Source organism: Malus sylvestris, chromosome 11 (assembly GCF_916048215.2).
Source record: "Malus sylvestris chromosome 11, drMalSylv7.2, whole genome shotgun sequence".
Taxonomy (NCBI): domain Eukaryota; kingdom Viridiplantae; phylum Streptophyta; class Magnoliopsida; order Rosales; family Rosaceae; genus Malus; species Malus sylvestris.
The window spans coordinates 8,045,444-8,100,092 of record NC_062270.1 but is presented as its reverse complement, the minus strand read 5'-3'; the positions used below and the strand labels follow the sequence as shown (position 1 = coordinate 8,100,092).

Sequence of the window (54,649 nt, the reverse complement as noted above, 5' to 3'; positions counted from 1 at the left end):
TCATGGCCTTCTGGAGATGTGTTCAGAACGTCTTGATCTTCAAAACAAGCTATCATAGGCCGAATTTAGAGGATATTTGAGGCTAAAACGTGGCTGGACAAGTACTTGGGAGATTCTCCTAGCTTAATTAGGATTTTATTTTCTAAGATATTTTATTATTATTCTTAGTTTCCTAGTTGGAATAAAGGACCTGGTTTTTAGGGTTTGTGCGATGGATAGCAACATATATTGCTTTGCCGTCCACAATATTTCTGTCACATCCCAGCCCGGGGTGAATCATTTCCCAGGCCTGCTCCACCACTATAGCACGATATTGTTCGCTTTAGGCCCTGACCACGCCCTCACGGTTTTGTTTCGGGGAACTCAAGAGCAACTTCCCAGTGGGTCATCCATCATGTGAGTGCTCTGGCCCCCTTCTCGCTTAACTTCAGAGTTCCTACGGAGCCCGAAGCCAGTGAGCTCCCAAAAGGTCTCATGTTAGGTAGGGATGTGAATATACATTTAAGGATCACTCCCCTAGGCGATGAAGGATGTCACAATCGATACCAAACTGACACACCTCGACCGAGATCAAGGCATGCTGGCCATCACATGAGGGTGACGTAGCCATGTGCACAGTGCGGAAGCAATAAAGATAAGGAATATATAAATAATTAAAAACCGAAACTACTAGAGTGCACTAATAAATAAGAAGTGTTAGGAGTAAGATACTAAAGTAAATCCTCCTAATAAGAGCAAAGTAAGTCTAGGTGCAATCCAGCAGGACAAGTACTAATTATACAATACCATAAGATGTCCTACAATTATTTTGATATGTCAGAACCACCGAAATCCTCGAACCCAGCAACAACAAGCTTACCTAAAAACTGGAGGGGCGCAAAACAGAAAGCGTGAGTGGGCAAAAATAAATGTTTCACAAAACCATTTCATTTATCAACATATCTAACCCTTCACTGTAAAACATGTATAATTTTTCCCAGAATTAGAATATAAGCATATACATAAATATATATATAAATATATTAATTCAAATCATGCTTCACATAATCATTTTCATATGTACGCCATGCCAAGATATAACAGAGTAAGCAATTCAGGTAAGAATAACTTCATAGAAATATAACATGTTAGCCGGAACCCCTGTGGTAGTCTGTACAGCTGAATTCATAGCTTACAAGTCAATCTAGCCGGAGCCACTACAATGACCTATACGGCACTATACTGCACAAGAGTCGGAACCAAATGAAAAGGTCTGTACGACAATACTGGGTGTAATATAATTATGCTCAACACTACTCTTTCATAATAGCAGGGCGATAAATCGCTAGTCACCTACGAGTTGGAACCATAATGAAGGTCTGTACGACAAGACTGTGCACCTAAATTGGATCCAATATGAGCATATGGTGCGGGAGGTGACATTATAAATAGGCATGTGCCATATATCTGGCTAAATCACAATCACCCTAGGTGCAGTTTTATGAGCTCAACGTTATTCAATCACATATCACATCATCGATAATTCACATAACCAAACATAACTCACCTAAGCTTACCTGAGCGTCCACAGCACCACAATTATATATAATGCATCATATACCAATTCATATACGAATTATAAACTCATATGCATGGCATTTAAGGCATAAACTCATTTAAGCATATTTTTTGGGAAAATCCCAAGTATATAAATATATACTGAAAACCAAAAGCCCACTCACTGGTATGTCGAAGGGTCGTAGCCCCCGAGTCGCCCTTAAACGCGCTCGTCCTCGGGATAAGTCTCACATATACGCGAATTAACTATAAAAACTTTATTATTGTGACATCCCACATTGCTCAGGGGAGTGATCCTCAAATGTATATTCACATCCTTACCTAGCACGAGGCTTTTTGGGAGCTCACTGGCTTCGGGTTCTGTATGAACTCTGAAGTTAAGCAAGAAGGGGGCCAGAGCACTCCCAGGATGGGTGACCCACTGGGAAGTTGCTCGTGAGTTCCCAGAAACAAAACCGTGAGGGCGTGATCAGGGCTCAAAGCGGACAATATCGTGCTACGGTGGTGGAGCGGGCCCGGGAAGTGATCCGTCCTGGGCCGGGATGTGACAAATGGTATTAGAGCCAATCCCTAGCTGGAAGTGTGTCGACGAGGACGTCGGGCCCCTAAGGGGGGGTGGATTGTGGCATCCCACATTGCCCAGGGGAGTGATCCTTAAATGTATATTCTCATCCCTACCTAGCACGAGGCTTTTTGGGAGTTCATTGGCTTTGGGTTCCGTAGGAACTTCGAAGTTAAGCGAGAAGGGGGTCAGAGCACTCCCAAGATGGGTGACCCACAGGAAAGTTGCTCGTGAGTTCCCAGAAACAAAACCGTGAGGGAGTGGTCAGGGCTCAAAGCGGACAATATCGTGCTACGGTGGTGGAGCGAGCCCGGGAAGTGATCCACCCCGGGCTGGGATGTGACAATTTCTTTACGCTTTCTTTTATGCAACTTTAGAGACAAAGAGTAATTGCTAGGGTTTTTGGAGATTAATAATTGTAATTTCACTTAAGATGAACACCACATCTTAGGGGTTGCCTGGTTTTTCAAGGGGTTTTCATAGAGTGTAATGAGTCTTTTATGTTTAGATTTGATCCGAACGTCTGGACGGGTTGCATGTTAGATATACATTCTATGTTGGAGGTTCCAAGTAGAATATAAATTAGGAAAACCTAACCTTCAAAGTGGCATGTGTAGATCATAAGTAATTGGTAAAAATGTATAGGATTGCTAGGTGATGGTGGAACCCTAGTGCTTTTATAAATTGGTATTTTAAAAACTGTTTCTTTTTCTTCATCTCTAATATTGCATATTAGTTTCTTTTATTAATTAAATTCGTTTTATTAAATTAGGTCATAAAAATCAATTATCTCTACCTTTTGCTTTACAATAATTAATTAGAATTTGTTTTGTTTTGATTTATTAATAATCTTTGTGGAGAACGACCTTGCGAGATTCGTTTATACAATAATAACCTTGTCATTCTTGCAAGTATTATAGAAGTTTTTAGCCTGTTTGCATGTGTAGTAAAATCCCTATCAACAACATCAGTAAAAAATTAAAACAAATTAGATATAAAACCTATTTGACCAGTTATACATGATAAAGCACAAATTTGATAAATTACTAGAGAAAAATATGTAACGGGTATAATCAAAGTGCATTAGGCATGCACTTTTGAGCAATTATCATGGACCCTTCTGCACACGTGTGTCAAACCCTCGCAACAGCATCTATAAAAGTTGATTTAGCAGCTTCAATCTTCATTTCACAAACCCGAGCAGGCTAGCAGCTACTTTCTTTTCATCTCCTCCCTCTCTAATCTTCTCTGCCTGCAACCCAAAGCTTTACCCCCTAACTTTAATGTCACAGCAGCGGCTTCATTTCTCGAGTCTTCGAGAAATCTCGTCAACAAATCTGAGCCCAAATCCTTGCAGTGCACAATTTGTCGACAACCAAAAGGTAAATTTCAGCGATCTCCATGTTCACTACTTGTTCTAATTGCTAAATTAGTCTGCAAAAAAAACTCTGAAAGTCTCATGCATGTGGTTTGGATTTGGTGCAGATCTCATAAGAAAAGGCGCAGATGGAAATGGCATTGTTGCACAAATCCAAAGGGAAGCCAACTAGCAGGTGTCTCAAAATTCTCAGAGTCAGAATTAAAGGCATAATTCTGAAACCTAGAAATATGTTTTCAACATGGATCTGTGGAATGTAGTAGGGCTGGGTTCGGTTCAAAACAGTTCGGTTTTTTACCAAAATCGAAACTAAACCGAAATTTCAGTTCGGTTCAATTTTTTTTTCGATTCGGTTTCGGCCCAGTTCGGTTATTTTTTATTTTATTTTATTTTATTTTTTTGAAAATGATTAAAAATTGAAATCTAAAATTTTAACATCTCCAATACAATCATAACATAAGCATTCCTACACAATGAAAATAAATATTTAAAAGTTCAACTAGAATCATCAATCAAATCTTCCAAAGTCCAAACTTAAAAAAAACATCAAAGTTTAAGTCTTCAAAAAGTCCAAATTTAAAATAAACATTACACTTCAAATCTTCCACACCTAAAATAAACATAACAAAGTCCAAATTTTACAGAAATATTCCACTTAAATAAAATCATAAACTCAAATAAACCTTCAAGATTTCATGTCTTCCACGCACTTCTTCTCTTCAACTCCTCAAGCTCAACGCTTAGGCCGCCTAGGAGGCAACATAGCTGATTAACACTACAACCGTTATCTCACTACGTGGTTAATCAACATATATATATATATATATAAGAGGGAGGTTAACAATGCAACCGTTGCTAAGAAAGAGAGCTCTACTTCAAGTTTGTAAAATTCACAAGTCAATATAAATGGAGTGTCAGATTCATTGAACTGCAAATTCAAAGTTTTTACTAAAATTTTCAGCAAAATTTTAAAAACATAAAATTTAAGAACTGGGTTTGGTAATTAATTTACATTTGGATTAAACCCAAAAACCCAATGGCAAATACAGATTATCAGACTCGTTGAACTAAGAAAAATAATCAAAATTTAAGACCTGGGGTTTGCAAATAATTACCAGGCAAGTCCCTTGGCTCGTGGATGCAGATATTGATTTCACTGATGACAACGCTGACAATGTAATCCATTCCCTCGAGCTTCATCTGCAAGTAATAGTGGACCAGCTATTCTTTTGTGGGGCGGAATTGAAATCCCAGAAACAATCACACTGAAAATGAGCACACATTCATGGATCTCAGTCACTTCATAACACTAATAAATCCAGAAAATCGGTAGATTAATAGAAAATACAAAAGTATGAAATGAATACCTCTCTAATCAGAACCAATTTCAATAGATAAATAGAACAGAAAATTAAACACAGAGAAATGAGAGTATGAGACTAACCTTTTGCAGTCGAGACTCGAAACGACAAGAAGAAGCTCACGGCGAGATGTGAGACAGATGACGAGGGCGAGGTGTGAGAGATTGAGAGTGAGAAAGGTCGCGCCGTCGCGGGTCGCCTGAGATTCAAGACTGAGAGAGACAAAGAGTGATTGAAGTTGAAGACCGAGAGAGAAAAAGAGAGGAGGCTAACCCTAGGCCTGGCAATTCCTGACATGACCCGACAATCCGACACGACACGACACGAAATTAACAGGTGTTTGGGTCGACATGATAACGAATCGGGTCGTTATCGGGTAACCCGATAAGCACCTGTTAAGATAACGGGTTGATTCAGGTATACACGTGGGTAACACGATACACGATAAGCATAATATTAATTTTATAATTTTATAACCCTAAAAAAAATACTATAATAACTATATATATATTTAACAATTTTATACCCCTAATATATATATATATTAAATTAACTATAATAATTATAATAATTATATATACTATAATAATTATACCCCCAAAATATTAACTATAATAATTATATATATATATATATATATTAAATTTTAAGTTAAATTTTATAAAAACTATAATAATTATTAATTAATATGCATCCATTGATTCCATAATTCCATTCCATTCCTACCGCACCCTTTGAAGAAAAATGGAGGGAAAATGAAAATTATAAGAAAAGTTGAAAAGGAAACAAAAAAAGAGAGGGAAAGATGGGTAGGCTGATGCCCTTTGAAGAAAAAGAAGGTAGGGAAAAATGAAAATTATAAGAAAAGCTGAAAATGAAACAAAAAAGAAAGGGAAAAATGAAAATTAATAAAAGTGGTGAGAAATTTAATTTTTTTTAAGTTATTAACTTTTTATCACACATATGACATATCCCACTATTTTTATAATGACACGTGATGTACTACTCCGTGTACCGGTCAATTATATGTACAAAATAAATAGATTTAAATCTACTTAATATATATATATATATATATATATATATATATATATATATATATATATATATATATACACCATTGAACTTGATGAGATACGAATTATACAAAACTAATTTCAACGATCAAACTGTCAAACTTGTTTGTATATGCTTCGAGATCGTATCAGCAAAAAATTGCAAAAAACAAACATTCACAGATCAAGTAACCAAACAAAACTTTTTGATGGTTATAAAACGAAAAATCACGATTTAATGGTTATTTTAATTCCGATTTTGATAATTTTTTATAGCTACACTCTTTGACCCTATATGAATACAATGAATGAATTCGATCTTCAATTTAAAATATTTACACTAGTGGAAACTACAAAATCTTATGTTATACTTAATGAAAGTATGAATAACTCTGAAGTATTAGTGAATCTATTGTTTTGATGGGATACTCATTCTACGAAACTAGTTTCAATGATCCAACCGTTAAACATGTTTGTATATACTTCAAGATCGCATATGCCAAAAATTGCAAAAAACAAACATTCAGATATAAAGTAACGGGACAAAACTTTTCGACGGTTATAAACGAAAAATCACAATTTAACGGTTATTTTAACTCCGATTTTGATGATTTTTTTACAGCTACACTCCTTGACCCTATATGAATACAATGAATGAATTAAATCTTCAATTTAAAATATTTACACTAGTGGATACCAAAAAATCTTATGTTATACTTAATGAAAGTATGAATAAACTCTTAAGTATTAGTGAATCTATTGTTTTGATGGGATACTCATTTTACGAAATTAGTTTCAATGATCCAACCGTCAAATATATTTGTATATACTTCGAGATCACATACGCTAAAAATTGCAAAAAACAAACATTCAGAGATAAAGTAACGGGACAAAACTTTTCGACGATTATAAACGAAAAATCATGATTTAATGGTTATTTTAACTCCGATTTTGATGATTTTTTACAGCTACACTCCTTGACCCTATGTGAATAAATGAATACAATGAATGAATTCGATCTTCAATTTAAAATATTTACACTAGTGGATACCACAAAATCTTATGTTATACTTAATGAAAGTATGAATAAACTCTTAAGTATTAGTGAATCTATTGTTTTGATGGGATACTCATTCTACGAAACTAGTTTCAATGATCCAATTGTCAAACATGTTTGTATATACTTCGAAATTGCATACGCCAAAAATTGCAAAACACAAACATTCAGAGATGAAGGAACGGAACAAAACTTTTCGACGGTTATAAAAAGAAAAATCACAATTTAACGGTCATTTTAACTCCGATTTTGATGATTTTTTATAGCTACACTCCTTGACCCTATATGAATACAATGATTGAATTCGATCTTCAATTTAAAATATTTATACTAGTGGATACAAAAAAATCTTATGTTATACTTAATGAAAGTATGAATAAACTTTTAAGTGTTAGTGAATCTATTGTTTTGATGAGATACACGCATTCTACGAAACTAGTTTCAACGATCCAATCGTCAAACATGTTTGTATATACTTCGAGATCGCATACACCAAAAATTGCAAAAAACAATCATTCAGAGATCAAGTAACTGGACAAAACTTTTCGACGGTTATAAAACGAAAAATCACGAATTAACGGTTATTTTAACTCTGATTTTGATGATTTTTTACAGCTACACTCCTTGACCCTGTATGAATACAAAGAATGAATTCGATCTTCAATTTAAAATATTTACACTAGTGGATATCATAAAATCTTATGTTATACTTAATAAAAGTATGAATAAACTATAATAATTATATAGATTAATTTAACAATTTTATACCCCTAAAAACTATAATAATTATTTAATATAATTATATATATATATATTAAATTAAATTTAAAAAATTGATGACCATTGGATCGGCTGATATCAAGCCAAAGTTCCAATACAATTTCATGATGATCGATGTAAATCGAGGATTTTGTAAATTGAGGTTTAAACTTTTGAGAAAGACTTCACAACCTTGAAAACAAAAACTTTTTCATTTTGCATATCCTTGCACATTTAATATTTGTAATAGATTAGTAGTGTATGTATTATTTTTTTATTAGGCACTTATTTTCGAGTGTAGATGTAGTACTTAAATGACAAATTTGTTTTAATGTTTTGAAGTAATATTTATGTGGCAATGTGTGGTATGTGCAAATTTAAGAAAAAAAAATATTTTTCTTAATGGGTTATAACGAGTCGGGTCACTTTACCCGTTGGGTAAAGTGACCCGACCTGTTAATGACCCGTTAAGATAACGGGTGTAACACAACACGACCCGTTAAGATAACATGTGTTACACGAAAATGACACGAACACGACAGACACGACTCGTTTGCCATGCCTAGCTAACCCTTTGCTGTCAAGACTCGAAAGGGCAAGAAAAAGCTGACGGCGAGATGAGAGGCTGACGGCGAGATGCAGCACAAAAGTTCTCTCAATCTTTCAGTTTTTTGTGAACCCACCCCTAGAAAAAGCTCTCTCAATCTTTGTGATTTATCTCTATGAATATGACTTCTTTGTGCTCATGAATTTGTACTTGTGTGTGCTTGCATGTCTCTACTGATGTATTTGTGAGCACTGAGCAAACACGTGCATGAAACTTGATCTGCCATATGTGGACCCTTTTGCACACTTGAATCCCCGATTGTGGAACCATGTACATAGAATTTTGTTGAATGGTATGTAAATTAAGTTTATGGGAGACAGAGGAGTGAATGAATGTTGATTGCATGCCTTTAGTTTAGATTAGGCCGAATTAGTTCCGAATGCAACCTGCAATCACAAATTAGAAACCTAATTAGATAGTAAAAATAACAAGAATTAAAAATTGCTTTATATTTTAATTTTTTTATATATTTATTTTCAATTTTCTGATTTTCAATTTTTTTTTTGTTTTTTTTTGTTTTTGTAATTGAAATAAAAGCATGAAAATAAAAAGAAAAAAGTTAGAAAAAATTGGGTTGCCTCATAATATGCGCTTTAGTTAAAGTCTATAGCTAGATGGATTGGAAAGACGTCGTTGATCACGTCACTTGTTCTTTTAGAATCAGCCACTCCTTAGCAGCATCGTAAGGCGATAGTAAGTACGTAATGTGTTAAGGTTTTATCAATTATGCATTTAAATTCAGTGGCTGAATTCTTCATATCAGCCCTTCTATGTGAATGAATCTTTGTAATCCAATTGGGTCCATTCCAGCGAGGCTTACGTCTTTATCGAATTGACTTGAACTTTGTATTTAATACCCACAACCTCTACACTGGCAGAATTTCTCTATGAGGAATTTGGCTTTCACGGAACTGACCCTAATTTTCTTTAAATTTGATGGATTGGGCTGATGGCCTGTTCAATTCAACAACCAAAACCTTTTTTTATTGGTAGTTGTCTGCCCTGTATATAAGTCTATCAGATTGCTAAATAGTTAATCAAGTGGTGCATCAAACTTTAACTTTGCATAGACAACCCCTTCCAACACGTCAGTTTCCTTGCATTCTTGCAACCTTTTGGAATGGGTTGTGGTGGGACATAAGCTTGGGTGGCCAAAGGTTTTGGAAGGATTTTAGGATCAGCATGTGTTGTTTCCTCCTTTAGGTATGAATAGCTTGCAGATTGCTTCTCAGTTCCTACACCAATCTCCTCTTTATCACCATTGTCAAGCCCCGATCCTGACATACGTTCAAGATCAATACGTGATGTCACCAAGTACCCGTATATATAGCATACCCTACCTCTAGGATATGTGCAAATCATAACTCATGATCCAACTGCGTAGTAATTTTTTCGTACACTTTATGGCTGCATTTAATCTCGTTGTTAGACTGTCTACGTACCCTAAATAGGGATCAAGCCATTGTAGTTCACCATCATACACTAAACTTCGACACTTATCCCAGTACGTTTTAATAGGAAAACGTATCATTCCTCAATCAATTATTCAGACTTGACAAGCATGAATTAATTGATTCAAGCTACATAATGAACCCACATGACATTCAAGATTTCCATTCCATCCATCATAAAATCACTATCCTAATATTGCAATCACAAAGCATGTAACATATCAAATGATCAACAAAGCATAATATTATCCTCTAGTCACATTCATTAACTAATCTAATCATATTAACAACAATTATATCCAACATCATTCCACTATCACTTCAATTAACCAATTCCATGAATCAAGGAGGCACGATGCTAACATTTAATTACGTTAATCAATCAATAAGATCACATACAATTTCCAGAAATTTAATAAAAGAAATTCTGCATAATTTCCTACATGGATTCCATGTCATAACATGATAAAACTAATTTATAAACACAACGTCAACACTGAGCAATTACTATTACTCGAATCTAGGGCCGGACTAACCTTATGGAAATAAGCCAGAGTAGGGATTTCGGACCTCTCAACAGAATCTAACTTAAATACGGTCGCCTATTGAAATGTACCAAGTACAACTAATCATCATCACCCTTAGTATGCATATGGGCCCCCATTGCGGATAAACCAAGCAGAACTATAGGTATAATCTAAACGTGCATGCAGTGATCACTTATCGCAGATGTACCAAGCATGATCACTTCTCACAGTCCTTTATCGCGGATATATCAAGCAGGACTATATCCTATAACTCTAGGTAGAGACCACCTATCGCGGATATACCAAGTATGATCACCCCTAGAATGCGTATGGTCCCCCATTACGGATAAACCAAGCAGAACCATAGGCATAGTCTAACGCATAGTCCCCTATTGCGGATATAACAAGTAGGACCACGTCCTATCTCTAGGTAGTGATCACCTATCGTGGATATACCAAACATGATCACCCCTAGAATGCATATGGTCCCCAATTGAGGATAAACCAAGCAGAACCATAGGCACAGTCTACCGTGTGGTCCCTTATCGCGGATATACCAAGCAGGACCACGTCCTAACTCTAGGTAGTGATCACCTATTGTGGATATACCGAGAATGATCACCCCTAGAATGCGTATGGTCCCCCATTGCGGATAACCCAAGCATGACCATAAGCATAGTCCAATTGTGCAGGCAGTGATCACCAATTGGGGATAAACTAAGCCTAATCACCCCTGAAATATGTATGGTCCTCCATTGCGGATAGACCAAGCAGGACCCTCCAATTACCATTACTACTTGGTGCAATCAGTTCAACACACGTAGGCATCTGCACTATCAGCTTCTCGTGACCACTAACTATCTTGTCATACAAGCATAAAAGTTCTACATAATACTTTTAATAAGATTCTCGGTTCACATCGTCATAAAAACATTCATACACATCATACCAATCATACAATTCAAACAACATATCATAAACATTTCAAATCTACAGTCGAATCATAATTAATAAACATAGATCGATGGGTAAAGTAAAAATAACAATTCAATAGAAATCACCCATATTATAGTCACTCACCAACCAACGTAGGCCCACTAGATTTCATTTAGTCTCTAATAGTACGAATTTAGTATTTAAAAAAAATGATTCTAAAAATGTTGACCAAAAGTCAACTCTCAATCAACAGTAGGGTCCACAACCCTAGTAATCTAATTCGGAAGATCCACCTATCATATTTTTGATTCGTCATTTCCCAAGAGTCTCATTAATCATCTAGAACAGTATTCTAAAATTTTGGAATGATCCAACGGTCGGATCTCCACCAATCGCTAAAATTACTTGGCGGTCGACATTTGATCTTACAAATTAGAAATTCAATTCTAGAAGATCCGTACATCGGATTCCCTATCCATAAGTTCTTAATGTCTTCAAATATTACGTACTATAATGCATTAGAGTTTGGAGAAGATCCAACGGTCGAATCATCGAATCATAAAAGGGTTCAGTTGCGTAATATTCCATATTAAGTTCAAACTATTGAACTATATCAATGGTTATCAAATTTGAAATCAGAACATTGAATTTAACAAAAAAAGGCAGTGTCGGCCCACTGGCGACGCGCCGCTGCGGGTGGCGGTTTCCGGCGAATGGAAACCCCAAATTCCCACCAACTCTAAAATTCACCAAATTTTGTAAAAATGTATAACTCAAGGAGAGGAACATTTTTCATACTTAGTTCGAAGTCCAATTCGACCGGGAAACGCCTGAAAACCACCTCGATATGCTGGAAACCCTTGAAATAGTGTGCTTCGATTCGTCAAATTCTCAACTCCACTGCGCCCATACTTGTTTGGGGTTTGCTCTTGGGTCCAAGTGAAAAGTTTTGGTAGTGGTAGTCACTGGAATACCTTTCAGAAACGACGAATCGCCCTCGCACCTCACGAAGCCCTCGGCTTCAATTCTCGCGTAATAGGACCAAATTGATATCAGATTTTTTTTTTATGAAAATAGATGAGGGAAGGTTTTGGGGTATTTCTTAGGTGTTTAATTGGTGTAATTCGCCAGATTTTGGCCGGGAAAGGCATCGGAAACCCTTGTTTGCTTCAAGTCGAGAAGAAGCAAAACGGGTCGAGGGAATTCCTTGCTTCTCCTCTCCCTCCTTTTCCCTCTTCCTTCCCTTTCTGAATGGTCTTTCCCCCTACATTTCTTTCCCACAACTCTCATTTCCCCCCTCTCTTGCTTCCATTTGGCAGCTTCTAATCCTTTTTTTTCTTTTCTTTTCTAATTGGTCCCTTTCCAAAGTAATGGGAACCCCAAAAAGATTAAATTCTTATTTTATTTAAGAAACTTCTAATGTCCGTAACTTCTCCTTCCTCGTCTCAATTTACGAACAGCCTTCGCTTACGCACTTGTGGTATCGAGCTCAATTTGAAAACATTAAGAATGACCCTCGAAGGTCTACGGATTATAAATAATTATTTTTCAAAAATTCAAACTTTGTACTTAAGTAATTAAAATAAAAAATTAATTTATATTCGCGAAAATACTATAAAATATCGTGAATACGAAATTACAATAGTGAAATCCAAGAAAGGAATTTCACAATCATAGTTTTTCCCACAGTTTAATGCTTGAATATGAAATCCTTGATTGGTTATTTCAAAATACAACTAAGTTGATTCCAACAATTTAGAGAGTTTGTCCTCCACCGAAAGCTTGTGTGGCACATTAGGCTGCTTAAAATACTGCTCATGACATTTTTTCAAACTTGGAGTGTAGAATTCTGAATAGGGATTTTTCCAATGCCTTTTTTAGTCGATTCTCATATTGATATGCTTCTGGACAAACTGTCACAACCCGGCCTGGGGCAGACCACTTCCCAGGCCCGTTCTACCACCGTAGCACGATATTATCCGCTTTGGGCTTACCATTCCCTCACAGTTTTGTTTCTGGGAACTCATGAGCAACTTTCCAGTGGGTCACCCATCCTGGGAGTGTTCTGGCCACCTTCTTGCTTAACTTCGGAGTTCCTACGGAACCCGAAGCTAGTGAGCTCCCAAAAAGCTTCGTGTTAGGTAGGGATGGGAATATATATTTAAGGATCACTCTCCTAAGCGATTTGGGATGTCACAATCCACCCCCCTTAGGGGCCCAACGTCCTCGTCGGCACACTTCCGGCTAGGAATTGGCTCTGATACCATTTGTCACATCCGGGCTCGGGGCAGACCACTTCCAGGGCCCGTTCCACTTCCGTAGCACGATATTGTTCGCTTTAGGCTTACCATTCCCTCACGGTTTTGTTTCTGGGAACTCATGAGCAACTTCCTATTGGGTCACCCATCCTGGGAGTGCTCTGGCCACCTTCTCGCTTAACTTCGGAGTTCCTATGGAACCCGAAGCCAGTGAGCTCCCAAAAGGCCTCGTGCTAGGTAGGGATGGAAATATACATTTAAGGATCACTCTCCTAGGTGATGTGGGATGTCACACAAACTCAAGAAAATATTCTTTTTCAGGGCATTGCAAAATATCATGGGTGTTCAAACAGTAAAGTGCACAAATTGTAGGTTTAATTCCATAAAACCCCATTCTACAGATCTGACCCATAAAGGTGATCCTCCTAGTTGTACATCGAATCCAGAGAGGGTACAAATTCCATTGTGGCACTGCTCTCAAAATCAACAAGTTGTAGCCTAAAAAAAAATCAAGTAAATAAAAGTTAGGGACAAAAGTAAGTAACTAAGAATATGATAAACACAAATTATTTAAAACAATTCTCGGCAACGACGCCAATTTTTTGATAGGATCTTTACCACATGCAAAAGTAAGGATAAAAACACTTAAAAATACTTGTAAGAGTACAAGGTAATCGTAGTATAGTCGGCTCTAGTAAGGTCGTTCTCCATATGGATTGAATGAATAATTTATGTAAAAATCAAATCTTAATTAATTATTTGAAAATAAAGTTTGGAAAAGGTTGATTTTATGACCTAAAATATTAAAAACGAATTTAATTAAAATGATTAAATAAATTAGCAAAGTAAACAAAACAAAAGAAAATGTTTTGAAAACCAAATTGTAAAAGCCAAGGGTTCAACCGTCACCTTAATAATCCTACGTAATTTTACTAATTACATATGAATTACACATGCAACTTTGAAGGTTAGGTTTTCCTAATGCATATCCTCCTCGTGATATTTAAGTAAGAACGTATGTCTAACATGCAATCCATCAATAATACTTCAATTAAATGTAAGCATGCATGTCACATCCCGGCCCGGGCCCCTACCACATCTCGGGCTTGACTTCGCCGTAGCACGATATTGTCTGCTTTGGGCCCCGACCACGCCTTCACGGTTTTGTTTCTGGGAACTAACACGAGAACTTCCCAGTGGGTCACCCATCATGGGATTGCTCTTGCGCGAACTCGCTTAACTTCGGAGTTTCGATGGAACTTGAAGCCAGTGAGCTCCCAAAATGCCTCGTGCTAGGTAGAGATGGTCTGGCCAGGGATTGACTCTGATACCAAATTGTCATATCTCGGCCCGAGCCCCGCCCACATCCTGGGCTCGACTACACCGTAGCACGATATTGTCCACTTTGGGCCCCGACCACGCCCTTACGGTTTTGTTTCTGGGAACTCACACGAGAACTTCCCAGTGGGTCACCCATCATGGGATTGCTCTCGCGCGAACTCGGTTAACTTCAAAGTTCCAATGGAACTCGAAGCCAATGAGCTCCTAAAAGGCCTTGTGCTAGGTAGAAATGAGAATATACATATAAGGCTTACATGATCCACTTCTTTGGGCGATGTGGGATGTTACAATGCAAGACTCATTAAGTTCTGTGAAAACCTTTTGAAAAACTATGCAACCCCTAAAAGCGTGATATTCGCCTTAGGTGAAATTACAATTATCAATCATAAGAAGCAATACTCAATCCTCCGGTGTTATTTTGACCGAATTGCATTCGATTACTTATCTAAACATCATAATGGTAGCTAAACATTAAGACATAGAGACAGTTTAAACAAAGTGATTAACAATTTAAAGTAAGCGTGCATAACATCATAAGCAATTGAATAAAGACTACATATTCATGCTAAGACTCGTGGCCTCACCCTAGCAAGGAAAAATTAGTTACGAACAATCATAAAAGAAAAGGAATTTTATTGAAATTAGAAAAAGGATAGAAAATACCTTGAAAGAAGAATACAAATCGTCAAAGCCTAGCCAAGTTCTCCAAATTGATGCGTTCTTAACCCTAATGGCTAAATAGCCTTATTTATATTGCTAGAAGATAAAATCATTCCTAGAAAAAGTTTTATAATAAAACTAGGAAACTAAATAAATTAAAATAAACTAGGAAACATAGTCCCAAACTGATGAAATCTGCCCATAATCTTCACAGTCACGTTTTGGATCCAAATCTCCTCCAAATCTGGCCTATGATAACTCATTTTGAAGCTTGGAATAATCTGAACACTTCTCCAGAAAGGCCCAAACCCAAAAGAGGTCATCTTGGACTCCAAAAATTACAATTAAGCCAAAAAGGCACTTTCTAACATCACCCATTGCTCTTTTATTTAATCGCCAGAAAATAATCTTTTGGTAGAAAAATATGATATTTTGACATGATCAAGCTAAGCGACTCACAAACGTCCTCCAATTGGAATTACTCCAAAATTCATCCATTTGATCACGTTTTTTCCCAGAGGAAGTTGAAAATCTTATATTAAAAATTCAATTCAAAATATAATAATTCTCACAAAATAACCAATAAATTATAACTAAGAATTGGATAAAATAAGTAGTATAAAACTGTCATTTTCTATTATTCAACAAGTTATCAAAAAGTATTTTTTTTGGAAACTTAAGAGCGACAATTTTCTATTATTCAACAAGTCAGTCTTTTTTTGGAAACTTTAGAAAGGAGATATTTGAAAAACTAAACCCTTCTTCTACTACCATAGGAGCCTGCTTGGCTGTCATTTTCTAAATTTCTATTATCAACAAGTTATCAAAAAGTCAATTTTTTGGAAACTTAAGAAAGGGGATATTTGGAAAACTAAACCCTTCTTCTAACAAGAAATACTAGGTCACACCTCAAGGCTTTCGCTTAGGTAGGACTATTCATGAAACGCTCGCCTACGCCTTCGCCTTTTAAAACAGTGTGTTTCACACACAAAACCCTTAGCCACGCATAGACCCAAACAGACTTGACCATTTTTTTCTCATGGTTTAGAACCCTTCGAGTCCCTTTTGAGCAATGCTTAAACCCGTTCGAGTTGTTAAAATTCTGCAAAAATTGGAATGGATTGAACCCATCTTTCACAAGGAGTAACAGTTGAGCTTTCCTGTGAAGTTGGTCAAAGAAATATAGCATATTATCTTATCTGAATGAAGACTAAAGCTTAACAGAAAATTAATTAAGCTGTTGTCTGCACTCATCTCCATCTTACTAAATAGAGAAACAATTTTTTCTGAGAAACCATTCATATTTTTTTTTTTTCCCAAAGACAATCCAATCATATTAATGGACACATTTATTGGGTGCTTGGGTGATTGGATACATAAATCCATTCCAGTGGTTACACGCAATTGGTTACTTGCACACATAATTATCCATTCAAGTGAGTAACGGATACTGTATGTTCTTTGTCCCAAAAATGACGTATTCATTTTTTTTTTTATCAAACGATAAGTTTGTTAAATTAGAGAGCCCACGGAGTTCGAACCTATTAGTAAATTAAACTTTATGAGCTCGTTTGGAAATGTTTTATAAAATGGATAAAAGCATTTTTGGTGTAAATGTTTTTAGAATTGATTCTTAATGAAAATGCAAGTAATTCTTGAACAAGCCGAAAATATTTTCTCCAAAAGCGGTCTAAGTTATTTTAAAAGCATTTCCAAATGAGCCATATATCTTTGAAAATAATATAAAAATGAAAATCTATATAGGGATATATTAAAAAAGATGATCAAACCATAATATATAATCTTACTATCGAAAATATTTCAAGAATTTTATGGATATAGAGACAATTGTGGATGCAAATTTCTTCCTTCTTGTTCTTGGACAAAATTGCACCTACAAAACAAACAACACATTCCTCACACACCCATGATGAATTGGAGGGGGGGGAGGGGGGGTTTTGGCCGAAGAACCTCCGATGCCAAAGTTAGAATTTTGAGGGAAAAATGTTTGGAGAATTTGGAGAATTTAGCAAAAGTGTGGAACTTAGGTTTTTAGAGAAAATGGGGCAGTATATGCTGGCCCCCTTTGGAGAGATGGTAACTGGCCCTTTGTGGCATTTTTGGGCGTAATTGGTAGTTAATTAGCCAATTAATAGATTAATTAGGTAATAAATCAATTAATTAGCTAATTAATATAATTTGAAAGGAATGTTTTGGGGGTTACCTTGTGGAGAAGATTTGATGAGGATTGATGAAATAGGTTTTGAATAAATACCTATTTTTGGCACTTTTGACTTGATTGTGGGATGATTGTCCACTGCTCGCGCGTAGGAATTCTGGTGTTCCTCGAGGGTAATTTTGTCATTTTCACCCTAGAATCCACATATCGTCTCTTGATTATTTTTGGCTCCACAACAATGTGAAAGAATCCTTAAAAGAGTAAGCACTACAAGAATTTTAATAGTGAATCTCCCACATATTATTTTGTTATATGCCATTTTCTAACGATGACACGTGAAAATAAACTGAATTGTAACGTTGTGGTGGGGGTGAACTCATTCCATCTAAGTCATGAATTTAAAATCAGCAGTCAATCTCTTTCGTAAGTCATTCTTGTTCAAAAAGTGAAAAATGATGTGCGTAAGTAACCTGAGGCTCTGTCGTATACTAGTACTAGTCCGACAAGGCTATCTAAATCATTTTATCATGTCGTGCATAATAAGTTTCATTGACTGCCATTGGTTGCGTTTGAAAAAGACAGTGACTTTTACCCTCATTTGTTGTAGAGATCGTATGTGTATATAGTTGTTTGTTTGCATGCATTGGAGAACAAAGGAAGAAAATGTGGAGGCTGAAAATTGCTAAGGGTGAAAATGACCCATTTTTGTTCAGCACAAACAACTTCACGAGGAGGCAGACATGGGAGTTTGACCCCCATGCAGGTACTCCTCAAGAGCGTGCTGAGATTGAACATGCTTGTCAAAATTACCACCAAAACTGATTCCAGGTCAAACCTAGCAGTGATTTACTGTGGAGAATGCAGGTGCATAATTTGAGTAAATACCTATTTTGGGCACTTTTGACTTGATTGTTGGATGATTGTCCATTGCTCGCGCGTAGGAATCCTGGTGTTCCTTAAGGGTAATTTTGTCCTTTTAACCCTAGAATCCACGTATCGTCTCTTGATTATTTTTGGCTCCACAAATGCCCTCACACATGTGTAAAGATTTTCTTGCTTTAGGAAACTTAGGCTTGTTTCCTATTTTGATGTAGATTCCTTCTTTAATAAGAAATTAGATCATTCTAGGAAAGGGAAATAAATTTCTCTCAAAGCCTAGTTAAGTCCACCTTAAGTGGGTTATTAAATCAACTTTGGAGAGCGATTTATTCTACCCTACAAGAGAGAGAGCTAGATGATATTTGTTCCTCCTCCCCTAGCAATCTTCTACACTTGCCCGTGCAAAGGACCGTCTTTTGTTGCTTTCTTTGTCTTTTCCGCGCTGCACCAAGGTGAGAAAATTTTATTTTTTCTCGTTTTCTTCTTGGATATTGCTATTGCAGGGCAACCGTTGGGGTGGTGTGGCACGTAGGTTGGCAGGGGCTAAGAGTCGGCTCGGCATAGGCCAATGAGGTGTTGTGGCAGAGACCACTGCTTGGGCTGCTTGGCTTGGCTAAAACCAAGGGCAGCTTGTGCGCCTGGGGCCGCGGATTGAGGCGCTAGGGCGCATTGCTAGGCGGGCCGCATGGCTCATGTCCTTTGAACTCTTGGACCTGACGTGGGCTAGGCCAACAATTGAGAGAATTGAGGAGGTCGTGAGGCTCATGGGCTATTGGAATGCTGGGCATGCAGGCCTCCTGCCTGCTGGAATGTTGGGTTGAGCTCCCACGCTGAGTATCGCGAATGGCGTTGGCTGATTAATCCTCTTCGCTGGGAGAAACGTGGGCTGCTCCCGAAAGAAGAGGTAAAGAGGATCAAGGTGGATGTATTGGCTCGTCTAATCGTTGTCGTGAGAGCTTACTATGAATGAAGGTAGAAAGAAGAGATCTTCCCCGCATGCTCAAGATATGCTGGTTGAGAACAAACTGAAGACTTCATCTGCTGCTCATGAGGGTTCGTCTGCTACTGAGAAGCCTGTGATTGACATGACTTCCTCTAATGGGAAGAAAATGAGGCTGCTAGATCTGAGCCTGTGGCACTTACCATGTCGAGAATGGCTAGTACGATTGCTGATAGAATTGCTTAGCGTAAACGTCCTGTCATGCCCCCAGTGCCGAAGTTTATACAAAGACGTTCGTTAGGAGCTAAGTCTGGTTCCTCTTCAAGTGACGCTAAGGTCCACTCACTCTGCTGCTGAGATTGATTCACCTATTGGGAAGGAGGAGCCTGTTCGCGTGAGCAGCTGTGAAAAATCCATTAAGCCTGCTCTGGGGAGGCTGCTGAGATCTCTGTGCTTTTGAAACTAGATGGACGCTTGTGCCAAGTTTGTCGATGGCATTAGAAAGGTTGTTTGCCCAAGTTCCTTTACGAAACATACAACCCAATATAAAAAGACTGCTCTGTTTTCTGTGATGCAGATATAGCAAGGCTGCTAAAGAGGTGGTGAATACTATGGTAGCTGAAGTTTAATCCTCGACCGAGGGGATAAAAAGGTTGGATTCTGAGCTCGTTGCTTTGAAGGGGTCTAATATTTCTACCCCCACTTCTCTGCAGCTTGTGACAGCTCACCAAGAGATCATTGACTTAAAGACTAGGCTTGACGCGATCCAAGTTAAGTATGAAACTGTAGAGAATGAGATTGGATGTTACATACCTCAGATTCGAGATCTTGAGTTTGTAGTTTCTGAGCTTCGTTTCTCTGCTTATGCAAAGATTGAAGAGTCGATTACTGCGTATAATCAAGTGATCCACTTTAAGAGAATCGTCCATATGCTTGATCCCTAAGTGTTGGAACTTCAAGGTGCACTGAAGATCAACGAAAGTATGAAGAAGGAAGTGGATGAGTTGCAGCGCATCCATGTTGGTTTGCTCGAGGAAAACGAGCAGCTGAAGGGTGAGAATGCTGGGTTCGAGGTTTTGAAACCTTCTTTATTTCTCCGGAAAACTTACTTGCTTTTACTTTTGAGGCTTCCATTGGAGAAGTTGGTGCCCAGGCTGAGGCAGCTAAGGGTGAAACGCTGGATGATGCCATTGCTAAAAGCTTCGCGGCTGCTGAAGGTGTGGCGATCGAGTGGTCATGGGATGTCCAAGTTGCTGAAGTGTAGTCTTCTAGGTAGCCTTTAGGATTTTCTTTGTTTTCCTTGTAGCTCTTGTTTTGCTTGAACTCATTCGGCATTCACTAGTCGTTTATAGACATGCTTCCTTCATTTTTCTTCATCTTCGCTTCTTTTGTTCATGCCTTAACCTTTAGACTTTATAGACCAATGGTAGGTGTGCTACTTTTCCATAAGTAGACAGGCCCGCGTAGTATATACAGTCGTATTTGTTGGTGTAAAACTTTGCAAAGTTGTTAGCCATAGGGTTAGCAGCCAGATGCTTTACTTACAGAAGCAGACAAGTCCACGTAACCACTAGGTTTTTAACCTTGGCTTTCTCCAATTCTGTAGGTTGCATAGAAAGTATCACAACACTTTAGGACTTGGTGTAGGTTGTTTCACGCTTGGCAGAGGTGAAGCTTATCGACTACGTAGCATGTCGGCAGTGGATAAAGCTTCATATATGCACACTAGCTTGTTTAACCTTTCATAAGCATGGCAAGCTGTAGGCAATCTTCTGGAAACCGTAGGCAATCTTAGCAAGTCTAGTGCGGCTTTACTGCTCGAAGGGCAAGCCGTAGGTAATCTTCTGGAAACCGTAGGCTACCTTAGTGCACTCGGTAGCAGCTTTAGGGTTCCAGGGGTAAACATCCATGGGGCATACTACGTAATGTGCCTTCTCCGTCTTTGAGGTCCTGTTCCCCGCGGATTAGGTCAAGAGACCCAAAATTCTTCAGTTAGCTAAGCCTTGAAAAATACCATTGTGGTTACTAGGAATCCCGGTGTAAACCATCAGGCATCTAGTTATACCATGGCAGCCCGACTCATCCACGTCTGGATATTCAGAGTGTAAAGTTTATCTTCCCGCATTAGAGAGCAAACCCATGTGGGTGTGGGGGAATTGGTTTACCCTCTTGCACTGGAGAGCAATTATGATAGCATGGTTGGTCTCTCGAGGAGGGGTGCAATTCCTGCGATAAGTCCCTAAGAAGGGCGCGATCTTCTTTTGAAGTGCATGAGTGATCATTTGTTGTAAGCATGCAGCCGAATCAAGTTGTAGATTAGTCATGAATTCTTATTAAAAAATGAGTGAAATGAACGAGAACTTAGTTGTAAGGTAAGAACTACATAACAACTGGATAATCTTTGGCTTGTGAGGTGGTGCCCGTTAAGCTGCTTGAGTCTTCAGGCTTTGATGTAGCGAGAGGTCACACATGGTACTTCCTCAGATTGTAGGCGTTCCACTGCTTTTCGATCTCTTTGTCATTCATGGTGGCAAGGGTGTAATTACCCTTGCCACCTACTTTGCTGATCTTGTATGGACCTTCCCAGATGGGATCCATCTTTTTGGAGCCTTCTCTATGGGTAGTGATGAAGGCTTTTCTTAGAACTAGATCTTCGGGTTGGAACTGTCGGATTTTACCCATTTTGTTGTAGTTGGAGAGGAGGTGCTACCGGTAGGCTACGATGCAGGTGATGGTCTGCTTGCGCTTCTCGTCTGCTAAATCTATGCTTATGGTCATCTCCTTACTGTTCGGTTGCTCGTCTTTTGGTGGTGCGATATGCCCATAGACATCCGGGGAGTTCGTTTAGCCATTTTCCCTTCTTGTCGGAAAGGGATTTCTTGAGGCGATTGATGATCGTCTTGTTGGATGCTTTGGCCTGCCTATTGCCTTGAGGATATCTCGGCATGGACATGTGTTTCTTGATGCCATACTTTTGGAAGAACTTCGCCAGATCTTGGCCCACAAACTGTGGGCCGTTATCGATGACGATAGATTGAAGGATGCTAAATCGGTAAATGATGTTCCTCCATATGAAGCGATTTATGTCTGTCTATGTTGTGGTATTCATAGGATCTGCTTCTACCCATTTGGTGAAGTAATCGGTTGTCACGATCGTCATGCCTTTGCCCACAGTAGCGAGCGACATTGGCCCTACCAAGTTGATTGCTCACTGCATGAACGCCCAAGGACTCGTCTGTGGGTGTAATTTACTGGCAGGCAGTGCTGGTAACGACTTGTAGCGTTGGCTGCGATCGCACATTTGTACTAACTCCTTAACGTCTTGGTGCATGGTAGTCTAGTGGTAACCTGCGTTTAGAGCCTTATGTGCTAAGGAGTGGCCTCCAGAGTGATTTCCACAAATGCCTTCATGGATTGAGCTTAGAACCTTTAGGTAGTCAGGAAACGCTAGGCACCAGATGTGGTCTAGTGTAGGATCTTCAGACGAGAATGTCGTTCTACATGTAGTAGCGTGCTGCCTTTATTTGGTGCTTTCTAGACATTAATCTTTCCATGGGGAGTGTGCCATTGACCAGGTAGTCTATAATGGAATCTTGCCAATTTGAAGTTGTACTAACCTGTGACACCTCGACTAATGGTTCCGTCTCTATGCTTGGCTTGTCTAGATACTCCACCAGAATAGAGCGTTTGAGTTGGTGGTCGAGGGTGGAGCCTAGGCTTGCTAGTGCATCCATGTGAGCGTTGTCTGCCCACGAAACTTGAGTGAGGGTGTAAGTTTGAAACGCCTCAAGTAGTTTGGCTAATGATTAGCTGGGAATCAGAATGAATTACGAGCTTTTTCATCACCAAGTCTTTTACCATTCAGATGTCTGCTAGTAGTGCCTCGTACTCTGCTTCGTTGTTGGATGCTTTGAAACCTAGAGTGATCGCCTATTCGGGCATCGAACCATTTAGGGTGACAAGGACCACGTCTGCTCCCGAACCTTTGTAGTTGGATGCGTCGTTAACATGCAAATGCCAGAAGTCTCCATTGGGTGGAGCAAGCGCGGCTAGGGCGTGCTCGGCTACCTCCATGGCATTTTTTGGCCGTTTTGTTACGTCGCCTAGGCTCGGTGTTAAGGCGCAGTAGGGAGCTGTGAAACCGTTGTTGGGTCACCCTGTTATGTTGTGAATGTGTGGTAGGAAGCCGTGAAGCTGAGGCCATGTTACACGCAGCGGGGAGATGCTCAACTGCCGGTATTTGGCCACTTTAGAGTTGAATTATCGAGCAAGGGTCGGCTGGGGCCGTGTGATATGTAGCAGGATGTGGTGTTCAACTGCCGGTACATGTTGCTCCTATGTAGAATCTTTTGGGGCGACAAGGACAAAACCTATTTCCGAGTGCGTTCTTTTAGTGTTCGTCTGCCCTTGGCGTACCTTTTAGGCCGACTTGTTGCGTTCGTTAGAAAACTTTGCATCCACCAGTGTTTACGCCTTTATCATCGCGCATCTGAATTGAGCGAAATAACACATCATAAGGATGACTGTGTGCGTCTGAAGGTAAAACTTGAGCTTCCGAGTTGTAACAACTATTGCCAAAGTTAGCTTTTGAATTTTTGGTAACATCGATGAGAGCTTTTGAACTGTGAAATATAGGTAGTCGGGCCCCTAACTCTTCTCGTATGATGGTAGAGCTTATTGCTGCTTCAGATGTGGCTGCTCGTCCAGTCAGACCTTGAATCTTCTTCGGAGTAATGGGAGACTTCATATTCAAGATCGTTTGGATTTTCCTTGAATTTGCATCGGCGAACCTCGTCCCAAAGTGCATGTTTCTCTGCTATAGCTAAAGAGTTTGCTAGAGTTAGATCTTCTTTCATGATCAATTCTCCGAACAGCGGGTGTTCTGTTGGGAGTCGTTTTTGGAAGGCTGCTCTAGCTATCGAGTCATTGCATCCGACTATCTTTACCTTCTCTACTTTGAACCTCTTCACATAGTTGCGAAGCGACTCATTTGGGTACTTCTTGACGTTGAACAAGTGGTAGGACTTTTTCTTAATCAAGCAATATGACGAATAACATCTACGGTGCATGTGGTGCTTACCAGGACGCTGTTTGAGATGTTATTCGTCTGCCCTTGTCCTACTTTGGGACACCTTGTTTGGGGCACATTGCATCTCGGTGCGATGCAAGAGCTTTCACCAAGGTCGTCTATTATGCAAGGACGCTCGTCAATTCTATGACTTGTCGAGACAAGTGTAGTTCTCTATATGGATTGAAAAAGCTTGAAAGGAATGCGTCTCCTTGAGCTGTGGAAGTATGGTGGACTTCGTGAACGAGATTTGAGTTGGGAAATGTCAAATCCGTAGAGAAATATAGTGAAAATGCCCTCGGTTCAACCGTATGCCCAAAAATTTGAAGCCAGGGCGATTGACCTAATCTTGGACCAATTTGGGTTGCTTTGAAGGCCACGGGAGCAGGCTGGGCCGCTAGAGCAAGCTAGGCCACGGGAGTGGGCTGCTCGGTGTGTGGTGCATGTGGGTGCAAGGCTAGGGCTTGGTTTGGCAACGCATTGGGCTCGCGTTGGATTTGGGCAACACGGGCCGGCTCGGCTAGGGCTTAGACCCTTGAAGGTTGAAATGGCATGGCTTAGGCCGTGGCTTTGGAGCGGTGGGTTTTGCCAAGTGTGGCTACCGTGGTGGTTGCCATGGTAATGTCTCGTGGGGGTGTCGCTCCACTCACCGCTATGTTGAGCCTTCTTGAACGTTGAAATTTCCGTTTGTCGAGGTTTTTGAATCTCTTGCCATTGTACGTTTACATTTTATCAAAGAAGTTTTAGAAATAAAAATTCCAAGAATAAGAACGTACGAAAAATCTACAAATAAGCAAAGAAACAAAAAACCTTAGATGCGAAAGTCTTCTATGAGTGTGTGACTCAACTCTCAATGAAAACACCAATTTGTGGATGCAAATTTCTTTCTCCTTGTTTTTGGACAAAATTGCACCTACAAAAAAAAAAACAACACCTTAGGTTAAGGCCAATAGCCTCACGCACCCACGATAAATTTTTTTTGGGGGGGGAGGGGGGGCTTTGGTCGAAGAACCTCCGATGTCAAAGTTAGAATTTTGAGGGAAAAGCGTTTGGAGAATTTGGAGAATTTAGCAAAAGTGTAGAACTTAGGTTTTTAGAGAAAATGGGATATTATATATAGGGCATGGCCGGCCCCCTTTGGAGAGATGGTAACCGGCCCTTTGTGGCATTTTTGTGTGAAATTGGTAGTTAATTAGCCAATTAATAGATTAATTAGGTAATAAATCAATTAATTAGCTAATTAATATGATTTGAAAGGAATGCTTTGGGGGTTACCTTGTGGAGAAGATTTGATGAGGATGGATGAAATAGATTTTGAATAAATACCTATTTTGGGCACCTTTGATTTGATTGTGGGATGATTATCCACTGCTCGCGCGTAGGAATTCCGGTGGTCATTAAGGGTAATTTTGTCATTTTCACCCTACAATCCACGTGTCGTCTCTTGATTATTTTTGGCTTCACAACAATGTTGAAAGAATCCTTAAAAGAGTAAGCACTACAAGAATATTAACAGTGAATCTCCCACGTATTATTTTGTTATATGCCATTTTCTAACGATGACACGTGAAAAGAAATTGAATTGTAACGTTGTGGTGGGGATGAACTCATTCCATCTAAGTCATGGATTTAACTTGGCTGCTCAAAGAATCAGCAGCCCTTCCTGCTGAGAGCGAATCACGAGTTGTGCTGATTTTTCAGCAGCCAAGTCTCTTTCGTAAGTCATTCTTGTTCAAAGAGTGAAAAATGATGTGCATAAGTAACCTGAGGCTCTGTCGTATGCTAGTCCTAGTACGATAAGGCTATATAAATCATTTTATCATGTCGTGCATAATAAGTTTCATTGACTGTAATTGGTTGCGTTTGAAAAAGACAGTGACTTCTGCCGTCTTTTGTTGTAGAGAATGTATGTGTATATAGTTGTTTGTTTGCCTGCATTGGAGAACAAAGGAAGAAAATGTGGAGGCTGAAAATTGGGGAGGGTGAAAATGACCCATTTTTGTTCAGCACAAACAACTTCACGGGGAGGCAGACATGGGAGTTTGATCCCCATGCAGGTACTCCTCAAGAGCGTGCTGAGATTGAAGAGGCTCGTCAAAATTACCACCAAAACCGATTCCAGGTCAAACCTAGCAGTGACTTACTGTGGAGAATGCAGGTGCATAATTTGCTCAAATATTAGACTTATCATGATAATTCTAGCTAGCCAAGTAAAAGATAAAAGAAACATCAGTGGCGGAGCCTGAATATTTGTCACTATTTAGGAGCATGATAATTAAATAAGCTCCAAACCTCACAGCCTCCAGCTACCATGAGTCACAACCCTTGTTCTTGCTAATTTTAAAGGCATTTTCTTACAACTAACTAATGCAGTGTTTAAGAGAGAAAAATTTCAAGCAAACGATTCCTCCATTGAAGATCCAGGAAGGTGAGGAAATCACACATGAAACTGCGACAGCAGCATTGAAGAGGGCTGTCCGTTTCACTGCAGCCTTGCAATCAAGCCACGGGCATTGGCCTGCTGAATTTTCTGGCCCATTGTTTTACACACCTCCTCTGGTAATTCAAATTCACCACAAATACACACACACACATATATATCCTCATTATCAATTCTTTTCTTTTTCATAAACTTGAGCTCTCATTAGTGGATCATTATGCAATATTTCTAAATACTACAATTTTTCTTTCTTCTTACAGGTCATGTGTCTGTACATCACTGGAAATCTTAATGTTGTATTATCTGCAGAACATCGAAAAGAAGTTAAGCGTTGCATATACAATCATCAGGTGCATATATACACACATATACTTATTATATTGTTTGAAATTTTTTCCCTTTTTTTTCCTGTCATTAATGATCAGCTAGTCCAAGATCTGCATGTTACTTGAATAACGAGTTTTTATATATGTGTGTAGAACAAAGATGGTGGATGGGGATTAGCCGTGGGGAGCCATAGCAGCATGTTCGGTACGGCTTTCAACTATGTGTGTTTGCGTTTGCTTGGAGAAGGACCAGATGCAGGTGAAGACAATGGCATGGCTAGAGGAAGAAAGTGGATTCTTGACCATGGCGGTGTAACCAATATACTTTCTTGGGGAAAGATTTGGCTTTCGGTAGTGTGGCCTTTTTCAAGTACACAAGTTATACAGTAATTTATTCGAAAAGAAAGTTTAGTATCTCATACTAATCTATAGTGTTTATACATTATTCTCAGTTATTTTTAACTGTAGTTGTTGACGGAAATTCCACCGCCATTTGAGGTGAATGGTGGTTGTGTTTGTTTTGTAGCTGCACTTGGAATAAATCCCAAGTTGCCTACGTATCTCTTTTGATTTGAATCAAGTCAACTCGTAGTTCAATTGTATGTTGATGCTGGCCATTTGGTTATGGTGCTTGTGGTGTTTGACCAAATTTGGTGAGCTAGGGATTCTGTTTCGGTTCAATTTGGTCACGAGCGAGTCAGGGATTATGTTTGGGTTGAATTTGGTGGATTTGGAGTTTCTTTTTCTTTTCTTTATTTTTTTGGGGCCCCGGCGCGCGGGGGGAGGGGGGAAGGGGGATTTTCTTTTCTTTATTTTTTTGGGGCCCCGGCATGCGCGGGGGGAAGGGGGATTGCCTACATACTTTATTTGTGAGAGATCAAACTAGTTCAGAGTGGATTTAGGTTTTGTTGTGGTTGTGTCTAGAATTTAGCACACAAAATATCTCTAAATTTAATGCCAAATTTTTTATGAAAATTTGTGGCCAAACGACAACATACCAAATATTGTAGATTGTAATCAAACTAACTATGAATGTCAATATCAATAATCAAAGGTATTCTTATTTGAAAGTGTGGTCTAAATTAAGAGTTCGACATTTATACATAATGTAAGTATTTTCTGGCAAGAGAGCATTCTTCTATGTATATAATATATACATACGTAAAGTATTATATGATACGTAACACACATGCATGTATGTGTCTATGCGTGCGCATGGACCTATGAAGTGATCCAATTTCTTTTGATGCAGATACTTGGAGTGTTTGACTGGTCCGGATGCAACCCAATGCCTCCCGAGTATTGGATACTTCCTTCTATTCTTCCCATACATCCAGGTACATATGGACAATTGTTTAATAAGGTTGCCGTCTCTCTCTCTGTTGCGCAAGCTGGGATGAAGAGTATTCCTTCATGTTCAACTAAAAGTGCAACATTTTCCTGAAAAACATTGTTGTTGGTCTTTCAACTTGGACTGCTTTACTAATGAACTTATATATAATGAACTCATATGGTGATGGATCTAGAAATTTGTCTTTCTGAAGATGCGATGAAGAAGCTTTAAAGATTGATTAATAATTAACTTAAATTGCTTAGTCCCTTAGCTTAATAACTTTCCGCTTTGAATCATTTATTATCAAATAGTTATATGCTTTCAAAAAGGTCAACAAAGCTACGTAGACATTAGAAGTGCAATAATAACCCAAACAAAAAGATGTTTACTTAACAAAAGTGGGAGGGAAAAACGAATTAGAAAACTTAGAAATAAGAAAAGCAAGGAAAGGGTATTAGATAAAGCAGTTCCTCCCTAGTTTGATCTCATTGTTGAATTTTAGGTATTTGATTATATATTTCAAGAGTTAACTCACACTTTTTCAGTTCCATATGTGTTAGTAAATATAAAAGGAACTTCAATGAAAAGTTTCTGGTACTGTTCATTTTAACGAAAAATTACATTTTTACACTAAAAAATCAATCATGGTACTATTCATTTTACCTTTTATTTTGTCCTTATCATTAAAATTCAAAATTTTTAAACTCTTTTCATTAGTTTCTTTAAATATAAAAGAATGTTAAAAGGTGAAATGATTCACATATCTATTTTTTAGCAAGGATAATACTAGGCCAAAGAGGTCATCTACTTGAACTATATGTCACAGTTGATAATTAGATTCATATGGGTTGGTTTCAGTCGACTTTAATTGGATGATTATGAATTATTTTATTTTTATTATAATAGATTAAAATAAATAATTGAATAGAATATTGAATCCGTAAGAAGATAAGATCTCAAATCATCTTGTTTAAACCATTAAAAAAAAAAATTCAATCATTACACCATGTGTGACCACAGAATATGGTCTAAAAACATTTAGCATTTTTAGTAATAGTAAGCAGTATTCTAAAAATCGTCCTAGGCGGCGGAGCTCCTCTGTGATTTTGGTCAGGGTGTTCACAAAAGCGGGGAGGAAATAGGCAGCCGCCTAGGCGGCTCTAGGCGGCAGTCTAGGCGGGTTCTACAATTTCCGATTCACCATCGGCAGGAACCTCATCACCGGCCGTTCACCATCTGCAACTCGTCTTCGCAACTTTTGACAGCTTGGTTCTGCAGAAGATGGGTTCTGGGTTCTGCACAGACCTCACTTGGCTGAAAAGAGGGGGAAGGGAGTGACGGTGGGTTCATCAGAGAGTGAGAGTGGAGAATGGGATAAGTTGCAGAAAGTGAGAAAAGAGATCGCCTCGTCGTTTTGAGAGAAAATGGTGGGGCGGGTGAAGGTGACGGCTAATGTTGTGGTTAGGGTTTTTTAAATCAAGTGTCATTTGATATATATATATATATATATATAATGGTGGGGTGGGTGAAGGTGACGGCTAATGTTGTGGTTGGGGTTTTTTAAATCAAGTGTCATTTAATATATATATATTTTTTTTTTTAAATCAGGCCCTAGGTTTTTTTTTTTTAAAAGAATAGATGGCCAATAATAATTTTAGTTAAAAAGAACTCAATAACTTTACACAATATTCATGTTTTATAATAAATATTTTTCTTTTTATCTTTCCCAAATTTTTTATATAAGTATTTTTCTTTTCAAACAACATGTACTTATTTATATACTATGTAATAAATTTACTTAAAAAAGTACAAATCCGCCTAATCTTCTTAGGTTCCCGTCTAGCCGCTTAGGCATTAAACTCTAACTAGCCGTCAGACTAGCGTTTAGTATCTTTTAGAACCACGATCGTAAGGAACTCAGTAATAAAAATTATTCTAACTACCTCAAATGATTACAGCATGTAGTGATCACGAAAGCTCATTACTTCTACCAAATATTAATTTTCTTTTCACACTTCGAATTTGTTAGCATGCACTCCAAAATGGTGTGTTTGAACTATTAACAAGTTCTGTTGTGGCTTTATATATTAACCCAATTTTTCTGCACCATGTAATATATGTGTTGTATAAGTTGCAGCGAACACTAACCCAATTATTTCTGCACCATGTAATATATGTGTTGTATATGTTGCAGCCAACATGATGTGCTACTGTCGCAATACGTATATGCCCATGTCGTATCTGTATGGAAAAAAGTTCGTCGGCCGAATAACCCCACTCATATTACAGTTGAGGGAAGAACTCTACATTCAACCTTACAACAAAATCAAATGGGGCAAAGTTCGCCATTTATGTGCACAGGTCAGCTAATTATTCGTTTATTTCCCTTTTATATATATACATTGTGAAACTAATTATAAAAATGGGTGAGAGAGATGAGACGGCAGAGAGAGAAGAGCTTAGGCATATGAGAATTGTGTCTTCACCCTTTGGCCTTTTATCTTTATTTACACTAATGATTTTCTTGCCTTGCAAGTGATACAAATCTATGAGGATTTGGTCTTCAAATCCTGTTAAGATTCTATTCTGAGTTTACACAATCAAGTATCTAATTAATAATTCTATTCACAAACACTCTTCCTTAAGTGTGTACAACTTAAGAAGTAATCACATCATGATTAGGAGATGGCGGTTTTTGTCGCCAGTTCTCGACAGGTACAGTAATTGTTAACACGAGTCTCATAGTAGATGTGCATATCCAAAAATAAAATAAAAAATCTCACAAATATCTTGCTACGGTAGTCCCGTAGTCTTAAAGAGAAAAAGTAAGTTAATGTTGGATGTCAATATATATTTTACATCTTCATAATGATCATAACGCATACAAGGTATGACCAACCCAGAGTAGGTGTCTGATCAAAACCTCGTCAAGTTAGTGAAAACCTAATGGGAAAAAGTACACATGATCGTAAGAAAAATAGTACATTAAGGTCACAAGAGTATACTTCAAAATACCCCTCGATTTCGACAATCTCCAAGAAAACTATCAGTGATGCAAGTAAGAAAACTTACGCAATCCAAATCCGTGAACAAACTTTTGAAATGAAGACTTCGACAATGACTTGTGAATAAGTTGACAAATTCTCTTGAGACCAAATCTGCTTAACTTCGATCTCCAGATGCTCTTGTTGTTGATAAGTGAAGAAAAATTTCGGTGCAATGTTATTGGTATTATCACCTTTGACGTATCATTTCTTTAACTAGTCGATGCATGCAGCATTGTCTCATAAATCATTGTTGGAACATCAATGATGGAAAAAAATATTACATGAGGTTCTTATGTGATCAATCACACACCTTAACCAAAAGCATTCAAGCAATGCTTCGTGTAAGGCAAGAATCTCAGAATGATTTGAAGACGTAGCAAGCAACTCTTGTTGAATCTGAAATAGAAAGGAACGAAGTTACTTGAAAAATGTAAAAGCCTTGAGTGGTGAATGGTTATTGGGATGAGTTGCGAACTAATTCGCTCTCTTTAAGACGTTTCGCGGCTCTACCCAAAGTGTGCAAGCAATTCACAAACACCACATCGGCCCTAGGATAAAATAGCCCAGAACCTTCTTCTGATAAGGTTTTTCCTTGCACAACGGAAAATCCTTCTAACTCACACCTTTTCGATATGTTGCTATTAACTCAATATTTGTAAAACTTGTCTTTTTTTCTTATTATACTTTTTTTTTTATCCTCCGGACTTATATATATATATATATATATATATATATATATATATATATATATATATATAAACTAAAAGAGACGTTGGGGGATGTAAATGATTTAAGGGAAAGAAAGCTGCAAGTAATCAATGCAAAAGAAAACATAATGGACTAAATCAAAACGTCCAAATCACAATGGAATAAAAAATTATGTAAAAATAGATTTGATCTTTTTTTCTATTCAGAGAAAGAATCCCATCTTTAAGGTGAGAAGCTTTCTCATGTTTTTAGTGAATTAATGATCCTGAACAGATAATAAAGTTAATGACAATTTATAAGCTTAATAACAATTTACGTTTTATATTCAATGTTTGTAATAAAACAAATCATAAATATATTTAAATTATTTAAATAAAAACATAACAGCTCTAACAATCCCCCACTTGTTTTATTTAAAATATTTATCAAGCAACATATCATAAAGCTATGCATAAGTAAAGGTGTTTCTCAACTTGGACTTGTACATAGTGTTAGTGATCCAGATTATACTAGAGTAACTTATAGTTTTGAACTCTATCTCTGGCAACACCACACACATAACTTTATTAAGGTGAAGTTCAAAAAGCCAATACATTACGGCTATGTGCTTGTATCCTAGTATAGTGAACGCTCTAGAAACTTGTCCAAGATTTCATAGGAAGCGGCCTCACTTCCACATTCACATAGGTAAGACTATCAAGGATATTCCTGTAGCTAAATATCCACTCAACATAAAGTATAGACCTTACTAAGAGAACAAATCTCAACCTAAAAATGCTTCAAGATGCCATGCTTCTTAGGGATGGACATGGAATAATTTCCAATTTAAAATTAGCAAGACTTCACTCATATCACTTGTGACTTGTTATTACCCTTTGAACCTATTTCTTGGGATCTCCAGTCTATAGGTTGGGTTGCTATCACAAATGACTCAATTTTCTACGGGCTTTAGTCTCATCCCTTTCGAGGTTTTCCAAACCTTTTCTCAGGTTAGTCCTTTCATCAAAGGATTTTTCCAAAAATTTTCTCATGTTAGTCCTTTCGTCAAAGAATCAACTAAATTTTCTTCAGACCGTATATGACTGGAATCGTTTTCTCCCATAAAGGGGTATCTGATAGTGGGTTTCTCAATCATCTTGCTTCTTCTCCCATAAAGGGGTATCTGACAGTAGGTTCAAAATTTTAGAAGAATTAGAACCCCCACTATTTCGAAGATTAAAAGGAAATTTATTCTCATAAAAATCAACATCAAGTGACTCAATTATGACATGGTTTTTCAAATCAAAAAATCTATATGCTTTGCTATTACATGCATAACCAATAAAAACACATTCATATGCTCTACTAGCCAATTTCGATATTTTTGGATCAGGTTTATGAACATAAGCTAAACAACCCCAAGTTCTAAAATACAACACATTTGGTTTCTTATTTTTCAATTTTCATAAGGAGAGATATTCGATTTTGAGTTAGGAATTCTATTTAACACATAACATACAGTCAACACAATTTCATGGCAGATTGAAACGTCTTAAAATTGTTGAATCTGAAATAGAAAGGAACGAAGTTACCCGAAAAATGTAGAAGTTTTGAGTGTTGAATGATTCTTGGGATGAGTTGCGAACTAATTCGCTCTCTTTAAGACATTTCGCGGCTCTGCCAAAAGTGTGCAAGCAATTCACAAATACCACGTCGTCCTCAGGATAAAACAGTCCATAACCTTCTTCTGATAAGGTTCTTCCTTGAACAACGAAAAAACCTTCTAACTCACACATTTCCGATATGTTGCTATTAACTCAATATTTGTAAAACTTGTCTTTTTTTCTTATTATATATATTTTTTTTTTGGATCCTCCGGACTTATATATATATAAAATAAAAGAGACGTTGGGGGATGTAAATGATTTAAAGGAAAGAAAGCTGCAAGTAATCAATGCAGAAGAAAACAAAATAGACTAAATCAAAACGTCCAAATCACAACGGAATAAAAAATTATGTAAAAATAGATTTGATCTTTTTTTCTATTCAAAGAAAGAATCTCATCTTTAAGGTGAGAAGCTTTCTCACGTTTCTAGTGAATTAATGATCCTGAACAGATAATAAAGTTAATGACAATTTATAAGGTTAATAACAATTTACGTTTTATATTCAATGTTTGTAATAAAACAAATCATAAATATATTTAAAATATTTAAATAAAAACATAACAGCTCTAACAACTCTTGTTTGGTTGATCTCCAAGATATTGTTGTATTTCTAACAGTAATGATATAACCTATTTGAGAATGAACCTTGTCCGGGTCAAATAAATAACCAGTGTTGCATAACCAACAAGGCGGACTTCATTCTGAGGATCAGGGAGTTAGATCCGCTTGGTGATGTGTAGGGATAGAAGAAGCTCATATCCATTGCACCCTTAAGGTGCATGATGTCTTTAAAACTTGTCTAGTGTCTGCGTGTAGGCCATTATTGTAGTTTGCCAAAAGATTCACAACAAAGAAGATGTGCAGTCTAATGTATAGAGTTAAATACAATAAAGCTCTAGTTGCACTTAGGTAAGGAATTTCAGGTTCCAAGACCTCTTCTTCATCATATTTAGGAAGAAATTGATATTGCTTTGCATCTAGAGTTTGAGCAACCATAAGAGTACTTAAAGCTTTTGCTTTTTTCCATTAAGCAGCACACCTTTTGGATGTAGTTCAATTGGTGAACCAATATACTATTTGAACAATGCTCTATCTTCGAAGTTATATTCGTTCACAATCTTCTAGTCCTGGTGTTTCAAATTAATCCAATCATGCCTAGCTTCAAGCAAACTGGTCAACTTCTAGTGACCAAATCGATTGACTAATGCTGGCCAGAGAGTTTGAGGATCTTCCTTCGACATATATTCCGTTTGTAATGCATCATACATGTGGCAGTAGATAAAGATCATAACGATTGCCTTCTCAACTTCACTTGTTTGTTTCTCAGCCTCGATGGTTGGTCTAATACACTTTGCAATGAGGTGGAACTTCATGTCTTGAATCTAGCTGAGGTAGTTTCTTCCAAATACCTCCAAAGCGGTGAAATCGAGCTTAACGATGTTCCACATTGTGTAAATAACCAAAATGTGAACTAGTGCTTTGAATAAAATTCATAGGCATCATAGGTAGAACCATATATTCTAGAGACAAAGTTTGGTTTAACGGATTTACATCATAAAGGTCAAAAATTCTTATTGAAACCGGTTTGTATGGATGGGTTGTATGTATGAGTTGTCATCCTCACTTTAGCTAAGTCACAGGCTAAAGTCACTTTCCATAGCTTATCATTCACCTTACATCAACCTTTCCATAGCTTGTCATTCACCTTACATCAACCTCACTTTCCATAGCTTGTCATTCACCTTACATCAACATCAACCTCACTTTCCATAGCTTGTCATTCACCTTACATCAACCTTTCTTAGTTGCTTGTAAAAGCTTCTTTACTTGTAATTTGGTTTTTGCTTTTCCACTTGTGATGGCAGATTTTAGGGATTGTGTTTATGTAGTTATCCTACAATCTATTGTAGCTTTCTTTTGGCTCTCTATAAGAGTTGCCTTCACTCTCTTGTAACATTTATAATGAAATATACAACAAATATTGAAACCAAAACTCAACATGGTATTAGAGCAGGAACCATAGGGTCCTGACTCTGTTTTTTTTTTTTTTTTTTACTTCTTCATTTGCTCATCATCGATAGAAATGGCAGAAGAAAATGTGTCTAGTGCCAACAGTGCCTCATCCTCCTCCCCAAACTTAACCCAAGGGGTTGAGAACAATCCAAATCAACGACTCTGCTCGGTGCTACTAAATGAGTTCAACTACCTTCCTTGGTCAAGAGCTGTGTCACTTGCTCTAGGAGGAAGATCGAAGCTAGGGTTTATCAAAGGAAGCTTTGAGCCCCCAGAATCTACTTCACCAACTTATGATGCATGGCATACTACTGATCAACTGGTCATGTCCTAGTTACTTAACTCTATGGAGCCAAAACTGTCTGAGCTTTTCAGCTACTCAAAGTCTTCCCTTCTCCTATGGGTGTCTGTCAAAGACATGTATGGTAGCCAAAACAACTCAATTGGCATCTTTCAATTGAGGAAGAGTGTGGCTAGTTTAAGGCAAGGTGATCACTCATTTGTTCAACGCCTTGTCCATCCCTTAGAACATGTGATGACCAAGTTGTTTCCCTTTTTTTATAAAAACACACTAGAGTGTGAAACTTGTCAAATGTCAAAAACCACTAGACTTCCTTTTGTATCCTCTAATTCTAGAACTAGTAAACTTTTTGAGCTTGTTCACTCTAATATTTTGGGTCCTTCTCATGTAGAATCCTTTGATGGGTATAGATATTATGCTACATTTATTGATGACTATTCTAGAGTAACCTGGTTGTATCTTTTAAAACTTAAAAGTGATTTGTTTGATGCTTTTAAGGACTTTCACAACCTAATCACCAATCAATTTTCATCTAAGTTATATATGTTATGATTAGATAATGGTACCAAGTACACTTCCAATAACATGAGTAATTACTTGAGCAATCATGGCATTTTGCATCAAACTAGTTGTGTTGGTACACCACAACAAAATGGTGTGGCAAAGAGAAAGAATCGAGACTTATTGGAGAAGACTCGATCATTTATGATCCAAATGAATGTTCCTAAGAAATTTTGGTCTTAAGCTCTACTCATTGCCACGTACATCATTAATAGACTGCCAACTCGGGTGTTGAATACTAAATCTCCTTTTGAAGTCATGAAGGGCAAGCCTATAAGTTTGTCTCACCTCAGGACCTTTGGTTGTACTTGTTATATGCACATTCAAGCTCTCCATCGTGACAAACTCGACCCTCGAGCTGTCAAATGTGTGTTTATGGGATACGCCAGTTCTCAAAAGGGTTACAAAGTGTACAACCCTAACACGGGGAAGCTGGCAGTATCTAGAGATGTGCGATTTGATGAATATTCACCTTATTTCCACAAAGGGTTGGAGACTAATGCTAATATGGAAGATCTTATGGACCTATTTCCACTACCTATTCCAGCAGAAATTCATGAAATCACTCATGCTCATATCAGCACTGATAATTCTCAACTCACTGAGAGTGTAAATGTTGCAGTATCAAGCTCCTCTGAACCATTAGAAGCTCAACCAAATCAACAAGCTATAAGTGCACCAAGAAGAAATCCTACACGAGATAGACATCCACCAGTGAGGTTACAAGAGTATGTTACTTACATTGCAAGGCATCCTATCTCTGCAACCATTTCTTATCACAGATTCTCATCTTCTCATACTTCTTTCCTTAACAAAGTGCCCCACACTTTCGAACCAAGGAATTTTCATGAAGCCACATGCATGCCTGAGTGGCAAAATGCTATGACTAAAGAGCTTCAAGCTCTGAATGACAACCAGACATGGAGTGTGGTGGATCTTCCAAATGGCAAGAAGGTCGTGGGAAGTAGGTGGATATATAAGACCAAATTCAACTCCAATGGAAACATTGAAAGACACAAGGCACGGTTAGTAGCTCAAGGCTTCACTCAAACCTATGGCATTGACTATAAGGAGACCTTTGCTCCTGTTGCCAAAATGAACACAGTGAGGGTATTATTGTCTGTGGCAGTCAATAATGCATGGCCCTTATTCCAAATGGATGTGAAGAATGCATTTCTTCATGGGGATCTTGAAGAAGAAGTGTACATGAAGTTGCCTCCTGGTCATTCAAGAGAAAATGAACCCAACAAGGTCTGCAGACTTCACAAAGCCATATATGGTTTCAAACAGTCTCCTCGAGCTTGGTATTCGAAGCTTAGTTCAGTCCTTGAAGCTGCAGGGTTCAAAATGAGTCCTGCTAACTCTTCTTTGTTTGTTCGAAATAGTATTGCTGGCAAATTAGTTGTGCTTATATATGTTGACGACCTAATTATTATTGGTGACAATATAAGTGAAATCAAGACGCTTAAGCAGTCACTTCACCAAAAATTTGCCATTAAAGACTTGGGGCCCTTGAAATACTTTCTTGGAATTGAGATGGCTACCTCTTCAAAGGGATTGTTCTTAAATCAAAGAAAGTATGTTCTTGATCTTCTAGATGAAGCTAACATGATGGAATGTAAACCAGCTCGGACACCCCTAGCTAGCAAACTTCAGTGGCATGAAAAAGGTAAACCTCTTTCAAACCCTAGTGTTTATCAGCGAATGGTTGGGAAACTTATTTATCTCACTATTACTAGGCTTGATATCTCATATTCAGTTAGCCTAGTCAGTCAGTTCATGCACTCTCATACTCTAGTTCACTGGGAAATCGTCAAGAGAATACTTCGATATCTCAAGGGCTTAGTAGGAAGGGGGATAATTATGAAGAACAATGGATCAAATCACATCTTGGCCTACACAGATGTTGACTGAGCTGGAAATGCCTTTGATCGAAAATCCACAACAGGTTTTTGCACATTTGTTGGAAGGAACCTTGTCACTTGGAAGAGCAAGAAACAAACTGTTATTGCTCGATCTAGTGCCGAAGCTAAGTGTAGGGCTATGACAGCAACAACCTGTGAACTCATATGGTTGAAAAGTCTTCTTTCCGAGCTCGGATTCACAAGCATGGCATCTATGTCCTTGTATTGTGATAACCAAGCTGCCATGCACATTGCCTCTAATCCATTATTCCATGAAAGGACCAAACATATTAAAGTTGACTGCCATTATATTCGTGCTCAAGTTCAATCCAATGTGATAGACATCGTGTTCACACGCAGCCACGATCAACTTGTTGATTTATTCACAAAAGCACTAGACTCTACTCAGTTTCAGCGTTTGTTGTGCAAGCTTGGATCAATCAATCCCATTGATCCAGCTTGAGAGGGTGTATTGAAACCGGTTTGTATGGATGAGTTGTATGTATGAGTTGTCATCCTCACTTTAGCTAAGTCATAGGCTAAAGTCACTTTCCATAGCTTATCATTCACCTTACATCAACATTTCCATAGCTTGTCATTCACCTTACATCAACCTCACTTTCCATAGCTTGTCATTTACCTTACATCAACATTTCCATAGCTTGTCATTCACCTTACATCAACCTTTCTTAGTTGCTTGTAAAAACTTCTTTACTTGTAATTTGGTTTTTGCTTTTCCACTTGTGAGGGCAGCTTTTAGGGATTATGTTTGTGTAGTTATCCTACAATCTATTGTAGCTTTCTTTTGGCTTTCTATAAGAGTTGCCTTCACTCTCTTGTAACATTCATAATGAAATATACAACAAATATTGAAACCAAAATTCAACAATTCTCAACATGGTTAGTGTGCTTCTAGGAAAAAACCCCCAGGTTTTTAAATGGCACGCTCGCAACTTTGGGCTCGAGATTAGAATGAATATTCACTCAACATGTATTCATAACAACGATGTTGGAGATAGGTGGCATCATGATCAACGACAACAAAAATCATCGGATGTGTCTTGGGATCGCAGCACTTACGACTGCACAAAGCAGGGAGGCGGCGACAGATTGGGAAGAAGAAGACATGCCAAACGACATGTCGTCTGGACCTGGGCTAGGACTAGCGCGGCTCTAGCCCCAACTTCTGCAATTTAGGGTTTTGGCATCCTTCGTTTTTCTTTCTTTCTTGATATACCTACACATATTCATCAACATATAACTTGCATATAACTCAGAATAGTAATCTTAGTAATCATGACATAAATTAAATTGATATCAAATAGATTAGGGTTTATGATTACTTGGATGTTGATGAAATGGTGAAAAAGCTTTCGCGGGGTTTTCTTCAAGATCCTCTCCTTCTCGCAGACAAATGTCGTGTTGATGGCATGATGTGAAACTAATTAAAAAAGTGGGTTAGAGAGAAGGGCTTAAGTGTATGAGAATTATGCCCTCGCCTCTTGGCCTTATACCTTTATTTATACTAATCATGATGGATTTTCTTGCCTTACAAGTGATACAAACCTATGAGGATTTAGTCTTCAAATCCTATTAGGATTCTGTGTTAAGTTTACACAATTTCTAAATAGTTATTCTATTCACAACAATATATATATATATTAGAATACATGATTTATTTCATAGTAGAGTAATGCTAGATGTATCTCATTTACTTATCATATTAGTATTAATGTCTTTCACACTAAGGATGTACATATCACGTGGGATTACGAGATTGAAAATTTTGTGTAATACATGCATGCAGGTGGACATATACTATCCCCATCCATGGATGCAAGATTTGGTGTGGGATTCCATGTACATGATTACTGAGCCTCTTCTTAACGTTTGGCCCTTTACCAAGTTGAGAGAGAAAGCTCTTCAAGAAACAATCAAACACATACATTATGAAGATGAGAGCAGTCGGTATATTACCATTGGAAGTGTAGAAAAGGTAATTATTAATGGTGTTTATATCATAAATAGTATCTGAAATTGATCAACCTCATTAAGATGGTCATTAAAAATGCTCCAAATCAATATCATCCTTCCATTCATTTTCGCCAAATATTTTACTAGTGTGCTCACATGGCACACATATCACCGGACATTTTTAATTAAATAGGGTCAAATGGGTTAAAAATAAAGATGAAAGAATTTACCAAACTAATTAAAATTCTATAGTAACAATAAATAAATAAGAAAAAAAGCAGTTAAAAAATAATTTTTTTAATCTGCTCATGATTTGTGAAAAATTCATGTTTTGGTTCCAGTATCCTTATCAAAGGAATTTTTTTTCGATGATATCAGTGGAAAAGCATAAAATCTCATAGCTGTTTGAAAATTTCCCTTTGAATCCCCGCTAGAGAAGGTTATCGTGGGTTGAATTTAGACAGGAGAAGTTGTTGCGTGCATAGCGTCTGGAGAAGGCGAGAAAGGCCTGAAAGTACACGGGTTCGTCGGTTTGTTGCGGGTCTGTTAGCCATGAGTTTTATCTTCGGACGAAAGAAGTGGAGGACGGCGGGGCACACCAATACCGGGTAGTGGTCGATATGGAATAAGAAGAAAAAGAATGGAAGGGGATGATTTTGGTAGTTGAGGTTCTGCTACACTTTTTTCCCCCCTTTTGTTTTTTTCCAAACATTTTCTTTATATTTAACTTGTATTTGCCTACACACTTTGTGTGTAAAAACACTTTTTTTTTTTAAAAAAGGCAAGAAGAGAGGGAGAGAGGGGGAGAGAGAGAATGTGGGTGGCCTGGGAGGTTTTTATTTTTATTTTTTTAATTAGATATATCTTAACATCACTTTTAGGTGAGAGTTAAATTAAAAACAGTAAAATTTAAAAATTATATTATTGCTTATCATTTTTTTGTGATAGAAGACTAAATAATATTTTCATTATCTTTGATTGACAAAGAGGATTCTATTAATAAGTAGTTTAGATATTCAAATTGAACATATAATTATTTTTATATCTTTAGATTTCTTTTAAGTTTTTAAATCATGATTTTAAGAAGGTTTCGCGTGGCCATATTGGTCCCACTCATATGCTATGTCGTCATGCTAACAAATGGTAAAAAGGAGGAAGAATGGTATTGATTTGCAGCATTCATATTTAAGGACGACATTGATCGAGTTTCATTTTAAAAACCATTTTGTTAGGGTTAGACTAATTTCATGTATTATTTGTGATAAAAATAAAATAGTAAGGATAATTAATACGACTTGAAATGGAAAGGCACTATGCCACTATTTATTTTTCTGATTCTCTTCTAAAATATTTATATGGCTTGAAATGCAAAGACACTATGCATGCTTGCTTGTTGGGTTGAAGACCCCGATGGTGATTCTTTCAAAAAGCATCTTGCTCGGGTTCCAGACTTCCTATGGGTTGCAGAAGATGGAATGAAAGTGCAGGTTAGTACAGCCCATAAAATAGAGAAAACAAGAGGCAATGTTGGAATATTGTTTAAATATTGGGTGATGATAGAGGGACCATATTTTGTAAACGACATTTAAACCATATGTCTAATAAAAGCATTAGAGAAATGGTTCCAAAATGATTTACAAATTATAGTCTCTCTAGCATTTTTCATAAAATGAGGAGGGTTTATTTCTTGTATTAATCCCCAAAATTTATTATTGCTTGGTATTGCACACCCACTTCTGGTATGAACTAGCAAGGAATGCCCCGCGCGATGCTGCGGGATTGAAAATCATACAAAAACTTTGTATCTAGTACTACTTGATGTGTATTACATGCTATTTACATGAAAAAGATTTGATAGTCCTGTTAAAAATCACACAAAATCTACAATCTAACTGAGATACATACTATTTACATACAAAATCTACAATCCGACTGAGATACATATGCTTAATATGTGTGTACCCCTCTCGACTTTGAACTCCCCCTACATATTTTACAAAATATACAGATTAAATTAAATATAAAATCCAACTTATTAATTACAAATTTCAACTGGGTAATTATCAAAATCGAAACAAAAGAAGATTAAAAGGGTCGAAAGGGAGAATTGGAGAAGAGTCAAATACTAATAAATAAAAACAAAAAAAGAAAAAATAAAATCAATATTAAGATTACATAAGCACATTCAATTTGAAAATTTGGAAATTAAAGCAAAGGCCTTTGACCTTCTATGACATATTAAATACCTCCTTGAGTACTAAAATAGAAAGAAAAGAGGCATAAAATGTAGTAACTCTAGTTATATTTTTATTGGAACTAAGACTTCTATTTTAAACAAAAGAAGAAAACACGTGGCAGACAGAAAAACATAAAGTAAAGTACTTACATCAGGCCAAGAATCGATAATGAGCTCCACAATTCATTGACAATATCTCATTCCACATCAATTTGTTCCTTCTTAGATGGCTGCTGAAACCAACCATTCCAAATTAATTATAACAAACCAATAGGAAGGCTAGTAATTTATTGTCATAGACCGTATATAGATTTCCTCAGAAATACGATAAAATACAATTACATTAAATCTAAGGGTTGAATTGCAAACTCAAGCATTTCCTTGTCAATAGAAACTAATAACAACTCATGACCAAAAAAATTTACAGAACACAGAAAGTAGAAACATTAGTACCTAATTAGACATGAAAATTACAGAATAAGCCGGATTAAGCCATCTAAAAACAGAATAAGTCACTCAGTACTACGGTCTGGTGGTATTCCTCTTCACCTGGAAGTGAGAGGTCTTAAGTTTAAATCCCGTGGATGGTGAATTCGATACCAAATTAGGCTTTCCATTGTGTGGCTTAGCCGAACTCCTCCTCCCCTTAGTGTAAAAATACGATGTACTCAAAAAAAAAAATTAATACCACCATAGCAAAATACTACAGAATAATCTAATTATTTATGCATTTGGCAAGTTAAATAAGAAAACCATTCTTACATTAATTCAAAAACTTAGAGCAAAACGACACTCTTATTCCATGGTTGGTTTTATATACAGTAGACAATAAATTACTTTTGTTATTTGCCAACTACCCTCAACCCTCAACCTTGTAACGTATATCAAGCTGGTTTCACATATACCAATAGAAAACCAAAATATCAGTGTTTGGGAAGTTACTGTATTTGAAATGTCAGGAGTATCTTGTGTTAAGTACAGAGTAAAACTTAAATCATACTTTCAAATGCTGCTTTAGCTTCTTCACTCCTTACTTCAATAGCTTTTCTCTGGGCTTCTTTGGCCTATAAAATATATAATAGGAAAGAGAAAAATAAAAGTTGTACGCTAAAAAACAGAGTATACTTTTAGACAAACATGTTCAAACACCCAAATATAATGCATGATATATATCTGCCAAAAAATAAAATATCTCTCAATTAGTCCTTGAACAACTCCTGAGATAGAACCAAAAAGGAAAATCTGTCACAATTGGTGCAAGTAGAGGGGAAGGAGACAGAGATGAGCTACTACCAACTTTAGTATAATTTACCTTAAATTCATCCTTCAGGTATGCAGATAATTCCTCGCGTATTGAACTCCATAACGTTTTGATAGACTATCTCATCAACAAATAGGCCGTATCAATTAAACTATTCATAAAGGAATAGAATTGAAGGAGTTCAATATGGGTTGTATGTTTATACGTAAGCCATCCAAACTGCCATCCAAACTACTAACAGCATTCCCAAAAGAAACCTATTTCATCAGTAGAACTCAATTCTTTTAGTTTCTGAGCTTACCCTAGGCCCCAAATACAACTTAATTAACAAAACACCAAATACTCGCACACAGATTCATCAAACCACCGAAAAAATTAAAACCCAAAAACTAAAAGCAACAACGCAGAAAACCCAGATCAAAATGACGGCTAAAGACACCCAAGAAAATCAAATTAGGAAACTATGAGGGCAAGGATCAACGAAGAACTCACCGAAATTGAATCGAATGGAGAGAATAAAGAGCAGAGACAAATAAGGAGGAGCCCTCCGGATGCCCAAAAAAAGAAATGATTTCTAGGGTTTGATGGGTTGTGCGGGCTGTCGGAGATTTTTTTGGCTCGAATTGAAGTCGAGCGAACGTAGACGTGGAGGAGGAAATTGAGTTTTCTCGCTGTGCTGTCCAAGAGAGTAAACGACAGCTCAAGAACCCAGCAGACAGAATGGCAGACTTATAATAATACAAACTAAGCAAGGAAAAAATCGGAACTACATTGTTATTATGAACAGTATTTCAGTTGATTTTCAGTTTTAGTATATATTGAATTTGTTACTACTGGATTTCAGTTCTAGAATCCATCTACAGTACTTAAAGAAAAATAAAGGTACCGGTATCATTTAATTTAAGGGAACTTTAACGAAAAGCACCCGGTACTGTTCACTTTAACGAAAAACCACATTTTTATACTAAAAAGTCAATCCTGGTACTATTCACTTTACCCTTTATTTTGTCCTTATCATTAAAACTCAAAGTTTTCAAGCCCTTTTCATTAGTTTTCCTTTAATTTAAATGTTAAACTCTAATGCAAAAACGTTCAACTGTAATATACTACCTTTAACAATGTAATTTAACGTCTAGACCCTAAAAAGCAATGTTTGTATGGTAATACCGACGTCATTTGGTATAATTAAATGTAACAATAAAATAATTATATAACTTTGAAGTGTAAATTTGAACGATTACGGTGTAATCTAACGTCCACACCATAAAGCGGAACCTTGGTATAGTGACACCAATATCATTAGTCGTAGTAAAAAATATGTAGAAAAATAGATTTTAATATTTAAATAAGATGAGGTTTAGTTTAATGCCTGATACAAGATTCAAAATTGAGTTTAGTCCCTTGTTTTATTTAAATGTTAGTATTTATGTTCTATGTCATTTTTATTTTATTTTTTGGTAATGTCATAATTTTCCTTTTTCCAAGTCTAAGTAATTTATTATAATATATTTTGGTACATATATTTTAGGTATACTAACTCATTATAAATATATTTCGGTACAAAAATTTAGGTACGCAATATTTCGGTAGAAATATTTAGGTATACTAATTCATTATAATGTATTTCGATACAAACATTTAGGTATAGACATTTAGGTACAAACAAGTTAACTTATTTTTTTTTTCTTTTAAAAGGGGATCATTTCTGCAAACTTATGTAATTACGTATTTTTCTAATGTATCACTAATTTCTTTAAAGTTTTTCTCATTTAGGTTTATTTATAACTGAAAGAATTAAAATGTGCATATTAATAAAATCAAAATTTTTAATGTGGAGACATTAAATAAAAATACACATTAAATAAAAATAGAATATGAATTTTAATAAAGGTACACTTTAAAGAATTAAAATCAATATGTAATGTTCAAAAACCCTTTGAATATAACATTACTATAATTAGGTAACTGGGTAGTGTAAATTTGAACTATTACGGTGTAACCTTACCTTAAATCTTGTATGTTGGTTCATGTTGTAACACGATAACAATGTTGTAAGTTCATAACATTCCCTAATAACAAATGTCTATACTGTAATAGTATGTCATTGGTGTAACAATAAATGGAATTTTGTAATTGAATCATGTTGAAGTACACAAACTTACCTTGACAATGTATAGGACGTCCACAATGTAACTATTAATCTTATTATTGTAATAAATCACATCATTCTTTGTCACTAACATGAACCTTATCATATTATGTACCCTTAAATATAATATAGAGTCATCATAGTGTCTCTTAGATGGTACCGATATCTCTTTTTTTTAATAAGGTACCGTGGAATCTTCCTTTAAAAAAATTATATATTTGTTTTAATTGCTGAATATGGTTCTCCAAGAGACAATGAGGCGCTGAGTTTGGACTGTTGCCATCATACTGTGCAGACTCTGGGTAGTCAATCTTGGGATATTGGTTATATCATTGAAGCTTTTCTTGCTGCCACTCGCATCCTAAGTGCTTCTGAGACTGGTCCCACACTTATGAAAGGACATGACTTCATAAAGAAATCCCAGGTTTTTTAGTTATATAAGAATTATATGCTCAATTGTATTCATTACCTTCTTTAATCTATGATGTAAAAGATATTACTCCAATCATCCTTAGTTTTTTTAGAAAAATCAATGAAAACCCAAGAAGAAACTGAGGTTACTAATAAAATTCGTCCAAAATGATCTATATATATCCCACTACAAATTTGATCGTCAAGGGCTTACTTGTTCTATACATCCCACTACAATTTTGAAGGTGAGGGATAATCCTGTTGGTGATTTTAAGAGCATGTTTCGATGCACTTCGAAAGGATCATGGACTTTATCTGATCAAGATCACGGATTGCCAGCTTCTGATTCCCTTTCAGAAAATCTGAAGGTAAAGCAACAATTTATGTGCCAACAATTAAACCAAATTGAGAATTTATAAGCTTCTGAAAATGCATGCAATACATCTTACTTCAAAACTCTGTATGATATATTCTCTTGTACACAGTGTTGCCTATTACTCTCAATGATGCCATCAGAAATTGTTGGTGATAAAATCGAACTGGAGCGAGTATATGATGCTGTTAACCTCCTGCTCACTATGCAGGTGTGTTTAGTGCTTTTCTGAAGTCTTTCCTTTTCTGGTACTCTGGCTTTCCTTAAGTTCCATTACTTTAATGGATGAAAAGAGAAGGTTCTATGAATTATTCATATGCAGAGTAAAAATGGTGGTGTATCAATATGGGAGCCAGCAGGAGCTCCATCATGGTTGGAGGTATGGTAATTGGGAGTAAGCATACAATTTACATTTTATGTAGCATATATCACTAGAAGTTGTCTTTTTAATTTGTTTCTTTCTAGATGCTTAATCCCGTGGATTTTCTTGAGAACATCGTCACTGAGCATGAGTAAGATCCTGATCTTGCTCTTCATTTCATTAATCTTTTCTTCATATTCTTGGCTCCAAATAAAATAATTAAACTATAACTGATCTAGGTATGTTGAGCTCACTTCCTCGGCATTACAAACTATGGTTTTGTTCAAAAAGTTACATCCTGAGTATAGGAAGGAAGAGATAGAAGAATTTATTGTTCGCGCTGCACAATATCTTGAAGACACACAAAACCCTGATGGTTCATGGTATGCTCTGTGCATTTGAAGGTTTAAAATTTGTTCCAAACATTTCTTTGACACTTAAACATTTGAAACCATTTTGGTGGGATTTTTGTCTTCCTTGGGCTGTTGCTTCTTATCTTCATAACCTATCACAACTTCTCTGCTATAGGTTTGTTAAGATAATAGGGATTGTGGGCACCATTCAGATTAATATTGAGGAGCTAACATCGCCTAATCCTCTATTTACTTTGGTAAAAAGAAAATGAAATTAATTACATATGGGAAGTCATTACAGGTATGGAGTTTGGGGAATTTGCTTCACATACGGTGCATGGTTTGCGCTTAAAGGTTTGGCAGCTGCTGGAAAAACTTATTGCAATTGTCCGGCTATGCGCAATGGTGTTCGCTTTCTACTTACAACCCAAGGAGATGATGGTGGATGGGGAGAGAGCTACCTTTCATGCCCAAACAAGGTAACTAGGATTTCATGCCCGAACAATGGTGTTCGGTTATCTTGGCTAGTTGGCATAGTGAAAAACACCAGGAATTTTGTGTCTTCTCTAAGCAGCAGAAATGGCTTGGTTCTTTATTGTTATGCAGAAATTAATACCACTCGAAGGAAGAAGATCGAACTTAGTACAAACTGCATGGGCTTTAATGGGTTTAATTCATGCCCAGCAGGTGAACTAATGACTTTTAAAAAACTTAAAATAGTCTCGTAAACAAAATTTCATTCATCTATTAAGCATTAATTAACACTTGTTTTATAAAATTGTAATAGGCAGAAAGAGACCCGACTCCTCTTCACCGTGCTGCGAAGCTGTTAATCAATTCTCAGATGGAGAACGGTGGATTCCCTCAACAGGTACCGCTTTCTATGCTGCTAAATGATCATTTCTCAGAGGAAAAATGAATATTTATGTTCTTTAGATATAGACTCATACAACTCGTGATTTTTAAATAAAAACTCATTTATCTTTAAAAATCCAATATAAACCCAAAATTCAAATATGATGCCATGTTAAAAATTAATTGACCTATTACTTCAGATAATTTACAACATATGCCACTACCCTTCTAACGTTTTCTCACACAACCCTCCAATTTTGACTTCAATCATGCCCACATAATATGGGCATTAAATTCTAATTACTCCTCTTGACCTTTTTTAGCTACTTATAATTATATGTATTTGAAATAAAGTAATATTTTTATTTTTTGTAGGTAAATCATTACATATATTCGTCACATTATTATTATGGTGTGTAAAATAATTTATCAATATTTATATGTAATATATAGGTAAATAATGTTGTAGGTAAATTATTGATGCATGTATTAGTATATATATTAGGCACATATTGTTTACCATATGTATGTCTCTGTAAATTAATTTACCTATAACTATATTTAAAATATAGGTAAATTAACTTTGAATAAAATAACATTTCTATATGTTGTAGATAAATTATTTTACATGTATTAATACATATATATATTTATATATGAGGCACATTCTATTATTACTATTATTATTATTATTATTATTATATTATTATTATTATTATGTGTGTGTAAAATAATTTACCTATATTTATATGTAAAATAACTTTGAGGTAAATAACAATTCTTTATGTTGTAGGTAAATTATTTTCCATATATTAGCACATATATTTGGCACATTTGTTATTTCCCCACATATTTGTTAAATTACATTATTCTATATATATATATATAATCACACTATGAAGACATATTAATGCTTATTTGTCTTTTCAAGAATCATTAATCCACCTTTTAATTCGTATACAATTAATTGTATAGGTAAAAAATGTTATTAAGGGTATTTTAGGCATTCAAAAAATGTACAACTGGTGAAGTCAAACATAATTAATGTATTTGCTTGTGTGGAGCCTAGTCAATGAGTTTTAAAGTAAAAAGTTAATGTTTGATTTTATGTAACGAAAGTTAAGTTTCAAAGGATTAAAGTCATATTCTCATATATAAATATTGGATAATGATGGTTAATTAGCTTTTTTCTTAAAAATAATATGCATTCACTGATATGCAACTATGCAAGTGGAGGAGCGGAAAATAAATAATTAAACTACCATTCTAACTAACTTTAATTTTAATTTTTTTTTTTTTTGCAGGAATTGACAGGTGCTTTCTTTAGTAATTGCATGTTACACTACGCAAATTATTGCATTACTTTCCCGTTAATGGCTCTTGCAGAATACTGCAGCTGCATGCAGGTTCCATTGGCTTCCGCCGCAGGCGTTTAATACAACAAAAGATTTATAAATGGTTGAGAATAAATCTCACATTGATGAAATGAATGATCTTGTATGTGTTTATAAATAATCATGGGACTTCATCTTCATGACTGATATATAAGGATCCAAATATATATTAATATCAGTCTGCATGATGCTCGAGTGTGCAACAGTTAATTATGTTTGCATATTAGTGAATGGTATTGTAACTATTACAACGGTAAACTCTATTTACGTACAATAATAAAATTCTGCATCAATAATGTTTAGTCTTATATTGTTTATTTTCCTGTATTTGAGCTATCTGCCTTAATGTCATTTCATTTTTCTTGGATTATTTCTTGTAAGTAAACTGTAATACATAAAAAAATTTATTGATCTAATACATAGATTTGCATGCTTATATTTATGTAATGCATCATACCGAGTAGTAAGAAAACTAATTGCAGTGGTACTACGAGAGGTAGCAGACAAGATATTATCTTAGAAATACAAATAAAATAAAATAAAATATTTGACTATGATACTTACGTTTTTAACCCCTCGGAAAAAGAAAAAAAAAGATAGTCAATATCCTTTACATGATAAGTTGAAATGAAACACAATAAGTGGTCCAATGGCAAAGGCGTAGATTGCGACTCCCTAATAAACAACGGGTTTGATGTTGCCGAGCTGGTGATTTTGCTTGACTATGGCCACAAGCAGGGTGAAATTCCTCATAGCCTCTCTGGGCCTAAAAGAGATGGATAACCGTGGCTTATCATTAGTTGTCCCCCATTAAAAAAAAAAAAAAAAGTAAGTTGGCAATGAAGTGATTGGTACTTGATAAGTTAGCATAACAAACTTGCTTTTAAACTTGTGATAGTTAAATATAAATCCATGTATAATAAGTTTAAACCAAACTATAGCTAATAAAAAGTTCTCAAAAAAAAAAAAAAAACTATAGCTAATAAATTATGGTATAAACAAAACAGTGTCTATATATATTAAAGAAACTTGTGATATTTAAAAAAGAGAATTGTTATTAACATTCAAAAAATCTCATTCTACATTCTTCATAACTGCATGCAATATTCTTTTTAATTATAGAAAATTTGGAGTGCAAAATAAAAAATTTACAGTGCGAACAATAATTCCCTTAAAAAATTGTATTCCTTTTTTTATTTGAGAAGAAAAAAAAATTGTATTCTTAATTAGATATATATTAAGAGAAAACTCAAACAAATTAAATCATGTTAATTAGGTTAGGCTAGGCTTCCCGTGGAATTTGTTGTGCGAAAAAGCCCATGAGGCCCCCATATCTAGTACATGATCAATATGCCTATCATCTGAAATAAATTTAAGATCATTTTAGTGTGATTTGTATTACTTTAGACCCTATTGAATCAAGTTCAAGTAATTTGCCCGGTTAGTTGAGTGCTAGTTTAGTTGGGCTTTTTTTTCTTGTTTTTTTTCCCAAAAGTTTAGTTGTTTACTTTGAGAATATTTACCCACATATGACTAAGCACTTCATCAATTTCACCAACAAGACTCATTTAATATATCGTGAGAACAAATATTTGAGTAGCCGCCTTTGAATTGGTATAAATAGAACAGTCGAGTATTTTGTAATAGAGTTTGTTTGTACCATACTTGACCAATCTTGAAACTACTGAGCACCGGTCAACGTTATACCGTCAAAGACCCAGAAGAGTTTCCCTTCAACCAGGAGGCCAATCACAGCGCGACACGTGTCGACATCAGAAGCCAATCATAATGTGACACGTGTCAACATCAGAAGCCAATCACAAACATGACACGTGTCAATGTCAGAACAAAGCTATAAACTCTCTTCTATAAAAGGAGATCATTCTCCCACAATATTTCCTAATGTCATTTGTACTAAATCATTCACTAGTACTCACTAAAGGAGAGCTTGAACCTATATACTTGTGTAAACCCTTCACAATTAATGAGAACTCCTCTACTCTGTAGACGTAGCCAATCTGGCTGAACCACGTACATCTTGTGTTTGTTTCCCTGTCCCTATCCATTTACATACTTATCCACACTAGTGACCGGAGCAATCTAGCGAATGTCACAAACTTAACATTTTATGTTGTACCAAAGTCCTCACTGATTTTGTGCATCAACATTTGGCACCGTCTGTGGGAAATGACACGAAAAGCTATGTCGGTTCTCTCTCAATTTTTCATCTTACCACCGCGAAACCTTCACAACCTCACCACTGTCCACCGTGAATCTACACAACCCAGGAACCCAAAGCTTTTCCAGAGAATCCATCTCCCTTCCCACTTTCTCACGGACGACGTCGTGCTCCACTGCAACATGGACGACAGCAACAAAGACCACAGTTTCCGCTGGAACTACGTCAAATCCCGCGTCAGCTTCCCCACCGAGTTCCCCTACGCGTTTGACTCGTCTGACTCCAACTCGGCCCTGAACTCCCCTGTCGAGTCCGTGGTGAGCTCCACCAAGACCGAGGGAGGCAGCAGCAGCAGCGACGAAGTATATGATGATCCAGGGTGAACCCAGCGCTATCATTCGAAGAAAGAAGATGAGGAGGATGTGCCCTTGTCGGAACCCTAATCTTAAGCATCTCTGCCGCCTTCCACAACCTCCTCTTCGTCTCCCTCCACCCCTTGCACACCATCGTCGCCGACAATAGCCCCGACGACGGCAACCTCTTCAAAATCTCCCAAAGACAACTCTTTCTTGGTAATCCAAAGTGCAAGTCCGAGCAGGGTGCTCAGGTGTACCTCCGTGATCAATGCACGCAAGATCAAACACACGCGTGTAGTCCTTGATGTAACCTATCACTTTCTCGTCGTACTCGAATCCTGGGTTCCACACAAGTGAACCATATCCAAAGACCCAGAATACCATGGCTGCTCTTTGTTGTTTTTCATCAAAGGCAGCCCCAAAAAGTTCTTTCAAGGACAATTTCGATATAATGTGGTCTGACGACCATTTTACAACTTCAGAAGATAAGCAGATTTGGTATCTTTCCCTCGACAAAGACACAGGTTGTGGATTTCAAACGAAACAAAAGTACAGATTTGGATGGTTTAGCATGAAGATCAAGTTGGTCGGAGGTGACTCCGTCGGCGTATTCGCAGCTCACCTGCAATATTTTGCCACACGACTGAATAAATTATTTATTTATAGAAGGCACATAGTACAATATTTGCCTTGACAAACTTTATCAATTTGATCTATTCATTATACGGTCATACTTATATTGTCATTTATTGTCAGGAATTATTGAGCAACTAGATCCACTGATCAACATTGTTGCTGATTAAAAGAACCTAATATACGAACCCGACAAACGGACAGGAGTCATGTCGAGAATCAACTCATACTGAGTGCACGCTGACATAAAGTACATACTTGCAATGAGGAATACCACAAGCCGAGCAGCCTCACAACGAGCATCGCCTCCAGCCGAGAGCAGTCTCGTAACGTGTGATACCTCTAGTCGAGTATTGCTTTATGTTGAGCATTGCCTTGTGTTGAGTACTGGTTCAAGACATCTAGTCACTTTGACCCGTACATGGATTGGATCTGAAGTCTCCAACCAAAAGACTCTCTTGACTGAATACTTGAGGGACTCATATTGGTTCCATATATTGGGCCTCATCTTTGGGCCTCATCCCTAAGCCCATAACAAATGTAAAAGGGGAGGGAGCCCTTATTCTATAAAATGGACTCTCCCTCACCCTCATGAACACACATTCAGTCTCACCTTCACTGAGAGAGCCTCATACTCAATCCTCACACATCCAAACAGAGGGCAATACCCTCTCAGCCAAACAGAGAGCAAAAGGGAAAGGGCTGCATCCATAGAGAGCTCCCTTGCCGATCTATTGTAATCCATACATACATACATAATCAACATCAGTGTAAACGTAGCCCAAACATTGGGGGTGAACCACGATACATCTTTGTGTTCTTGTGCGTTTGTGTGATTCACGGCCGGATTTACGTTGGTCCAAGATCCTCCGGATTTTGTGCATCAACAGATTTTTCTTAGCTCGTGTTCTTAGAGGGACTGGAGGACGTTCTATCGGGGGTGTGGCTCATTCCAATTGCTCTTAGCGAGAAAAAGGTGTAAGTTGTTTTGACAAGAAAAATCTGGATCTTAGTGTATAGTCTAGCTTGTCTAATCTTCTTTGACATGAACTAAGTTCTCTCCCTTTCAAATGTTTTAAAAAAAAATGGTAAAATAAAAAGCCCATTCTTTTCAAATTAAAGCACAAAGAATTCTCACCACTTGAGCCATGCATGTCCATTATTTTTTAACTTGTCTTCCTCCTTATCTCTTTGCATGCATTTACGCCATCCCGAAAAAGTTTCCAACCTTGTTTTTTGGTTCTTGTGTTATCCAATTGC

The 54,649-nt window shown here is 36.9% G+C and overlaps 1 protein-coding gene and 2 long non-coding RNA genes across 5 annotated transcripts; 2 read left to right on the top strand and 1 right to left on the bottom strand.

Moving 5' to 3' along the window:
- Nucleotides 1-3,330: 3,330 nt before the first annotated feature.
- LOC126591167 (uncharacterized) lies at nt 3,331-3,840 on the top strand. The gene is made up of 2 exons (XR_007612265.1): nt 3,331-3,501; nt 3,605-3,840. It is a non-coding gene; the product is annotated as an uncharacterized LOC126591167 (long non-coding RNA).
- Nucleotides 3,841-26,526: 22,686 nt separating this feature from the next.
- Nucleotides 26,527-50,523, top strand: LOC126591165 (beta-amyrin synthase-like). Of its 2 annotated transcripts, none has more exons than XM_050256748.1 (18): nt 26,527-26,733; nt 26,949-27,134; nt 27,276-27,365; nt 27,495-27,692; nt 28,594-28,678; nt 30,869-31,035; nt 40,662-40,850; nt 42,202-42,315; nt 46,770-46,898; nt 47,131-47,253; nt 47,371-47,469; nt 47,581-47,637; nt 47,724-47,770; nt 47,859-48,002; nt 48,274-48,451; nt 48,579-48,659; nt 48,760-48,843; nt 50,132-50,523. In XM_050256748.1, the coding sequence occupies exons 1-18, from the start codon at nt 26,533-26,535 to the stop codon at nt 50,261-50,263; spliced, it is 2,304 nt and encodes a 767-aa protein (XP_050112705.1). In that variant the 5' UTR covers nt 26,527-26,532; the 3' UTR covers nt 50,264-50,523. The 2 variants fall into 2 exon arrangements, with proteins under 2 accessions (XP_050112705.1, XP_050112704.1); XM_050256747.1 differs by having other exon boundaries at nt 26,533-26,733; nt 48,265-48,451.
- On the bottom strand, nt 42,664-45,180 carry LOC126591166 (uncharacterized). 2 transcript variants are annotated; one of them, XR_007612264.1, is made up of 5 exons: nt 44,818-45,174; nt 44,377-44,442; nt 44,065-44,128; nt 43,215-43,294; nt 42,664-42,812 (listed from the first exon to the last, which is right to left on the bottom strand). It is a non-coding gene; the product is annotated as an uncharacterized LOC126591166 (long non-coding RNA). The 2 variants fall into 2 exon arrangements; XR_007612263.1 differs by having other exon boundaries at nt 44,377-45,180.
- Nucleotides 50,524-54,649: the final 4,126 nt, after the last annotated feature.

What these genes read in the sequence shown, in the direction of transcription:
- LOC126591165 (XM_050256747.1), top strand. Translation starts at nt 26,533, where the DNA reads ATGTGGAGGCTGAAAATTGGGGAGGGTGAAAATGACCCATTTTTGTTC. An exon ending in CCATTGGAAGTGTAGAAAAG is followed by an intron (nt 40,851 to 42,201) that starts GTAATTATTAAT and finishes TGAAATGCAAAG; the next exon opens with ACACTATGCATGCTTGCTTG. An exon ending in ACCTTTCATGCCCAAACAAG is followed by an intron (nt 48,452 to 48,578) that starts GTAACTAGGATT and finishes ATTGTTATGCAG; the next exon opens with AAATTAATACCACTCGAAGG.